The sequence below is a fragment of the Pelobates fuscus genome, chromosome 2, assembly GCF_036172605.1.
Source record: "Pelobates fuscus isolate aPelFus1 chromosome 2, aPelFus1.pri, whole genome shotgun sequence".
Classification (NCBI taxonomy): domain Eukaryota; kingdom Metazoa; phylum Chordata; class Amphibia; order Anura; family Pelobatidae; genus Pelobates; species Pelobates fuscus.
Window position 1 is genome coordinate 25,182,014 of NC_086318.1, and position 69,588 is coordinate 25,251,601.

Sequence of the window (69,588 nt, forward strand, 5' to 3'; positions counted from 1 at the left end):
TGTATCTGACCTTTTTTAAAGGCATATATTGTAAATGACAGCCACCAGTGTTGACAGTATGTTTACCCTAAGAATAACCACCTCTAATGATGTCCATCCCCTCTAGAGAGAAGAATTATCCAAGGAGAATAACTTGACGATTGACCCTAGCAATAGCATGACCTGTTTCCAAGTTTATATTTACATTTTAATGAAACTGAATGATCTGGAAATCGACTGAAACATAGGCTAAAAGTGAAAACCCCCAAATGTGCTAAAAAAAAAGTTAAGTTAAAAAAGTGTTAAAGAAACCCTTCCAACCCATAACCGCTCCAGCTAAATTAAACATTTCCTCTAAATCTAACCCTTCTTACATATATATTTATTTTAATGAATAATGCCTCATTGGCATTATTCTTTATGTCCCCCCCTCAAACACTGAAAAAAAAAAAAAAAAGCTTAGCAATAAAGTTTTACTCACCTGATTTCCAGTGCTGGGCAGAGTGGATGTTGGAGTAACCCTTCCATTCTTCCTTCCTGTCGGCCACCACTTTATAAGGAAGGTTTTCCCGGTGGCTGGTGAGGTGCTAGGAACCAACTTTGAGGTAGAACCGTTGGGAAAAAAACGGTTTAAAACCCAGAGGGAAAGATGGAGGCCAGACACTGCACTGAAGTTGTCATATGGGTGTGAGTGACCCTTTAACTTTTAGAATGTCTGTTATGTATATTCTCTCACTGACCATTTTTGGCCAAATTAGAAATGGAATCCAAACCAAATCTAATGTTTAATTTTGCATTTTTATAACACGTGATGTTTTTGAATATTGGTGGAATTTTCTATATGTGGATAAAAAAAAAAAAATCTGTCGTTTAGACATGTTTCTGTGCATGAAGCAAAAGTTATTTAATCCGTTTTTATATTTCTTGCAAGTTTTGTCCTATAAAGACGGCTGCACGGTGAAAATATAGCATTCATATTCAGACGTTCTAACTTGTGCCTATATTGAAGTGTTAACTCTTACAACTGAAAAGCGCAGTCTTAAAAATAGCAAAGCCCCATATATAAAATGTATCTGTATATTTTCTTTATTTTATTTTTAAGATCTTGCCACGAATTTGTCATACGTGTAAAACAAAGACAAAAGTTGATAGTTCAAAATAACTTAAATCGTGATGTATATGAAAACCTGGAGGAGAACGTTGTAATATGACTAGATAGGCTTGCTACATAGCACAGATTATAACACACACCACATTGTCTACAATCTATGGAACTAGCACAAATGTTCATTTTGCTCTGTGGGACAGATTTCCCAAATCATTATCTTCTGTTACTAAAATTAAAGGGGAAACCTTAACAAGTACATATGATGGAGAAATAAAGTGTTACAAGTTATATAACTGTTGCCAAGTTACATAACTTTAGTTTGATTTAAATATTGATATTTAATGGTACCGGGCAGGTTATTCACTAAACTACCATCTTATTTAACCCCTTAAGGACACATGACATGTCTGACACGTCATGATTCCCTTTTATTCCAGAAGTTTGGTCCTTAAGGGGTTAATAAACAACTAATTGTATTTAGGGTTATTCACTAAGGCGAGAATCCATTCAAAGTAAATTTACAATTTAAGGTGAAAAAAATTATCTGTCAGCTATGCTGTCATTTCAGATTCTCCGGCCTTCAATTTGAACATCACTTTGAATTCTCGTTTTTACAAACAACCGTGAGTGGGTTGAAAACAAAACACTACAATTCAATGATTTCTGAAAAACCCTTCTACCTTCTCCATTAGCTTGTGCTTTGAACAACGTTCCTCGTGCTTGACCTTGATAGGAATGTCAATTTGTTCTCTGTGATTTATGTTCAGAAAAGTTGATGTTTGAATTAAAATCCTTACTCTATATAATATTGTGTCTAGCCATTATTATTTTATTTGTATGTTATCAGTGTGAGATTTAAAGCATTGGTCTGTCATATTCTGCCCCAGTGGTGTAAATTCTAAGTAGTCCAGTCACGGCCACTTAGCTTTTAGGGGGAAAATTTAAAAATATAATTCAAGATAGATGGAGGGAGAGAGAGAGAGAGAGAGAGAGAGTGTGTGTGTGTGTGTGTGTGTGTGTGTGTGTGTGTGTGTGTACACACACACACCAACACAGTTGTGGTGGGGAGAAAAGTGTGGATAAAAACCCCTTCCACCTGAAGTAAGTGGATAGTTAATACAATGTTAAACAAATACACACACCAGTCAAGCCATAAGACTTGTTTTTCCCACAGAAGTCTCACTTTAACAGTACGCTCACTACTGCAAGGGATTCTGGGTAGGCATATGCAAATGAGCTCAACAAAGAACCACATTTTTGCCTCATAATTCCACTTTATAAATGGATTCCTTGGAGTATGTGTATGCTGCATACAACAGATTTGAAACCCAACTCAGGAAGGGGAGCAAACCCAGTGAACCACTCATGGACAGCCGTTTCGTTGTTAATGCAACTCATCAGCATGAAGTTGGTTACTGGCTCATTTTGTGTATATATATTACATATAATATATATAAATATAGTTGGGCACATTAAAGTCTATATACATTTATGCAGCCTAGCACTTTAACAATAATATTTGCACTTTAAGAATCATAGCACTTTAATTATAAACTATGCACTTTAACCCCTTAAGGACACATGACATGTGTGACATGTCATGATTCCCTTTTATTCCAGAAGTTTGGTCCTTAAGGGGTTAAAGGACCACTCTAGGCACCCAGACCACTTCAGCTTAATGAGGTGGTCTGGGTGCCAGGTCCCTCTAGGATTAACCCTTTTTTTTTTTTAATAAACTTAGCAGTTTCAGAGAAACTGCTATGTTTATACTGAGGGTTAATCCAGCCTCCAAAACCTCTAGTGGCTGTCTCATTGACAGCCGCTAGAGGCGCTGGCGTGCTTCTCACTGTGAAAATCACAGTGAGAACACGCCAGCGTCCATAGGAAAGCATTGTAAATGCTTTCCTATGCGACCGGCTGAATGCGAGCGCGGCTCCTGCCACGCATGCGCATTCAGCCGATGACGTTGCAAGGAAGAAGGAGAGGAGGAGGAAAGCTCCACGCCCGGCGCTGGAGAAAGAGGTGAGTTTAACCCCTTCCTCCCCCCAGAGCCCGGCGGGAGTGGGTCCCTGAGGGTGGGGGCACCCTCAGGGCACTATAGTGGTCCTTTAATCACAAATTATGCATTTTAATTATAAAATATGCACTTTGAGATAAATAATACATTGAACAACTTCAATGCGCGATCTACATGCTGCCAACAGAAACGGGTCTCTGTTAACGCATGCGCACTCTGCACCAGGGGAACGCTAGCGGTATTAGCCACAGCACCTTGAGGTAAGTCAATTTCCTCTGATTTCTTTCCTATATAAATGTAAATGTTTATTTTATTGTTTATGACTGATCCTGATGAAAGTCCCAGATGGGGACTGAAACGTTGATCGAATCTTAATGTATCGTCAATAACGACGGAACGTTTGAGAGAGAGAGACCATTTTATTTTTTCCAAGTTTTGATGCCATTACAATCCTATTATGAAGTTATTCTGTAATAATAATTTCAGTTGATTTTTTTTTTTTTCAGTTATTATGTTTTCTATTTTAGCCCCTCCCCCTTTTCCTGACAGTTCTGTAATTTTGAGTGATATTGGATAGCAGAGAGGCACCGCCCCCTCACTGCACTCATTGATCACATGACCCGGATCCAGCCGCTGACTGGTTCAATGTTTAGAGCAGTACACGCACTTGTCTAACCCAGCCTCATCGCAGCCAATCATTGCCCTGCGCCATGCGTCACCCCAGCAACAGCTCTCTCCTTATTGGTTGGCACAGACTGGTTCGACACTGTGCCGCCCAATCACAATCGTCAGTCCACCTCTGAGCTGGGCGCTGATTGGACGGCAGTAATCGGCAAAACGCACTCTGGGCTCGGTGATTGGCCGCAGTGTCTGGGTGGGCGTGTTTTACCGGTATAGTCGTGTCTGTCAGGATGCGGTAAAACTGCCGCTGGTGTCGGTTACTCTCCGATTGGACACGTGACTCCCGGAGCCGCCATGGATATTCTCCGCTCACTGGGACACCCTGAGGAGATATACAACCTGTTCAGGTTCAAAATGGGCGGCTGCCGGGCAGTGATGCCCAAACTGAACCGGGTGAGTCTGGGACCCCAATAATACTGGGAGGAGGGGGTCTCATACCCTATAATACAGGGGGGGATGGGGAGTCTGAGACCCTATAATACAGGGAGGAGGGGGTCTCATACCCTATAATACAGGGGGGGATGGGGAGTCTGAGACCCTATAATACTGGGAGGAGGGGGTCTCATACCCTATAATACAGGGGGGGATGGGGAGTCTGAGACCCTATAATACAGGGAGGAGGGGGTCTCATACCCTATAATACAGGGGGGGATGGGGAGTCTGAGACCCTATAATACAGGGAGGAGGGGGGAGTCTGATACCCTATAATACAGGGAGGAGGGGGTCTCATACCCTATAATACTGACCCCCTATAATACAGACGGGGGGGGGGGGGAGTCTGACCCCCTATAATACTGATACCCTATAAAACATGGAGAATGTGATGAGTGTGAGTCACCCTATAAAACATGGAGAATGTGATGAGTGTGAGTCACCCTATAAAACATGGAGAATGTGATGAGTGTGAGTCCCCCTATAAAACATGGAGAATGGGATGAGTGTGAGTCCCCCTATAAAACATGGAGAATGGGATGAGTGTGAGTCCCCCTATAAAACATGGAGAATGGGATGAGTGTGAGTCCCCCTATAAAACATGGAGAATGGGATGAGTGTGAGTCACTGTAAAACATGGAGAATGGGATGAGTGTGAGTCACTGTAAAACATGGAGAATGGGATGAGTGTGAGTCACTGTAAAACATGGAGAATGGGATGAGTGTGAGTCACTGTAAAACATGGAGAATGGGATGAGTGTGAGTCACTGTAAAACATGGAGAATGGGATGAGTGTGAGTCACTGTAAAACATGGAGAATGGGATGAGTGTGAGTCACTGTAAAACATGGAGAATGGGATGAGTGTGAGTCACTGTAAAACATGGAGAATGGGATGAGTGTGAGTCACTGTAAAACATGGAGAATGGGATGAGTGTGAGTCACTGTAAAACATGGAGAATGGGATGAGTGTGAGTCCCTGTAAAACATGGAGAATGGGATGAGTGTGAGTCCCTATAAAACAAGGTGATTTGTAAGTCAGGGTCCATCTATAAATCATGAGTCTGATACCCTATAATACAGGGGAGGGATGTGGTGAGTCTGATACCCTATAATTAATTACTTCACTACCCTCATAACCACAATCTCCCGCGAACCCAAACGACTATTTTGCACATTTAACTCTCTTCTTCGCCCTGCTGTTCCTCCTCCACCTACTAACTTGACCGCCTCAGACTTTGCAACTCACTTCACTGACAAGATCTCTATAATCAGAGAAGAGATCTCTCATCTTTCTTCTTCCCCTAACTTCACTCCCTCTGCTGTTCTATGTTCATTCGCACCTGCTACATTGGAAGAGGTTTCTGCTCTGCTCCAGTCCTCCCGCCCCACCACCTGCTCTCTAGATCCAATTCCCTTGCATCTCATCCGTACTCTGTCTTCTTCTCTTTCTTCACCTCTCATTAAAATTCGCAATCTCTCGCTCTCCTCTGATATATTTCCATCGCCTTTCAATCATGCAACTGTAACCCCAATTCTAAAGAAGCCCAATCTTGACCCTAACTCCCCATCCAACTATCGTCCTATCTCGCTACTGCCTTTTGCATCCAAGATCCTTGAAAGAATTGTGTATGCGAGATTGATAGACTTCCTCGAGTCCAACTCTCTGCTAGACCCGCTTCAGTCTGGTTCCCGCGCTAAGCACTCTGTGGAAACGGCATTGACCAAAGTATCCAATGATCTACTCGCTGCAAAATCTCGTGGTCACTACTCTATCCTAATTCTCCTTGATCTGTCTGCGGCTTTTGACACTGTTAATCATCAACAGCTTCTTCTCATCCTCCGCAATATCGGTCTACAAGATATTGCTCTCTCCTGGTGCTCCTCCTACCTCTCCCAGCGCTCTTTCAGTGTTTCTTTCTCTGACTCTGCTTCTTCTCCCAAACTCCTCTCTGTTGGTGTCCCCCAAGGTTCAGTCCTTGGTCCCCTACTGTTCTCAATCTATACTGCGTCCCTTGGTAAACTCATTAGCTCCTTTGGCTTCCAATATAATTTCTATGCTGAAGACACGCAAATCTACCTGTCCTCTCCTGATCTCTCCCCGTGTCTCTTGACTAGTGTCTCTGACTGCCTCTCTGCTGTTTCTAACTGGATGGCTGCCCACTTCCTTAACCCCTTAAGGACACATGACGTGTGTGACACGTCATGATTCCCTTTTATTCCAGAAGTTTGGTCCTTAAGGGGTTAAACTAAACTTGACCAAAACTGAAATTCTGGTCTTTCCTCCCTCAAGTGTTGTTACTCCTGTGTCTGTCTCCCTCCAAGTCAATGGTGCTATCATCAGCTCCACCACGCAGGCTCGCTGCCTAGGTGTTCTCTTTGACTCCGACCTCTCCTTCAAGCCTCATGTTCAATCTATCGCCAAATCCTGTCATTTCCATCTCAAACATTGCGCGCATCCGCCCCTACTTAACGCCAGATGCGACTAAGGTGTTGGTCCATTCAACTGTCCTTTCTCGCCTTGACTACTGTAATACGCTTCTCAGTGGTCTTACGTGCTCCCAACTTGCGCCGTTACAGTCCATAATGAATGCGGCGGCGATGCTCATCTTCCTGTCCGCCCGCACCTCCCATGCCTCACCCTTCTGTCAGTCCCTACATTGGCTTCCTATAAAATATAGAGCTAAATTTAAAATTCTGGTTCTTGCTTTCAAATCTCTACATAATGCTGCTCCCACCTATCTATCCTCCCTTATACACAAGTATGTCCCGTCTAGGCCCTTAAGATCTGCTGAAAACTTATGTCTATCTTCTGTCTGTACTCCCACCTCTGATGCTCGCCTTCAAGATTTCTCGCTTCCCTACTCCGTTAGATGCTCACCCGGTCTCCACTCCTTCAAAAAATCGTTAAAAACCCACTTCTTCATAAAAGCGTATCAATTAAACTGTTAATAGCTCCTGACTGATTCCTCTTCTGCAACTGTCACTAGTCTAATACTATCCTTACCTTTTTGTGTCATTTTACCCCATTCCCTCTAGCATGTAAGCTCATTGAGCAGGCCCCTTATACCCTCTGTTCCTGTGTGTCCAACTTGTCTGGTTATAACTACATGTCCACCCAGCGCTGCGGAATTTGATGGCGATATATAAATACCATAATAATAATTAATTATTACAGGGGGAAATGGGGGTGAGTCTGGGTACCCTATTTAATGGTGGGGGATGAGGTGAGTCTAGGTCTCCCCTACAGAGTGATAGGTACCATCGGATTATCATTATTGTCCAGGTAAATATCATTCAGATTGGCATTCTTTCCATATATAACTGTAGTCCAGCTTCCCAAATATTTGTATTTTTTTTATTAGCATCATCATTATTATTCCCCATTGCCAGCAGCTGAATGAGTTATTATTGGTAGGAAAACCTCAGGAAAATCTATGCAGTCTTTATGACTTGCATTGTGGAGAATTGACAAAGAAATTGCAGATAATACACCAAAATAGTTACATTGGAAACTTTTCCCAACACTACTATTTTCCAGCATGCCCGTTCAACGTAAAATACGCAGTTCTTTGTAACTTTTCCAGGATTGGTGGATTTGTGAATATCCCCAAGTATACAAGGGTTGAGCCGTTATCAGTGAGATGTTTCATTTGTCTCCAGGACATATTTTCAAAATAGATATAAATCCTTCATAACTCGGCTATGGTTTAACCCATTCTTTAGTTCAAAGATAATAAAGAAGCTCTGTCACTAAAAAATAAACTTCATCAAATCTGCTTCTCTATAAATTCCTGTATCCGAAACTCTTAAAGGGACACTATGCTCACCAGAACAACTACAGCTTAATGTACTTGTTCTGGTGAGTCTAATCATACCTTTTTGCTGTTAACGCTGCATTTTCAGAGACATGTAGTGTTTACATTGCTGCCTAGGGACACCTTCAGTGGCCACTCAAATTGCCACAAAAGGTGCTTCCTGGGGCAGTGCACACAGCAGTGATTCACTGATGTTCAGCTTCTCCACCCTCTGTATGGGGACGCTGAAGTTTCTCCATAGAGATACATTGATTCAATGCTTTTCTATGAGGAGATGCTGATTGGCCAGGTCAACATTTGGCCCACCTCCTTGACAATCTCAGCCAATCCAATGCTTTCCTTATAGGGAAAGCATTGGATTAGTTGATATCAGTTCTGATCATGTCAAACAAAGAGGCATATTTGCGTGGCGCTGGGAATAAGGTATGTTTTCTTACATTTTAAGTGGGAATGCTACCTTAATGGTGGTTTTAACACTATAGGGTCAGGGATATGTTTGTGCTCCTGATTCTATTGTGTTCCTTTCATTTATTTTAAAAAAAAATTGTATTTATTTTTTGTGTGCTGTAGTTTTCATAAAACACATGAAGAAAAGTACCGTATATACTCGAGTATAAGCCGAGTTTTTCAGCCCATTTTTTGGGCTGAAAAACCCCAACTCGGCTTATACTCGAGTCACTGTCTGTATTATGGCAATTTGCATTGCCATAATACAGACCGGGGGAGAGGGGGGCTGGCAGAGCTGTAACTTACCTGTTCTGCAGCTCCTGTCAGCTCTCTCCTCCTCTGCGCCGTCCGTTCAGCACCTCGGTCAGCTCCCAGTGTAAGTCTCGCGAGAGCCGCGGCTCTCGCGAGATTTACAGTGTGAGCTGATAGAAGGAGCTGCACAGACCGCGCGGAGGAGGAGAGAGCTGACAGGAGCTGCAGAACAGGTAAGTTACAGCTCTGCCAGCCCCCCTCTCCCCCCCACTGAACTGCCAATGCCACTGGACCACCAGGGAAGGAGCCCCCCTCCCTGCCATATATCAAGCAGGGAGGGGGGACGAAAAAAAAAAATATATAAAAAAAAAAAAAAATAATAATAATAAAAAAAATTAATAACAAAAAAAAGGGGGATAAGGACCACTATGGGAGGGAGGGGGGGGTATAAGGACCACTATGGGAGGGAGGGGGGGGGGATAAGGACCACTATTGGAGGGAGGGGGGGTATAAGGACCACTATGGGAGGGAGGGGGGGTATAAGGACCACTATGGGAGGGGGTGGGATAAGGACCACTATGGGAGGGGGTGGGATAAGGACCACTATGGGAGGGAGGGGGGTATAAGGACCACTATGGGAGGGAGGGGGGGGGGATAAGGACCACTATTGGAGGGAGGGGGGGGTATAAGGACCACTATGGGAGGGAGGGGGGGTATAAGGACCACTATGGGAGGGGGTGGGATAAGGACCACTATGGGAGGGGGTGGGATAAGGACCACTATGGGAGGGGGTGGGATAAGGACCACTATGGGAGGGAGGGGGGTATAAGGACCACTATGGGAGGGAGGGGGGTATAAGGACCACTATGGGAGGGAGGGGGGGTATAAGGACCACTATGGGAGGGAGGGGGGGGTATATGGACCACTATGGGAGGGAGGGGGGTATAAGGACCACTATGGGAGGGAGGGGGGTATAAGGACCACTATGGGAGGGAGGGGGGGGTATATGGACCACTATGGGAGGGATGGGGGGGGGATAAGGAACATTATGGGAGGGAGAAGGGGGATAAGGGCCACTATGAGAGGGAGGGGGTGGGATAAGGACCACTATGGGAGGGGAGGGGGAAGTAAGGACCACTAGGGGAGGGGTGAGTCAGGACCACTGGGGGGGGGGGTGAAGGAACACGGGGGTGGGGAGGTAAGGACCACTGAGGGAGGAGGAGGGGAAGTCAGGACATATGGGGGGGGAGGGGGCGGCAAAAATTTTTTTGCCTACGGCGGCAAATATCCTTGCACCGGCCCTGCACACACTGCATTCACACACTGCATTCATACACACACACACACTGCATTCATGCACACACACACTGCATTCATACACACACACTGCATTCATACACACACGCTGCACTCATATACACACACGCTGCACTCATACACACACGCTGCACTCATACACACACGCTGCACTCATACACACACGCTGCACTCATACACACACGCTGCACTCATACACACACACATACGCACACACTGCATTCATTATACACACACTGTAAATAAATATTCAATTAATATATTTTTTTTAGGATCTAATTTTATTTAGAAATTTACCAGTAGCTGCTGCATTTCCCACCCTAGTCTTATACTCGAGTCAATAAGTTTTCCCAGTTTTTTTGGATAAAATTAGGGGCCTCGGCTTATATTCGGGTCGGCTTATACTCGAGTATATACGGTAAGCAAAAAAATTACGGTTATTATCACCGGACTATAGGTTCCCTTATAGCAAAGGGATCACTGCTGCCCCTACTTTGTAAAATAAAGATTATTTATTAAAGTAAGAATTGCCAGGAATTCCATGTGAAAATCAAATTTAAGGCCAAAATAGGTGACATGAAAACAAAATTTATTTTAGACCATTTTTCTAATTCAATATTTTGCCCTAAATGTTGGAATTCACTTTAAATTCCTGGTGAATAACGATGACAATGTTGCGACACTGTTATGACACACACAGCGCTAGGATTGAAACTGGCGTTTGCTGTTACGCAAGTTCCCATATAGCCTGGTACTTAAGCAGTTTGTTTTGCAATCTCTCAGCCAGTGTGCAATTCTTGTGAGGCATACAATATTTTTATTTTTATTTTTTGAATATGGTTTTTGTTAAGTCAGATAAAAGCAAACATTTGAGTTGCCCTATTCAGTTGCCACACAGCCACTAGAGTGGCTTCTGGGAACTTTAGGTCGCCTAACCGACTCTGGACATCCTCACGCTCTGCATAAGGACATCCAGTGCCAGTTAAATCCCCATAGGGAACGCATTGATTCAGTGCTTTCCTATGGCGAGTGCCTAATGCGCTTGCCACTCCTTCGGCTGGGGAAGAAGCTGTCTTTACTTTAGATATACCCCAATGCAAAAATGCATTATTAAATGCATTCATGTTTTCATTGCAGTATATCTACTAAAAAATTTTTTTTTTATGTTTCTTAAACCAGAGGCTCCGCTTTCCTGGGAGCTATTGGCAAATCTCTTCTTCTCCCATGGTAGCGAGCAGGTCCATACTTGCAGACATACATATAGACCCACAGATCAGTTCTCTGACACACACAACTGCAACATCCTTCTGAAACTTGCCGTATTAACCCTGCACTCACCATATTGGCCCACTCAATCACAGCAGTAACTCCAACCACACTTCACTAATCCCAACCAGGTCCATTAACTCACACAGACATGCAGTCATACACACACGGATCACTCTTGGCCTGTGAAGTATCACTCGGGTAGATGTGATATGTGGATATAAGGAACATATTTTGACTACTTCCCATGCAACAGTATAAGGGGACTCTTGGCAGTGTAGTGGTTATGGTGCTTGGATGGCCTTTTTAAAGCTGGCCCATGTGACAAATCCCACCAGTCCAGCTTGTATCCCTGGGTGCTATGCACATACAATGTATGCTGTTTTTCATATGCAGGGATGGTGGTGTGGACACTTTGGTGTACACGTTACCCATGTGATTACCTCTGGCCCACGGCCTAACCAAACTGCCCAGATCTTACTCTGTGGGTGTATAAATGCATGCTGTCCCTCTCCTCACTTATTATTTATGTAGCTCCAACAGACTCCGTTTTGTTGGCTTCGGCGGATATCCTGGCTCGCAGGTCTGAAATCTTTTATTTCCCTTTAGTCCTCCATTCTATCTGTTTTTTTTTTTTTTTTTGTCCCTATGACCAACAAAGTAAACCTCTTCTAGAAATGACAAATGTTCCCCAAACATAATATGTATTGTAATATTTATTTAGCTGTTAGAATTGTCTGTATAGTGCACATCACAGGATCATGTTGTTTATCATCGTGTTTATTAAGGATTTGAAGCAACTGATGAGAAAGTCAAACAGAGAACTTGACATATTTAGTCTCTAAGCTCCAAATTTTCCTGAATGAAAAAACTGACACAAATAATAATAATAATTCTCCATCTCTGCCATAGTCACAGCTATTTTTGTCAGTTTTTCCATTTTGACTTAATTCATGAAATATCTTGGATTGTGACTGGCCAGGGAGAGAGGGTCTGAGAAAGATCCATGTTGCATGTTCTGTTCACAGAAATATCGGTTTAACTGTTACTGACCTCTCCTCCAGGTTTCAACCTATATTTAGTATATCTGCCCTTTACTGCAGTCTGTCTATTGACCAGCAATGTTTGTTTACTGCCCCTCACTGCACCCTTTATGGTGCCCCTCACTGCACCCTTTATGGTGCCCCTCACTGCACCCTTTATGGTGCCCCTCACTGCACCCTTTATGGTGCCCCTCACTGCACCCTTTATGGTGCCCCTCACTGCACCCTTTATGGTGCCCCTCACTGCACCCTTTATAATGCCAATAAATGTGTTTACTGCCCCTTAATGCACCCTACATAGTGCAATTCGCTGCACCCTTTATAATGTCCAGTGGTGTGTTTGCTGCCCCTCGCTGCACCCTCCTTAGCACCCAGTACCGGGTTTTCTGCTCTTCCCTGACCCTTTATAGTGCCCAGAAATGTGTTTACTGCATCCTTTATAGATCCCAGTAGGTTGCTTACTGCCCCTCACTGCACCCTTTATAATGTCCAGTGGTGTGTTTACTGCCCCTCACTGCACCCTTCATAGTGCCCAGTGGTGTGTTTACTGACCCTCACTGCACCCTTTATAGTGCCCAGTAGGTTGTTTACTGCACCCTTTATAGTGCCCAGTAGGTTGTTTACTGCACCCTTTATAGTGCCCAGTAGGTTGTTTACTGCACCCTTTATAGTGCCCAGTAGGTTTACTGCCCCTCACTGCACCCTTTATAGTGCCCAGTAGGTTGTTTACTGCACCCTTCATAGTGCCCAGTAGGTTTACTGCCCCTCACTGCACCCTTCATAGTGCCCAGTAGGTTGTTTACTGCCCCTCACTGCACCCTTTATAGTGCCCAGTAGGTTGTTTACTGCCCCTCACTGCACCCTTCATAGTGCTCAGCCGTGTGTTTACTGCCCCTCACTGCACCCTTTATAGTCCCCTGTACGTTGTTTAATGCCCCTCACTGCACCCTTCATAGTTCACAACAATGTGTTTACTGCCCCTCACTGCACCTTGTATAGTGCCCAGTAGGTTTACTGCCCCTCACTGCATCCTTTGTAGTGTTTAGCAGTGTGTTTACTGCCCCTCACTGCACCTTGTATAGTGCCCAGTAGGTTTACTGCCCCTCACTGCATCCTTTGTAGTGATCAGCAGTGTGTTTACTGCCCCTCACTGCACCCTTTATAGTGCCCAGTAGGTTGTTTACTGCCCCTCACTGCATCATTTATAGTGCCCAGTAGGTTGTTTACTGCCCCTCACTGCACCCTTTATAGTGCTCAGCCGTGTGTTTACTGCCCCTCACTGTACCCTTCGTAGTGCTCCGTAGGTTGTTTACTGCACCCTTCATAGTGCTCCGTAGGTTGTTTACTGCACAATCTCACATTTATAATTCACCACTTGCAGCAAGTATTTTGTTTTTATTAACTTTTATTGAATATTCTCTCTCTCCTATTTGTAAATGTGTAAGTGACACAATAATCTTTATTTAAACCGTGTCTTAAACATTTACTTTCGTAACCTGTGTGTGTGATCTCTTATGGTGTTTGTTTTGCAAATTAACCAGATTAAAGGCTTTAGCTGTAACATTATAATAACTCACAGGATTGACACGTGGGCTGAAGAAGCCATTACATTCCCCGCCCCCTCCCCATTATACCGATCTATTAATATCCCCATAATAGACCTGGGGTGTAGTAAGTGACAGCTTTCTGGAGTGTAAACAGTTAATGTTTCCAGTTTATTAAGCCCAGCCCCTTGAACAGACCATGAAAACAGTGCAGTGTGGAAGGGAGGGGCTCAGAGGGTGTGCTGTTTAAAGCTTTTTGGGGCCCTCTAATGCTTCCTGCAGCTGCACCAGTGTCCATGCTTGCACCCCTTTCTGCCACCTTGCACATGGGTAAAGTTTGTTCGTTCGGTCCCTGGATGTGATCGCTGGAGAACGTTTCTCCAGGTTTGGCTGATGGCCAGCATTAACTGCAAGATTGCAGTCTCTATGTTCAAGAGGACACTATTGCTAGGCTCTGCTCACAAACCCAATGGCCAGCGGTCACTGCTCACTGTCAGCAGGCTTCAGGAAAGGGGTCTGAAGGAAGGCCGCACAGTGCACAAGTGTTTTACTCCTCAGCCACCTGCCATGAGCAAATTTAATGCTGTCTCTTTACCTCGACAGGACACCATGAGCGAGAGCCTCCAGACCTGTTATAGGTACCTGAACGAGACCAGCCGGAGCTTTGCAGCTGTGATCCAGGCCCTGGATGGGGAATTAAGGTAAAGGGGAAACATTAACCCATGCATAGCAGTAAAGGAGTCTGTTTACCTCCTGATAGCTAAATACTGTTGGGCTGCTTTTAAAGTGTTCATGCTTGGAATCCAGTTTTCTAGTTTTTGACTGTAAGATGAATATGGTAAATGTGTACATTATTACACTGGTTTAGCTGTAGTGCCACGTGTTGAGTGAACTGCATTTCCCATGGTGCTCAGCCACCCTTGACAAAAAATATAGTTTGCAAACATCTGGTGTGACAAGGTTAGCCATTGTCATTATGGGGGAGTAAACAATGTTTTTTACCTCCTTCTGGATTTTGAGGTGTGGGGATAACCTCTCGTTCTGCCCACATGTCTGGGTGTGACTGCAACTCCTTACCTTTTGGTATTGATGTATTAACCGCGAGAGTCCCAAGGTCAGGTCACCTGGAGAGCCAAGTCTGGAATATATTGGCTTTTGTGTTCAAAAAGCATTGACGCCCAAACACAGAAAGAGGACTGGTAAAGAGCTGTGTTTCTGGTTTAGCCCATCATGAAGGCATGCTCACTATTGTTTGTAAACATTGCTTAAGACACCTGTTCACTGTGAGAGTCAACGTAGGCCTTAAAGTAGATTCTGTCTCCACCAGACGGTCCTGCTGATTAAGCAGGGTTCAATCAGAACCGTTGTTTTATATTTATTTAAATTTGTTTGTTTTTATGTATACAGACCTCTTCCAAAAAGAACTTTTGAGAATCACTAGATTACCCTTTAAATGGGTTAAGTCCTATACTGGTTGTGAATCTTTGGAAGTCTTGTTCAGCAAAGGCTGGACTGCAACTCATGGCTAATGCTGGATTATTTTGGGGGGGTTTTCTTTTTGATAGTGGGTTCAGTATCTTTCACACTAGTTGTTTATGGTGAGTAAGTGTGCAAAGCTTTTTAAGTCATTAGAACCATTATCATTTTGATTGATTGAGGACAAGTGAACGTCTCGGTTTTCCCTGAAAATAAAATATTGCGTCAGTAAAATAGTACCGACTCTGACTAAATGTACCATATTTGCTGGTATGTAAGTTGAACCTCAGAAATTAGAGCTGTAATATAAAGGATTAGCCCTAAATTTGCCAGATACATCGACCCCCAAAATAATATCTGAGTTTTTGACCTAGGCTACACCTGCAGGCTTGTATGCTTACAATCTAGGCCTAGGCAACGCAGCAGAAGTCAACAAATGAATTCTGTTTCGTATAAGATGCTAAATGTTGTTTTGCTTCCTGAATCCATTATATGATGGGTTATTTTACTATACAATTTAATTAGATGGTCAGAGTGTAAATGTAAACAAACAAAACATTACCATGTATTATCCCTTTAACCCCTTAAGGACCAAACATGTCATGTGTCCTTAACCCCTTAAGGACACGTGACATGTCATGATTCCCTTTTATTCCAGAAGTTTGGTCCTTAAGGGGTTAATATATATATATATATATATATATATATATTTTTTTTTTTTTTGTAAATGTCACGCAAGCATCTCTCCAGCAAGTCAGCTGTATTTAAATATGATACAATACCGTAAATGGTAATTTAATTTGCTAGTTCCCTGCAATTTGTGGTATGTCTTTTTGTAAAATATAATTTTTTTTTTTTTAGTTTTTTTTTAAAGGAGTAGGTGTCTGACAAATTAAATTGTTTATTTATTTTTTTGTTGGTGGAGGTGGTGTTGTATCAAAAGCTGACTTTGCTTTTTCAAAATATAGCTTATATTGCAATATTCTGCTACCCGGAATGCAATAAATATGGAAATCTCCCTTAGGAAGGCATTGGGAGGCTATTGCGCAAGCACTGCAAAATGCTGCACTACGCCAATGTGCATCTCCTCATAGAGATGCTTTGTATTAATGCATCTCTATGGGAAATGTTTAGAGCCTACATTCAGTGTGGAGATTCTGAACTAGGAAGCACCTCTAGTGGTCGTCTGAGTGACTGCACCTAGAGGTGTTCCTAAGCCTTTTCTCTGAAAAGGCAATGTTGGCATTGAAAAGCATGGACAGGCTATCGAAACCAGAACCACTACATTAAACTGGTGACTATAGTGTTCCTTTTAAGCCTGAGAAGCCGAATCTATAGTGACCTCATGCAATGCGTTCCCACCAACCAGGAGAGGAAAACAAAGGACAGAAGATGAAGTGAGGAAACTAAAGGAAGAAGTTGGTGAATAGAAGGGAAAGCCTGCAGAGGGAATGAGAAGGGGGACCACGAGGTTATCGCAAACCCCATCTATACTGATGCCCGCAGCAGGAGTATGTTAAGCTATTACGATAGTCTTAGGCTAGGTCACAGGCATAGGCAACCTTCGGCTCTCAAGATGTTTTGAACTGCACCTCCCATGATGCTTTGCTAGCATTATGGGTGTTAGAGCATTATGGGGGATGTAGTCCACAACATCTGGAGTGCCGAAGCTTGCCTATCCCTGGGCTAGGAGATAGGGAGTTTGGTGTGATTTTAATAACATGTTAGCCTGATGTCACTCCCAGCCATCTGCAACAGAGGGTCTAACCTCGTATATCCTTTCCAAAAAAAGGCTGAACTATATGACCGTACCTGCTGCCTTTAAAGGACCACTAAAGGCACCGAGGCCACTTCAGCTCAATGAAGTGGTCTGGGTGCCAGGTCCATCTAGGGTTAACCCTGCAGCTGTAAACATTGCAGTTTCAGAGATACTGCTATGTTTACTTTAGGGTTCTTCCAGCCTCTAGTGGCTGTCTCACTGACAGCCGCTTGAGGCGCTTCTCACTGATTTTTCACAGTGAGAAGACACCAGCGTCCATAGGAAAGCATTGAGAATGCTTTCCTATGGACGGACTGAATGCGCGTGCGGAAGAGGTAAGCGGTTAACCCCTTCCTCCCCCTAGAGGGTGGGGGGACCTATTAACACTATAGTGTCAGGAAAACAAGTTTGTTTTCCTGGCACTATAGTGGTCCTTTTAATGTGAAAATGTCAAACCATTCTTTCATATATGTTTTAAAGGATCACTATAGGGTCAGGAACACAAACATGTATTCCTGACCCTATAGTATTAAAACCACCATCTGGGACCCTCATGTGTCCATAAATATAGCAAAATCTTACTGTATTCAATCCAGAAGCTGTAACTCTGTATGCTGTTTGCCTAAAAAAAAAAAAACAAGCAGTCTGCTGACATCATCAGAAGTGGTAGCCTGATCCAATCACAATGCTTCCCCATAGGATTGGCTGAGACGGTCAAAGAGGCAGATCAGGAGCAGAGCCACAAGTCAAACACAGCCCTGGCCAATCAGCATCTCCTCATAGAGATGAATTGAATCTATGCATCTCTATGAGGAAAGTTCAGTGTCTGCATGCAGAGGGAGGAGACACTGAATGTTTGGATGCATTTTAGGCAGCCATGACCCAGGAAGGATCTCTAACAGCCACCTGAGGAGTGGCCAGTGAAGTTATCACTAGGCTGTAATGTAAACACCTCATTTTCTCTGAAAATAGTGTTTACAGCAAAAAGCCTGAAGGTAATGATTCTACAGATCAGAACAAATTCAACAAGCTGTACTTGTTCTGGGGACTAGTGTCCCTTTTTAAGGTAAGCTAATATTAAAAAATAAATAAAACAGTATGTGTATGTGTGTATATATATATATATATATATATATATATATTATATATATAATATATTTTCTGTATTTTGACAAGTAATAATCAGAACAATGTGAACAAGAGTTAATTTGTGAAACGTTAATTAAATCCAAATATTGTTTGGGTAAGTGCTTCATGTTAACCAACTTTATTAACCACATGATTCAATAAACTGTTCCTCTCCAGTAAAATAAATCATAATTGTTTGTTTATTTTCTGACATTACTCTGAAAATGAGAGACGCTCATACTGCTATCACGCTGTGTTTTTAAAAACCTGTATTTCTGGACTCAAAAATTCCACTACCCCTCTGAGTTAAAATGTAGTCCTGGGGGTTAAAATTCACCCCTAGTAAGTATGCTATGAATTGCATTGGCCAGTAACTTTTAAGGACTGTCTAATAGCATAGAACTTCAAATTGTAAGCCCTGATATATTTTATTTAAATTGTATTTGTTCGTTGGAAAATGACCTAATTGTATCCCTCCGCCTCCTGTGCCGTCACAGAGCAGGCATGGCCTACGCTGTGATGGGAGCATTGAGGACCTACTGTGCACGTGCTGTGACAGTCACTAGAGGCTTGTTAACCTTGCAATGTAAACATCGTCGTTCCTCCAGAATTTTTCAGTTGTGGGTCTACAACCATGGGGACATAGAAACATAGAATGTGACGGCTGATCAGACCCATTCGGCCCATCTAGTCTGCCCAATTTTCTAAATACTTTCATTAGTCCCTGGCCTTATCTTATAGTTAGGATAGCCTTATGCCTATCCCACGCATTCTTAAAACTCCTTTACTGTGTTAACCTCTACCACTTCAGCTGGAAGCCTATTCCATGCATCCACTACCCTCTCAGTAAAGTAATACTTCCTGATAATTTTTTTTTTTTTTAAAACCTTTGCTCCCCTAATTTAAGACTATGTCCTCTTGTTGTGGTAGTTTTTCTTCTTTTAAATATGGTCTCCTCCTTTACTGTGTTGATTCCCTTTATATATTTAAATGTTTCTATCATATGGCATTATAGTGTCCCTTTAATACCTTCTATTTCAAATATCTTAATTTTCTACATCATCACATGCCACCTGATGATTATATACATGTCTAATGTGTTGCTAGAGAGGAATTTGATTCAATGTGTCTCTGTGAGAAGCTGACATCCGATATCCGTTTGGATGGATTGTGCTGCAGAGAGGAGCCTGTACGAGCATTTTTACTTTAAAAAATAATTTATGTATTTAAACAAGAGGGCTCGTAATTTACACCAAAATTTATAAAATTATAACACCAGTTTATCGATGATTTTCAATGTTTTATTAAATGACGTGATCGTTCCTCTATAAATTATGTGTGTGTTTGTTTTGGATTTTTTTTTCCCCCAGACACGCAGTTTGTATTTTTTACCTTGTTCTCCGTGCTCTGGACACTGTGGAAGATGATATGACCATCAACTTGGAGACCAAGATTCCCATGTTACACAATTTCCACACCTACCTGTATGACACGGAGTGGAAATTCACTGAGAGCAAGGAGAAGGACCGGCAGGTGTTGGAGGACTTTCCAACGGTATGGACCTTTTGTGTGTTTAAATGTGGAATTATAATTTGTCTGACCTGGTCTGCACAAGGGCCTGTGATCTGAGAAATTCACTGGATTATACACAAAGTGATTTTCAAATTGAAGGTCAAATTAGCCAAACTTGAACAATTCTCTAAATCAGCTATGCTTCCAGTTTGGCTTTACTGGATTAGTAAATAAAGTGCCACTGACCAGGGGAAGAGGTTCAGGAGTTAAAATGACACTAGCCCCTCAGTCCTTCTGGTGAGTGTACTCACCCTTATTCCAGTCCAGTGTTGGCTGAGAGCATCAGTACAGATGATCTCGGCCAAAGAGGTGGCAAGGGGGGATTGTTGCAGAACCATATGACACCCTGGCCAATCAGCATCTCTTTGTAAATTAATGCATCTCTATGGGGGAAATTCTGCATCTCTATGTAGATCAGTCTGCTCCAGGAAGCACCTCTAGTGACTGAGTGACTGCCACTGGAGATGTTACTAGGTTGCAATGTATTCTCTGAAGCTGCAGTGTTTACAGCAAAAAAAAAAAAGCCTGCAGGGACTGGCTATAGCCACCAGAACATCTTAACGTAGCTATTCTGGTGAGTATAGTGTCCCTCTAAATGACTGCTAATCCGCATCCGCTTTTTATTTAGTAATGAGTCATATAAACTGGTAAGCTTTATTTATTCATTGAAAGCATAAATCCTTACACGGAGTATCTAGAAGATCCTCTTGAATTGCAGTCCTCTGTAGATAGAAAGTAGAATGATAAAAATAGTCACAGCATGCTAATTGTTCAGGTTTATTAGAAGTTACTGCCAATTTTTGTTTTATTATTATTAAAGCACAACGGTCACTAGAAATATTTTATAAGCATCCTTGAAGCATGTAATGTAATTATTTTATATATTTTTTTTTTTTTAGTATGTGTACAAATACCTGAAAATCTGGCCCCTATTTTCACAGAACACTAGATCCCTCTGCCATGTTTATACACATTCGGTTGGGCTCCTGCTTTCACTTCCTGTACAGAGCTGTGATGTCATTACCGTTAGACTCCTGCTTCACTCCCTGCACAAAGCTGTGATGTCATCAGTAAACTCATCAGTAAACTGCCTTGTTTGCTCTTTACTCTTTTCATGTGGCGACTGGCTAGCAAGCACTGACCAGCCACCACATAATTAACCCTTGCAGTACCAAGGGTGTTTCACTATTTGCCTGCTGACTACTAGTGCTATCAGCAGGCAAATAATTATTCTAATTGTCATTCACTTATAGCAAGTGAATCATCATAATTTACCAACGGGGAAACCTGTTGGATGCATTCGGTTTATCACCAGCCATCATGCGCCCGTTAATAGATCTGTGATTTTGGTGCTGTAAATTGATTTGGATGTAGACCAACTGAATCCTGACCTTGTTTGGCTTTAGTAAATCTGTGAACTGCCAAATCACTGGATTTTGTCCATTCGGGCAAAATCTGGTGTTTAGTGAATAACCCAGTTACATGCGTGTAAGAAAATCACACAGGGCGATGGCTGATGACATCACAGCTCTGTGCAGGGACTGAAGCTGGTCTCAGTCTGACCGAAGGTGTATGAATATGGCAGAGGGATCTGGTGCTCTGTGAAAGTAGGGACCAGATATTCAGGTATATCTTAATTTTTTTTATTTTTTTATTTTTTTTTTAATTACATGCTGCAAGGATTCTTCTAACTTAAAAAATAAAGAGGGAAAATTCTGGTGACTATATTGTCCTTTCAGTCCTGCACATACTTAGTAGTGCTGTAAACTTGCATATATGTATGTTTGCACACAGTCATTCTCGTGTACCTTGTTTATAGATGTGAAAGATTAAACTCAGGGCAATGATTTAAACTGGTCTAGATTATTTTTATTATTATTATTTATATAGCACCAACATATTATGCAGTGCATAATTTACATACAGAACATAATCAGAGGTGAAGAAGGCCCTGCTCAAACAAGCTCAAGACGCTCTCCATTTTATACAGTAAAAATCAGACGTGGTTTTAGAGACTTTTTAAATTTACATTACTCTTAATTTTAATGCAATGGAATTTATAGGGAGAGTTTGTACCTTTTTTAATAATATAAACCCACCCAGTATAACTGTAACCTAACCTACACAGTGCATCTAACGTGTGTGGGAGCCTGGAGTGTCCCTTTAATAATATAAACCCACCCAGTATAACTAACTGTAACCTAACCTACACAGTGCATCTAACGTGTGTGAGAGCCTGGAGTGTCCCTTTAATAATATAAACCCACCCAGTATAACTAACTGTAACCTAACCTACACAGTGCATCTAACGTGTGTGGGAGCCTGGAGTGTCCCTTTAATAATATAAACCCACCCAGTATAACTAAATGTTACCTAACCTACACAGTGCACCTAACGTGTGTGGGAGCCTGGAGTGTCCATATAATGATATAAACCCACCCAGTATAACTAACTGTAACCTAACCTACACAGTGCATCTAACGTGTGTGAGAGCCTGGAGTGTCCCTTTAATAATATAAACCCACCCAGTATAACTAACTGTAACCTAACCTACACAGTGCATCTAACGTGTGTGGGAGCCTGGAGTGTCCATTTAATAATATAAACCCACCCAGTATAACTAACTGTAACCTAACCTACACAGTGCGCCTCCTGCGTGTAGAAGCCTGGAGTGTCCATTTAATAATATAAACCCACCCAGTATAACTAACTGTAACCTAACCTACACAGTGCATCTAACGTGTGTGTGTGTGTGTGGGAGCCTGGAGTGTCCATTTAATAATATAAACCCACCCAGTATAACTAACTGTAACCTAACCTACATAGTGCATCTAACGTGTGTGTGTGTGTGTGTGGGAGCCTGGAGTGTCCATTTAATAATATAAACCCACCCAGTATAACTAACTGTAACCTAACCTACATAGTGCATCTAACGTGTGTGTGTGTGTGTGGGAGCCTGGAGTGTCCATTTAATAATATAAACCCACCCAGTATAACTAACTGTAACCTAACCTACACAGTGCATCTAACGTGTGTGTGTGTGTGTGGGAGCCTGGAGTGTCCATTTAATAATATAAACCCACCCAGTATAACTAACTGTAACCTAACCTACACAGTGCATCTAACGTGTGTGAGAGCCTGGAGTGTCCCTTTAATAATATAAACCCACCCAGTATAACTAACTGTAACCTAACCTACACAGTGCATCTAACGTGTGTGGGAGCCTGGAGTGTCCCTTTAATAATATAAACCCACCCAGTATAACTAACTGTAACCTAACCTATACAGTGCATCTAACGTGTGTGGGAGCCTGGAGTGTCCCTTTAATAATATAAACCCACCCAGTATAACTAACTGTAACCTAACCTACACAGTGCACCTAACGTGTGTGGGAGCCTGGAGTGTCCATATAATGATATAAACCCACCCAGTATAACTAACTGTAACCTAACCTACACAGTGCATCTAACGTGTGTGAGAGCCTGGAGTGTCCCTTTAATAATATAAACCCACCCAGTATAACTAACTGTAACCTAACTGTGTGTGTGTGTGTGTGTGTGTGTGTGTGAGAGAGAGCCTGGAGTGTCCCTTTAATAATATAAACCCACCCAGTGTAACTAATTGTAGAACTGCAAAATAATTCAGTTTTATTTTAAATAAACATGGTTTCCAATATAAGTAGAGGGGTAATCTGAGACATAGATTATATTGTCTACTAAAACACTGCTTTCAGTTCGAAATCCTATTCTACTTACCTAGCCTTAAAAGTTACGCCACTTAAAGCTATAGCATACTCACCAAGGGGGAAATTCTACTGGCCAGGGATACATTTTGACATGCCAATTGCTAGTAGCAAGTGGAACTTTTGAGCTGTGTACTAATACCACGCTGTGCCAAAATGTTTCCTTCTGTAGACCTGTGGCTATCAAGTCTTTAAATGATTTGCTTCATCCGCTCCCACTTTGAATAGATTCCTTTTTCTGATGGAAATAAACTGACGTGTGTGTGTGTGTTACAGCCTGTACTGGATGTCTTTTTTCCCTTTTCAGATCTCATTGGAGTTTCAGAACCTAGCCATGGTTTACCAAGAGGTTATTGCAGATATCTGCCATAAGATGGGAGTGGGTATGGCAGAGTTTTTGGAAAAGAAGGTGGAGTCTCTGAATGAGTGGGATAAAGTAAGAAAATATCTATTTATTTTGTTTAGTGGATTTATAAATATCCCTGTAACTAGCAGGACAATCTGTACCCATACACTGATTATTGCTGCTGCTTGTTGTTATTGCTGCTGCTTGTTGTTATTGAACTGATTATTGCTGCTGCTTGTTATTGAAGGATTCTTATTAAAGTGGACCTGTCATTCAGATGACTTTGTTATTTTTAAGTGTATGGATTGTGGTGGTGAAATTACCATGAAATAGATACATTATTAGATAAACTTCCTGAAGATCACTTCTGCCACCACCAAGATGGCCACAGTTTTGGATAGTGTGTTTGTTTTTTTTTTTTGTTTTTTTTAAATTAATTTATTTTTAATTTTTTTTAAGCTACCATGCCCCTAATAATAGCTTTTACATCAGACTAATATGCCAGAGAATTTTACTTACCATAAAATGTATTCTGTAAGATATTATATAAAATGCTACAATTTTTGCAAGACAGGTGCATTATGAATCTAAAATATTTGTAATAGGGGAGCGGCTTTTATTCAGCAAGATAGGTCTTTAACAGTTCCTTTAATTGTATATGAAGAGCTAAGTATTCCTAATATTTTAAATCTTTAGTACTGTCACTACGTCGCTGGCTTGGTTGGAATTGGCTTGTCTCGTCTTTTCTCGGCATCAGAACTGGAAGATCCTATTGTAGGGCAGGACACGCAGCTTGCAAATTCCATGGGTCTCTTTCTGCAGAAAACTAACATCATCCGTGACTACCTGGAAGACCAATTGGATGGACGAGAGTTTTGGCCAAAAGAGGTGAGTACCAAGATCTCTGGCCCAGTAACATTGACATTTTGAAGAAAAATAGGAGCAGACCTGTTGGTCACATGTTGGCTATAAACCTATTCCTAACATGGGTCTGTCCTGTCTCTCCTTTACATCAGGTGTGGAGTAAGTATGGGAAGAAGCTCTCTGATTTGGCAAAGCCAGAGAACATTGTGCCAGCCGTGCAGTGTCTGAATGAACTCATTACCAATGCCTTGCAGCACGTGCCGGATGTGTTCACTTATTTGTCCCGGCTTAAAAACCAGAGCGTTTTCAACTTCTGTGCCATCCCCCAGGTGAGTGAAAAAAATCATCCTTTAATAAGGGCCGGCTTTCAACCGGGACTTTCATCCAATTTCATAGAATGTGTATGGCTCAAAGTCTGAACCTCTTGGAGCTTAGTATGTCCGTGTCACCCAGCATGATAGTCTGCATCATACATTTCTGTCCCCTTTTCAGAGAATTTCTAATCTGATTTTAATAGCAGAATTTGGACCTGTCCCTTGAAACACTATATGATTTAATTTAACCTTCGTGTGTGTGTGTGTGTGTGTATCTTAAGATACAAATTAACCTCAGATGGGCGGGCGGTACGTGACGTTGGCGTGCACGTAAGCGGCAGGACCGCACGTTTCCATGGACCAGGAAGTGGGGCAATGATGCAGGTGAAGCAAACGAGGCAGCGAGGACGCCAGGTGGAACGGCGCTGAAACTTTCAATCAGCGAGGCACGAGTAGGAGAAGCGGCTGAATAGCTGCCACAAAGCTGCTACAAAGATACAAGCTGATATACGGAGGTATTCATCTGATATCTGCCCCTGACTTCCACGAGTATGATAAGCGGCTGAGCAGCTGCTACAAAGCTGCTACAAAGTTACAAGTTGATACATTGAGGCATTCATCTGCCATTGATTCCCACGAGTATGATAACCGGCTGAGCAGCTGCTGCAAAGCGGCTACAAAGTTACAAAGCAGATACATTGAGGCATTTATCTGACACTGATTCCCACTCCATATCTGACAAACAAGAGTTATTGGGGGCTGCTGATATACTGAGTAAGAGAAGACGCTGAGCATGATTTGGGCTGATAAGTGCACATAAATCTACAGTCTGAAGGTATTTACGTTTATAAATAGAAGATTGATTCTGGCAGTGATTGGGTGGGAAGGAAAGCGGTCCCAACGGGTACAAAATACATTTTGTGAGTAAAAAATATATTCTTTCGTTATCCACTGATCTCTATTTCATATCTGACAAACAAGAGTTAATTTAAAGAGACAGTTGTCTGGTGATGCAGTGAAGAGGAAAGGAGATATCTGGGTTAAATGTGACAAAGTTATTTAAACTCCACAGCCATCCTTAGTGGAGTTTAAAGTTTACTCTAGGAGCTTTAGAACTACATATGGCTCCTAAAAAAAGAGCCCAAAATATGGAGAAAAAGAAGGCAACAATTGGCACATTTTATTCACCCAAAGCTGTATGTATAGAACCAGAGAGGCAACGAAAGTCTCTGCCCCTAGAAAATGCTCAGCTTTCTGCACATCAATTATTAAATATATCAGAGGATGACTTACCACACCTGTCAAAAAACCCACAGGGATTGACGCAACAACTTTTAACCCAAATGCTGGACAATCTACATAAACAGATCCAAATGGATATTGAAAATAACTCTAAAGATATTGGATCGGAAATTGCCACTCTCTCTGAGAAATTCTCAAATCAGGCAATCATACTACAAAAAGTACGAACAAAAATACGAACAAATTAAAATATCTAATATACAGCTAGAGAAGAGACTGCAGGATACTGAGACCAAGCTGACTGACCTAGAGGATCGCTCCAGGAGAAAAAAACGTAAGAGTCAGAGGCATACCGGAATCAATTTTACAAGAAGATTTATATTTGTATTTGAACAGCTTCTCTTCAAAAATACTATCCAGACAGACGCTGGGCCCTGAGACCATCGAAAGATTCCACAGATTGGCAAGACCAAATGGAACCGACAAGTCCTATCCAAGAGATGTTAAGATTTGTTTCTCTAGTTTTTGGATGAAAAACCAAATAATGCAGAAGATAAGGAACGGGATCCTAGATACTGAAGAATGGAGACACTTAAAAGTTTATCAGGACTTATCTCAAAAGACAAGACAAGCAAGAAGAACTTTTGCCGAAGAAACAGTCATTCTCAGGAATATGGAGATTAGATACAAGTGGCTGTTCCCGACAGCAATTATGGTCTTTTTTTTTTTAAAGATAAAACATACATCTTCAGAGATAACTTGGCACTAAAGCAGATGATGACAAGTTTGAAACTTATCCCTTAGTCTCAAATTGAACTCCTCCCTTTTTTTTTTTGTTTTGACACCTATAGAAATGGTAAAATTTTTAGAGGGGTAATCACAGAGTTAAAGCTATAATTGATATAAAGACACATAATTAAACTTGGTAGTATGAATTGAACGAAAAAGAGGTTTATAACACATAGAAGTTTAGAAAACAATTTATAAGATTTCTGATATGGGTAGAAAAGGTGCAAAACTGTTTTAGGTATGCTATAGGGGTTACCTATACACGAATATAATGAAAATAATTATAGATTCACATTTAGAGCAATGCATAGGGAAGATGAGCTCAAAGCATAATTTACACTTATTGATACACTATTTAACTTATGTGAATGAAATGAATGAAGTGAGTCTCACAATCACAAGCTTAAACAAATTTTGCATGAATATCACACAATGGCGGAAGGGAGGAGAAGGGAGACTATAACCAAGGGCTAGGGAAAGGGAGCATTTGAAGACAAAAATATGAGGATAGACGAGTTGCCCTAGTTAAAATAAAATTTAGTAGTAGGGGGACCCAGCAGACAGATCTTGGGGTTGGATAATGGGAAAGAACATCGGAACGCCTCTAGAAATAGGAATTGAAAGGGAAAAGAAGGGCAGAATAACTTGAAGGATAGAGGGAGTATAATAAAGAATAAAATGCCTACTATCCTGGTCCAGGGTCCTGCGACGGCAGCAGGGTTAAATATGAAGACTGTACACAGAACTTCATATTATGGATTGAATGTGGTAATAGAAAGTTGGAGCTTCACCAGGAGGTCCAAATATATAGGGCCGACTGGCGAAGGTATGAGTGGTCTTGAGTGTTGGATGCTATCTGAGGGGAGGCTAGAGGGGATGAGGGTGTGGGGAGAGCTGCGGTAGTATGTCATTAAACATACTATCTATTAACGCAAGGGGCTTAAATTCAGGTCAGAAAAGAGGCTATTTGTATAAATTACTGATTGACAGTAAAACAGATATTGGTTTCGTTCAAGAAACACACTGGACTAACTCTACACCTAAATTATGGAACTACAAATAATTCCCAGTGGTCCATAGATCTAATTTGGCAGGAAAGAATAAGAAAAGAGGGGTGGCAATTTTTTTTTTCAGGTAGCTTGAAATATGAGCTGATCTATGAGGAGGCCGACCCGGGTGGTAGGTTTCTTATAGTGATAGTTCGAATTAATGATTTTTTGTACACTTTAGTAAATGTTTATGCTCCAAACCAATCTCCATACAGATTTTTGGGAAATCTGATGCAAAAGATTGACTGCGTATCGTCTGGCAGCCTAATCATCGGTGGGGATTTTAACTGCATCATAGATAATAAAATAGATGGGAATAGAACTAAGCCCGTTCACATAGACGGCAAGCAAAGAACAGGTCTATCAACGATGCAGACTCTTTTGGCAAAAAAATGTTTGTATGATGCCTGGAGAACGTGTAATCCAGAAGCGAGAGATTATAAGTTTTTTTTTTTTTTCAAATGTTCACCAGACATATACCAGAATCGATTACTTTTTGGTTAAATCTGAAACTTTGGAGCGAGTTAAGAAGGTGACAATTGGACCTATAACATGGTCCGACCATGCACCTGTAAATTTAGTTATAAAAAATAATGCTGAATATAAATGTAGAGATAAATGGAGACTAAATGAAAATTTACTAAAATCAGAAACTAATGTAGAAGAACTGCGCACTCAGACTAGAGAATTTTTTGAAATCAACGATACAGGGGATGTCTCCAATGCCATGCTATGGTGTACTTTTAAATCATATATGAGAGGATGCCTCATAAAATTGGGTGCCATTATAAAAAAAAAAATAAAAAGAAAGGAAAAGACCTTAACGAGCTTTATATTGATCTGGCAAAACAAGAACCCTTACATAAACTCACCATAGATTATACAATTTTGGAGGATATTAAAGAGATCAGGGAAAAAATATTAGTAAGAACTCAAGAAAAGATTAACAAAGCCATGTTAATTTTAAAACAGAGATGGTATTATGAAAACAATAAAACAGGGAAAAGTCTTTCAAATAAATTAAAAAATAAAAATAAACTTCAATCTATAAACTATATAACAGTTGGAATTAAAAAAATGCTCTCTCCAACTCAAATAGCTAAAGCATTTGAAGACTATTATAAAAGCCTATACAATATAAAATTTAATGAGCCATCTGAGGGCGAAACAAAACAGTTTCTGGATAAATTGAGCTTACCAAAAATATCTATGGAGAAATTAAGTCAATTAAATGCCCCATTTTTCATTCAGGAGATTAGTAATACCATTAAAGCATTAACAGCAGGCAAAGCACTAGGCCCAGATGGCTTCTCTTCAATTTTGCTAATCATAAAGCCATTCCAACGGAATTACTTCAGGCCTCTATAATACCAATTCCTAAGATAGATAAGGACCCAACATACACTTCGAACTATAGACCAATTTCTCTTATTAATTTGGATATCAAAGTTTACTCTAGAATTCTGGCCGATAGACTTAAACAAAACATACCCAATATTGTACATTTAGATCAGAGCGGGTTTGTAGAGGGTAGGGGCACATCTGATAACATTAGGAAATTATTGAATGTCTTATATCATGCGGACCAAAGTTTGTCTCCCTTTGCTATGGTTACCCTCGATGCCGAGAAGGCTTTCGACCGGGTTAACTGGAAGTATTTGGAAGAAGTACTGAGGGCCTTCGGCATCGAGGGTTTCTTTAAGGAGTGCACAATGGCGTTATATAAAGATCCTCAAGCCAAAGTATCAGGATATATGTTTCAATCAAATTGGTTCCCAATTAGAAATGGGACGCGACAGGGATGCCCTTTGGCACCCCTGTTATATATCCTTTCTATAGAACCGTTGGCAGCCGCGATTAGACAGAACGATGACATCAGCGGGCTAAAAGTGAATAAGATGGAGAACAAAATTGCACTATATGCAGACGATGTTCTATTGACCCTTGCAGATCCTATTAGATCTATCCCAGCCGTATTTCGGCTTATTAACGTGTTTGGTAAACACTCAGGTTATAAAATAAATATAAAGAAAACACAAATCCTGATAAAAGGCCTAAGTGGACCTGGGGTAGACAAACTCAAAGATTTTAAATGTGACTGGGAAGTAAGGAATATAAAATATTTAGGGGTAAAACTATCTCTAGACTATAGAGAAACTGGAGAACTTAATTATACAGACATTGCCATCCAATTTAGGAACATCTTAAAAAACTGGAAGGGATTGGAACTTTCTTGGTTGGGAAGGATTGAAGCAGTAAACTTCTATCTCCTTCCCAAGTTGACATTTTTATTTAGTAATCTCCCGTTGAGGGTGTCATGCCAGACGATACGCGGTCTTCAAAGGCAATTATCAAACTATATTTGGCAAGATAGGAGACCTAGAGTCTCATTGGAAATACTACAGAGAGACTGGAAAGAAGGGGGGATTTGTTTCCCAGACATACAGAAACTATATATGAACAATATGGTAGCACATCTAATTAAGTGCGATAACTTTACAATGTCTAGACCAAATTGGTTAGACATTGAAAAATCAGATCTCTGTGATATTGAACCTCTATTTCTCTGGTGGTGCAACAGTGCATTTTTAAAAAATATAAGATCTAGCAATCCGATGAACAATACAATGATTTACATTGTTAAGCACTTGAAAAAAAAATACGGAACAAAACACATATCATTAAATGCCCCATTAATAAGCTTAAAACTTTTACATAAAGGATATAAATATCCAAGAATGGGAAAATTGTGGAATAGTAAGAATAGCGGAACTTTTAAACAATAATAAAATACTGCCATTTCCAATATTAGTCTAAATACAACCTCCCTTCGAAGGAAATATTTAACTATTTAAGAATAAAATCCTTTACTATGGGAAAAGTCCTTTCGGAAACTTCTCCAATTGACCAGTTCGTAGAATCCCATTATAAAAAAAAAATAGCATCCAGATTTAATACATTTTTAAGAAGTCAAAGGCAAATAAAGCGCCAGCAATGAATAAATGGGAGCAAGAACTTCATTTTTCATCCTCGGTTGAGGACTGGTTGTTGGGTCTACAAGCAGTAAAAAGATATATACATGGGGTGAATATACAGGAAGTGTACTTCAAACTAGTATACCGCTGGTACTTGGTGCCTACTCGCCTTCATAGATTTCAACCCACACTCCTACCAGATTGTTGGAGATGTTGTAGGGAGTTAGGTTCATTCTCCCACATCTGGTGGGACTGTGAGGAGTTGAAACCTATGAAATTAATCTTGGCGGAATTGGTAGATTTTATGTTTGAGATTCAGACTGTGATTACGCCTCAAATGTTTGTTTCATCTAGATCTGCCAAAAAGCAATATAAAACTAAAAATTCTTATGATTCACATCTGTATGGCAATAAAAATAGTTATGGCTAGAAATTGGAGAAATATGGGTGCGTTAAACTGGCATGATATATGTACACAGATTACCAACGCAGCATGGAAGCTGGGATAGCTCTGAACAAGATATCTAGAGAAAAATATAATGAAGTTTGGGTCCCTTGGGTTAGATATATTAATCATAAAACTCAAACCCCCCGCCCCCCCTTATAGATAGCTACCCATAGGTAGTAGTGAAAATGTGAGATATACGGATAAGATGAACTGTATGTATGGTATGTTTGTACGACTGTAGATACAGCAGAAACTGGTATATGTTTATTCGAAGCACGGTCCTACTGTTATCTACATTTACTATTTTATTGCAATGTAACTTTTTGTACTGTTTAAAATTTATAGTTGAAAGCTGTATCTGTACTTGATTGAATTCTTAAAAATGAAAATAAAGATTTATATATATATATATATATATATATAGATACAAAGTATGTTGTTGAGATTGATAGGAGAGGCACCTTTTCAGAAGTTATTTTTGTACAGAATTAACATTAGGCAGCCTGGACTGCAGTGGTGTATTCTGGTTTTGTGCTGCCCTAGGCATGACAAAACTCGGGAACCCCCCACCTTCCAAATTTCACTAGAGTTCTGGTGTGTGCATCCTACATGCTATCCTCCTCTAACAAACTATTCTTACTAACCTCAGGTAATGGCCATAGCCACCCTAGCTGCATGCTACAACAACCAGCAAGTGTTTAAAGGAGTTGTGAAAATCCGCAAGGGCCAGGCAGTGACTATGATGATGGACTCCACAAACATAGAAGCTGTGAAGGCCATCATGTTCCAGTATACTGAAGAGGTATGACCTGTGTGACTCTGAGAAATTCCTGCTTGTACACTTTGTATGTTTCTGAATAGCACAGACCGGTGTTTAAATTAAACACTGTGTCCAGATAATAGGTCTGATTTCCAAAGTTTTTGGCCTGCCAAGATGCTGCAAGTCTTTCTGACGTGAGGTCATATTAAGGAGACACGCTGATGGTGCCACAATCTGTAAAACATTTTATTTTTTTGTGTGTGCAAAAACTAGAGATTTGAGCATGCAAAAAAATACAGCATATTAAAAGGGCCTGAATCTATTGCATGTATTAAAGTTGTATTGGTGGCTGGAGTGTCCCGTTAATTCACCTATGATTCGGCAAAGTTTGGGAATGATTTCCTCTTGTGATATTTTTTTTTATTTTTATTTTTTCACTCTCGTGAAACTTGATAAATTAAAATATACAAAAATTGCAATTTAGGTTAATAAATGAACCCCCCTTTCTTTCTGATCTTTTTGCAGATCTATCAGAAAATTCCCCTCACAGACCCCTCGTCAGGCAGGACGCAGCACATAATTTTTTCAATCCGGAACTTGAGCATATCCAGTGGCTCCGCCGTGTCTCGTAACTATCTGTCCCGCATTTACCTGTCCTGCGCTATGCTTTTGGCAGCACTCAGCTACCAGTACCTGAGCAATGTGTCCCCAGTGTCTGAAGAGATCCAAAGAGGCCAGTGAGATCTACGGACAGACCAGGCTGGTGGATATGACTTGTGTCCCTTTGACCCCCATACAGATCTTGTCATTTCAAATCCGTCTCATTTCTCGTGAGTCTCCGCATCACAGTGCATCAGCGAGAACGTTCTGGATGGATTTTGGAAATGTGGGAAATAAGGAGTACACTACGGAGAATGTAAAGCCTATTATGCGCACTTTAAGCACTTATACCTGGAACAAGAGGAAAACTGGTTATTTCACAAGTCTGCAAAAAATTACAGAAGGGATTTATTTTATTTTAAAGTTTTAAACTGTCCAGAAGCATTGTTGTGGTTTTTTTTTTTTTGTTTGTTTGTTTTTTAAAATTTTTACAAAATGTGTCTCTAAAATATTATTTAAAATCTTCCCATATATTTTGTCCTCTTGGTTTTGATCTGCAATGTCTGAGATTGCATTGTTTTTTTATCGGAGAAACGCCCATTACAGCAAGTTATGGAAACCCAAGGTTTAATGTGAATATTCTACATTATTTAAAATGCATTTATAATATTAAGGCCAAAGTAGCCGCAATGGAAGCAAAGCTAACCGAGAATTCCACTGCAACTATTTTTATTTTTGAAATCCACTTTGAATTACTGCCAAGTCTCCGTTTATTAAATAACCCTGTCACAATAAAGCCGGTTAAAAAGAAAATACTTGCCATATCCAATACACCCAGCTGTCCTGATGTTGGGGACCTTTCCCTTCATCCCATATTTAAAGACACCAGAGAAAAATCTCCAAAAGGCACTTATCACTTCATGTGGATGTGTGGCACAAAACAAACTCTGGGCTTTATTTTGCCCTTTACAGATGGTGCACAGGGGAATCGCCAAGAGATGATGGCCATCACCACTGTCCGTCCGCCTGGCTTGTGTATGTAAAGCTGACCAGCTTCCTTTAAAAAAATAAAATAAAAAAAAGGCACATACCATTGCATTACTATCCCCAATCTGTTCTGCTTTCATAAGTCCCAAGTTTTATTATATTTGCTTCCAATTGGAAGGGAAGGGTAGTATGTTGTTCTTATGAAAAGTTGCATAAAAGGTCGACTGTGGTTTACACCTAAAAGAGGGGGGGGGGGGGGGCGGGAGATATTGTGTTGCGCACACCTAGACCAGTTGTGTATGTGTGTTTTTATTTCATAATTGTGTGACAGGACAAAAATTTATATTTTGCTACGGCAGCACTCTCATTTTGAGTTTTTGAAGATCTAATCTTCAGTGAAATTCCAACAAATTTTTATAAACGTAAAATTTTTAAATCTAAAGTTGCTTTCTCAGCCAAAAGTCTTGTAACACAACATAGGAACTGTAGTTCTGTAATAACCAGATGGTTATAGTTCTCCAATTTATCACAAAAATGTCCTCCATAAGTAATTTGTTTCACAATGAAATTAGTCCGGTTATATTTTGTTTTGAAGTATTTTACTACAATTTTTTATTTTTTTTGCATTTTTAATTAAGGTTTTTTGCTAGGCCTTGTGGGTTTGTTGTTTATTTGTATTATAATTGTATTGCTTATTATGGGATCTTTGAAAGTGGTCCTCGGGCTTTTTGTGTCAGGATAGCTCTTTAGACATAAAGACCCTATGGAATAATTTACCCTACACCTGACACTAAACAATATAATTCCAGCTTTAAATGTAATAAGGAGCAGAATATTTTAATTCATAGATTCTTCCTTCCTGCTGCCACCTTTTTGTCTTGTGCGCACTAACGTGTTATGTGACTCTACAATGCTGTTCAATTGTAAAGGCCAGGCTGGAGGTGCTTTCAACCAGTGGTTCTCGAACCAACATTGCAGATTGTAGGACATGGTGCTCCAAGAGGAGGGTTTGAGATCCACTGCTTTAGAGGACCCGATTTGAAGACCAGCCCACTAACCCCACTGGGAACCTTTAGTTCATGTTAATGCATCGCTTTATAAGCAGTGTTCCTTACTTTAACAATTTATGGAAAATATTTTGTGAGGTCTAAAGCTTGGTTGAGAATATAAGCTGACGAAAGCAGTAATGTTAAATCATTCTGGATAATGGTATAAATTGTTCTAGAATCCCCATTCTTGATACTCCATACATATCAACATACACCAGTGTTTAGACGTGTGGTCTTTTAGCAGAAATCAATGTGTGAACATTAATACTTTCAGTGGAAGAGAGAGGTAATTTGTGTTCCATACCCTCTAGTAATTGTAGAGGTATAAATCATGTTTTCATATGGGAATGCTTTAATTGAATGCGTTTTATACTTCAGAAGGTGCCTCGTACATAAACTCTGTGTCTGGGAGTGTTCAGAATGACCTGTATTGTGGCATTGTTATACAATGTGGTTTTTAATTATTATTTTTTTAAATTAAAGTTAAAAGTTTAAACAACTGACTTCTGTGTTACATGCATTTTCAGAAGAAAAGGGGGGGGGGGGGTTATTTTTTTTTTTTCCACTCTAGTGAAACTTGATAAATTCAAATATACAAAAATTGGTGGATTTTGGAAATGTGGGAAATAAGGAGTACACTACGGAGAATGTAAAGCCTATTATGCGCACTTTAAGCACTTATACCTGGGGCAAGAGGAAAACTGGTTATTTCACAAGTCTGCAAAAAATTACAGAAGGGATTTATTTTATTTTAAAGTTTTAAACTGTCCAGAAGCATTGTTGTGTTTTTTTTGTTTTTTTTTCAAATTTTTTTAAGTGTTCAGCTAAATTATATGGCTATCGTGGCCTCTGAAATGGATGGAATGGACCTACTGTTGATTGTTGCATACAGCGTAAACTGTGCTTATCTACTAGCATAGATCTAAAAGGCAAGATAAGGCATTATGTGCAAACACAAACCACCAGGAAACAATACATTGAAATGTATGCATTATCAGACCCAATGATAGATGGAATACTCTATGGATAATCATATTAGGACACACCTCCATTGGATTCTGGTGTTTCCACAGACTAATTTCCACAGTCTCAGTTTACAAAACTTTGTGAAACGTGTTGCTCTGAAGAGCTCAGTGAATTTGTCAGGTGTGGTACTGTGATAGGATGTCAACTGTAAGTGGTATTATTTGAAAGTGGACCATGTAAAGTCATGGAGCTGGCTCACAGAGTGCTGAGGTGCATGGTGCAGAAAAGTCGCCAATGTTTTGCTGATTTAATAGAGTTCCAAACTTCCACTGACATCAATATCTATCAATACAAAACTGGGAGCTCCGTTGAATGGCTTTCAATGGCCGAGCAGCTGCATGCAACCCTTACATGCCGAAGATCAATGCCAAATGTCGGATCGATCGTTGTAAAGCACGCTGCCACTGAACTCTGGAGCAGTGGAAATGTGTTGTGTGGAGTGACGAATCACACTTCTCTGTTTGGCATTCTGTTAGCGGAGTCTGGATTTGGTGGATGGCTGCTAAATGTTGACTGCATTCTGCTAACTGTAAAGTTTGGTGGAGGAGGGATCATGCTATGGGGCTTTATTTTATGGGTTGGTCTAGGCCCATTACTTCCAGTGAAGTCTTAATGCTTCATCATACCAATACAGTTGGGGTAATGCTATGCTTTCAACTTTGTGGGAACAGTTTGAGGATGGCCCTTCTCTGTTGCAGTATGACTGTGCCCCAGTGCACACAGCAAGGTCTAGAAGGACATGATTGGATGAGTTTGGTGTTGAATAACTTAAATGGTCCACACAAAGCCCTGACCTCAACCCTATCGAACACCTTTTGGATGAAATGGAACAGAGGTTGCGAGCCAGGCCTTCTTGTCCAACATCAGTGCCTCACCTCACAAATGATCTACTGGATAATTGGACAAAGATTCCCACAGAAACACTTCAAAATCTTGAGGAAAGTCTTCCCAGAAGAGGGGAAGCTGTTATAGCTGCAATGGGGGGGGGGGGGGGACCAACTACATATTTATTTAGATTGCAAGGTTATAAAATTCCCTGTTGGTGTAATGGTCTGGTATTCCTGTGTGTGTGTTTGTTTTCAGGGCATAAACATAGTCGGTTGTGGTGTGCCCAAACTGTCATACCAGTAGGTCTGAAAAATAAAGAGGTAAAAAAGTTTACATGCAAACACACAATTTATTACGAACAATAAATGGACAACTTAGAATGCTAAATCTTGAAATGCCTGTCTTGCGTTTCATCTCAGGTTGTGGAATGTGTTGGGAATATGCTGCACATTACCAGCTCCCTCCATTTTTTTTTTTTTTTTTTTTTTTTTTTTTTTTTAAATTCTATGGACTGGAACAGTTCTACTTGAAGCATTTGAAACCGTACTGGAGTCTGGCCTAGTCTGAGTAGGATTCTTACATATATCATAAACAATGCAGTAATGTGCACGGAACCATGAAGAGACCGTAACAGCTGAATGATTTGTTCATAAATAGTAGTCTAATATTTTCACAGGGCACCATTTATTTAACCCCTTAAGGACACGTGACATGTCATGATTCCCTTTTATTCCAGAAGTTTTGTCCTTAAGGGGTTAAAGGACCACCATAGTGCCAGGAAAACATACTCTTTTTCCTGGCATTATAGTGCCCTGAGGGTGCCCCCACCCTCAGGGTCCCACTCCCATGGCGCTGAAGAGGGAGGAAGGGGTTAATCCCTTACCTTTTTTCCAGCGCTGGGCTCCCTCGGCGCTGGGGACTCTCCTCCCTCTTGTGACGTCCCTAGTTGAATGCGCATGCGCGGCAAGAGCTGCGCACGCATTCAGCCAGTCCATAGATAAGCATTCTCAATGCTTTCCTATGGACGCTGGCATCTTCTCACTGTGAAAATCACATTGAGAAGCGCCTCTAGCGGCTGTCAATGAGACCGCCACTAGAGGCTGCATTAACCCTAAAGTAAACATAGCAGTTTCTATGAAACTGCTATGTTTACAGCAAAAAGGGTTAAACCTAGCTGGACCTGGCACCCAGACCACTTCATTAAGCTGAAGTGGTCTGGGTGCCTATAGTGGTCCTTTAATGTAGGGTATAAAGGTATGTCAATTTTTTTTTTATGATCAGGCTGGTTTTTATAACCGTATACCATAAACTACAACTAGAATAGTTAAGATCCAGGTCATGGTCCAGATTCACATGGACATCTGGAGGGTGGTGGTGGAGGAATATCTGCATACTTTGTATGACCAGTCTTCTCAACCATTGGAGGAGTTATTCATAAACTTTCAGGTATTTGCTTTGTGGCTTCTGTCACCACTTATATAACACACCGTCTGAGGCACTTGTCAAGTTGGGTATTGCTTATTTAGGTACATACTGGTAGGAAAAATATCCACTTCATTACCACAAGCTGCTTAAGCTGAGGTTTGAAGTATTATGTGCGTCTTTAGTAGCAAGTTCCATCAAAGTAGCTATATCTATAGAGTCCAGTCAGAAAAATATCACGCATGGCAGTGTTTAAATAATCTCCAAATCTGCAAATACTTGCTAGTATCTTTAACCCCTTAATGACCAAACGTCTGGAATAAAAGGGAATCATGACATGTCAAACATGTCATGTGTCCTTAAGGGGTTAAACTTGTTACAGGAATTTTGAAGTTCTCGTTGTGCACTTGCGTGCGTGTGTAAAAATGTAAACCATCTTGTTATCGCCAGATAAGAGCGAGATCAGGTCAACCAGGGGTTTAGTATTACGTTTCTTTGGTCCCTTAATGTGCTGTAAACCGCTGGGCCTATAGTTATCAGCAGAACCGCCATCAGTTCCTATGCTGTATGCTGTACAATAGAACTCCAATAGTTCTACATATGCGTCTACTGTGTCTGGTGCAAACCAAGGCAAAGTGCCAATCAGAGCCTTTGTAGGGTCCGATCACGGAGCCTCGTTCCCAGCTGTTCTGTTTCTTGTGCGCTCACAATTCTAACATTCAGTGCTGTGTTATTACGTTATGTTAGTAATTGTCACCAAATATCACTGAGACTCTAGTCTAAAACATGGGTTTCAGTCAGCTTTGTATTCAGCCTTAACACATATCTGTTTCAATAGCGGATTCCTATCACACAGAGACCTAGACATTCCATGTTTGTCCTACTGTTAGTAAAGTTGCCGTCATCTCAAACACTCCTAGTTCCTGATCCAATCAGGAGAAAAAAACCTGATAAACTGCTGAATTGTGTACATTTTAAAACCAAGCTGAATTTTACATAATGTACTTATTAGTAAACTAATTAGTGGAACACGGTATTAACAGGTATTACATCAGACTGTATGACGGACATATTAATCATACACAAAATAAGAGCTTTGTCGTAGTTTGCTACACCTGTTACCTCATTGACTACCAAGTGGTTTGCAAAAAAAACAACAACAAAAAAAACACCACAATCAGAGTATTTAAGGTGTCCTGGAAAGTCATGTTTAAAAGCACATTATTTAATGGAAACGAAAATTTTGGTTGGACTAAAAAACAAAACAAAAATAAATAAATATATAATGTACCAATTAATGAAGTTACATTAATTGGTAAATGTGAAGTAGATCTAGCACTGTTATGGCAATTTATACATTATATAAAGTAGAGAGGTAGCTGCACTCACGGTCTTCTGTAAAATCTAGTCTTTATTTAGGTTACATTAAAAATAGGATCAACGGTTCAGTCCTATTGCAGGACTTTCATCAGGATCAATACAACACAGCTGGTACAAATAACACCATATATAGTGCTAGTGTGAGGGTGAATGTGGTAAGGTAAGTGACTGTGTAACAGGACGAGGGAGGGTTAATGTGACAAGTTAAGTATGTCAGAGCAAGGGTTGTGAAAATGTGGAAGGGTGACTGAAACAGGGTGAGTGGGGGAGTGTACGAAGGGATGACTGTGACAAACAGTAGCAGTGTGAGTGGGTGATGAGGCAGGAAGAGTGTGGGGTTAAGTGTGTGTAATTGTTAATTTACACATGGCCGTCTTTAACAAAGGGCAAACGGGGCAGCTGCCCCCGGTCCAGTTACTCCAGTGGGGCCAAAGCAACTGCCCCGTGGACCTCGCTGCCCGCAATTTATTTTAACAGCCTCATGGACTTGCTGCAAACTAAGTAGGCCCAAATCATATGGTCATATGTCAGCAGGGGCCTGGCCCCTTTCTTTTCAGGACCAAGCCGCAAGTCACTTTATCCCTGATAGACTGGAGTCGTGAGGGAAGGGGAGGAGACGGAGAGGAGGGGGCCAGGCTGGTGGTGCCAGAGCCTACCTCCCAACTTCCCCAGTCAACACATCGGACCACATAGACACAACCATCCTGCAAAAGGTAGGAAACTGGAGGGCGGCTAAGTAAATTTTACATGTGTGTGTCTGTGTCTTTCAGTGTGTGTCAGTATTGAAAAGAATGGTCTGGGCACACCTTGTGGTTTCCTCAGTAAGCAGTCTTTATTTGGAATGCAGAATAAAATAAATGTTGGCTCCCCTTAGCCTTTGTCAAGTCTATGTGTGTCTGTGTGTGCTAGTATGGCTCTCAGTATATGCGTCTGTGTGTGTGTGTGTGTCAGTATGTCTGTCATTGTATGTGTCCATGTGTGTTAGTATGTCAGTATATGTGTTTGTCTGTGTGTCTATGTGCATGTCAGTTTGTCTGGTTATGTGTGTGTCAGTATGTGTATCTGTGTCAGTGTGTTTATATGTGTCTGTATATTTGCATGTGTTTCAGAGTGTGCGTGTGTAACGACACCCCAGGTATAGAAGGGGTTAAAGCCGTGTAAGATGTTCCCTTTCCGAATGCAAAGGCAGCTACCAATCACTCCAAACAGCCGAACAGAAATCATATGAATCATCCACACCATACGAATAAATCCCCCCAAGTACGAACCAAAGCTCCGTATTGAGAGTCAGCAGTAATCTGGTTTAAGGTGGGCTACCTGCCTGGTATTTATGCAGGTCTTCCATGAGGTGGACACTCCCCAAGGGGACCTGGTGGAAAACTCGTACAAAATATTACAGTAACCAATCAGAGCATTGCAGAGATAAACCCTCCCACCGGCATATTGTAAACCCTCCTCTCTATCCTGGAGATAATTGGGAAGTAACTCAAATGAAAACACACAAAAATATATAATATAAAATCTACCGAACAGAATATGGGTATTCAACATATCCCCAGATAGCTTAGATCTGAGCGCACATTATTACCGAATAGTGCTCAGATCCCATACACACAGTTCAATCACCATAGAGCCAAAAGTCACATAGTCTTTCGTTATACAAATGGGCTCCATGGCATAGCTATATGGGGTAAGTCCATTCGTGCAGAAAAGTACAGAACGGCCCGGCGTTCGTATGCTGGATGAACAGAAGAAGGGAGGTCGGCGGCTTCAGCGGTGTTCGTGTGAAATATTGTCAGTTTTTAGTTCCATGAAATTGTCGACGAACACCGCTGGGCATTTCGTACGTCCAAGATGGCCGCCGCCTCATGGTCGGCATACGAACGACGACCACCCAGTCGGCATTCGACAATTAGGAAGCGTCTGCGGTTAACCACAACGTTCTGATGAGGCCACGAGGTTAACAAGCAGCAATGGTGGGTGGCCCGCCATTCGGCAGTTGTTCGGTAAAATTAAGAAATAAACGCGGGGGCTGTACGGACAGGGAAATAGCCGAACAAACAGACGAATGAGGGGAAAATAAAAGTAATTCACAGACAGATGGTTCTGTCACAGCGTGTATCTATGTGTGTATGTGTATCACAGTGTTTGTGTGGCAGTGTATGTGTATATGTGCATAAATGTCAGCATTCAAACGCTAACACTACACACAAATACACACCTGTATTCAAACTTCAATACTACATACAAACACACCAAAATTATATATAAAAAATGAACACTACACATAAATGCATGCTTGCATTCAAACGCCAACACCACATACAAACACACCCCTACATTCACACACACATACTCCATACAAAGACATGCTTACATTCTAACACACTAACACTGCTCAGTTCTAAATACAACCCTGCAAGCATGGGGAAATGATAGAGCCCAAGAAAAGCATGCTGATCTCCATTTTAGCCACCCTTGTGTTAAGGTGGCCCCCAATAATTATTGCATCAGGACCCTCTCTACTGTGTTGGGGTGGAGGGCATGATTGCATGCCCGGTAGTGGGGCAGGGTCCATGGGGGCCCAAGCAAATGCTTCGCCCAGCGTCCAATCAATATTAAAGACGGCCCTGCATTTGCGTGGCAGTTCAGTTGATTTCCCAGTGGTCCTGTGGCTGTAGAAGCAAGTCTGTGCCTCCAGCTGGATGAAGACAACCCTGGAAGCATCGGCAGTGATCTTCACCCAGTCGTAGGTATGGACCTGCACTGAGTGTGAGTGCAGGTCCTGGCAGGGAGATCTGCGCAGATGCTGGGGGTCACAGAAGAGCATGTGCTATAATGCTGGTGCAAAAATGGATAAATTACTAACAACATGTAACAAAACAAATTTACTTTGCACTATTAAAAATAGGTAAAGGTGAATACCCTGGTAATTGTGTATACATAAGTCTCATAGGGAAGAGATTAAGAATCTGCAGAAAGCCGTACATTATTATTTGAAAGCTTGATAATTACTACATCCAAAGATTACCTGAGATGGTGCTGAAAAATATAGGTGTGTTATACTGACTGTAAGCAAACACATTCATTTCATTCACAAAGTACATAATGTTAAATGAGGTGATTAACCAGGCAGCTGCCTAGGGTGCCATATAGGAGGGGGCGCCCTGCACCTCCATCGCCGGCCCTTAAAATGCTACAGCCGCCAGAACACTCTATAGAGAGCCTCAGGCGGCTGCAGTACTGCCTCTCTCCTCACCTTCCCTTTGTAGCGTGGCCGAGCTCCTCTCCGGTTCGCGGTACAGGAACATCCATTTTCTGTACCCGGCAGGACTGACATGAAGAAATAATAAAATTATCAGTATGCACTTCCTATCAGTTCGGCCTATCAGTTCGGCTGGGTACAGGAAACAGAAGCTCCTGTAATGCGGAACGGAGAGGAGCTCGGACACACTACAAAGGGAAGGGGAGGTGAGGAGAACACGGGGGGGGGGGCAAGAAGAGAAGAAGACGGGGGTGGAAGAAGAGGAGGAGAATACGGGGGGGGGGGGGGAGAAGGAGAACACAGGGAGGGAGGGGGAAGAAGAGGAGAACGGGGGGGGGAAGAAGAGGAGAACACGAGGCGAACGCCAACACCACATACAAACACACCCCTACATTCACGGGTGGGGGGGAGAAGAGGAGAAAAACACAGGGGGGGGGGGGGGAAAGAAGAGGAGAACACAGTAAATGCGCTCTATTTATATTGCTCGAGTACACGAGAAGTTCCAAAGATATTTTTTCATACAAATGAAAAAAAAAGAAATTATAATGCAAGTCTGCTGTAAAATGTTTTCACCGTATCATGACTTCACCGTTTCATCGTTTTTTTATGTGATACTGTGTAACGGACCGTTTTGCACACAAGAGGTTAAGAAACGTTTAGGCGATATTCCCCTTTCAGGTGCACAGACAGCTACTATAAGCACCAATCTCCCGAACTGCAAACTGCATGAATCCTCCAACTCCCGAACAGGAAACACACGAACACTGGAAACAGCCAAACAGGAAAAGCATACAATCAGCTTACACTCCTGGCAATCAGCATACAATCCAATTCCCCCAATAACGAGACGGCACTTCGTTTTGAGGTCAAGCAGAACTGACTGTATTGGCACATACAGCCTCTTTTATTCCCAATCCACAAACATAGTACTGCCCACAGGGTTTTCAAATACCACCAATCAATCCATACAATACACACAGACACTCCCACACATAATCCTCCCCTCTGCCTGTGATATGATTACTGAACACAATGGGTAATACAATTATCACAGGCAGAGAAATACAGTTTTATAAAACATATCACAGGGACCCCAAAACATGCAATAACCGCATATCCTCGGAACCGGGGGATCTGGGTGAACCACATATCCAAAATTCACCCAGATTCGTTCAGTAGTTTGGAAGATACGGTTTAATGCAGATTCCGCAGAACATATACAGGCTATATGAAAAATAATTACTGTTAAATGTGTCCCCTGTTCTGTAGTTTAAAACTACTGCACGATGTCTTTGTGCACCAAATACCGTCGAGATGGCACCGTGTAGAAAAGTCAAAACAGTGTCTGTGAGTTAAAATGGCCGCCATCCATTGTTCTCACCATGTGCTTCATCCATTGTTCTCACCATGTGCCTCTGATACATGAAATGGTGGCCGCCCAGTAACTCCACAGTATGTCCCCAGATGGTTCTTAAAGGGCCAGTAGCAGCATAATAAAATACAACATGCCCAAATCAGTTCCTAGAAGGACAATACATCCAAGGGCCATAGTCGCAGGGCAAGCAGTCCTCTCCAGGCACAAGTGGCGGGGCTGGTTCCGCCACATACTGCTTATGCTAATTGTATTGCCATTTACATGTATATTATCCTCATCCACATACTAAAGGTGGATAGTTTATATAGTCAAAGCATATATTTGACATCAAGTTAAGGCAAAAACTCAGTAGGAGTATATGTCCTTAAGAAATTACTTATGCCGCTTGATAGACTGAGTATATAATTGCAAGGCAGCGGCCGCGGCACCTATCTTGAGAAAGCCCTCATTTAGAAGGGCGAAACGCGTTGAAGGTGCCGGAGGTTAACCTCAGCATTTAGTAACTACACACGAGGCTCCAGCATTCAGCGGGACTTACCTCCAGCATTCCTCCAAGTTCAGATCGTGGACTGTCTGCTTCAGAGCACGTGGCAGACGCTGTCTCCTCTGGAGGATCTGGTATTCCTTCTGTATACCTGGTTGAAGTTACTGTATACCAAGCTGAGAGAGTGGTTCTTAGAGATAAATACCACATTTTTTTTCTGTTTCGGATTTGTTTTTTTTTGTTTTGTTTTTTGTACTAGGGTATTAAATTTACAGTGTTACATTATTTTCTGTTTCCTTAATTTTTAAGGTATACCCAGTATACTACGTGGCTCAACACTGAAACGGACAAAGATTCTGACCATTCCCCCTTGTGACTATTATCTTTTTTCACTATTTTTATCACTACTATATATTTTATGCTTCATTTTTAAGGGACCTATAGACTCTATATTATATAGAACTGTTCTTCTATATCCCTGAGAATATCTTAGAGGGACACATCTACTAAGCGCTGACACTGTTATTTGCATCACTTTATAATAAACTACTAGATGGGAACAGTGCAATAGTTTGTCTACAAACTCCTGTGCCCTTTTACATTTAGAGTGATTTTAACTCTATCTACATAAATTATACTCAAGAGAATTATGTTTTTATTCACTTTTATTTTTATTTTTATTAGTTTAATTTTGTTTCATCCTTTTATTTTTCATATTTCGTTTTTTTATATTTAATTCTATTTTATTATATTGCTTCATATTCTTTCTTTTATCTTTCTTTTCATTTATATATTTTTCTTATTGATTGTATTATTTTGTTTAATATAATTTTTATTATTATTATAGTTAGTTTCTTTTTTTTTCATACAAAAAAAGACATTAATTGTGCTTAGTTACATAAAACATAGTCTTCAAGATTTAGTCGAAAAAAGTACAATAAATACATATACATACATTACATCAACTTACATGCCGAATGGAGAGCAGAGGGAGATCTGCTAATTCATCACAGAGTCTCAAAGTCACACCGGGATCCTATACCAGTTATCCACATTTTAATCAGCAAGTGTGACCTAGATGTTCTGTCACTCAGGGACAAACCTAATTACCGCTATCATTTCATAGCTTTTCTCTCCAAAAGGTGCTATAGTCTTTGGCTTTCGAGTCTTTGCCATGGAACTTATCTAGTTGGGATTCCATCCCCAGTTGGTACTTAACTTGAGATAGGAGTTTATCTACAGAAAAGGGTAGTGAGTTTTTCCAATTCCTAGCTATTATAATTTTTACAGCTATCATAAAATGGATATAGACAGTCAAATCTTTCTGAGATAAAGTATCAATATTTAAATGTAGAATAGCATTTTCTGGACATTTGGGTATAGGCTTAGAGATCAATTTTTCAATAATAACAAAAGTTTCCTGCCAGAAGTTTCTTACATTCTCACAATCCCACCATATGTGTAAGTAAGAGCCCACTTGTTGCTTACATCTCCAACATAAGGGTGAAGTCGAGCTATACATATTAGCTAATCTGGTGGGGACAAAATACCATCTGTTTATTACTTTATATAATGTTTCCAGTAAATTCAAGCAATGAATATTTTTGGCTGTTTTAGATATAATTGTACACCAATCTTCCCTATTAATTCTTATTTTTTAATTCTTTCTCCCATTTTTGCACAGAGGTAATAACAGGAGGTGCATCAAGTTTTAGAATGGCTTTCATTGCTAAAGCAGAGACTCTATTTACTCTTTTGTTGTTTAATAATAGACATATCATCTTAGCCCCAGCTTGTAAATTATGGTCAATCTTTTGATTTAAGAAGTTTTTTAATCTCAAGTATGTAAATAGTTCTTTATTAGATAGCATAAATTCCTGCTTCAGTTGTGGAAAAGGTTTAATTTTATCATTTACAAACAACTGATCTGTCTGGACAATACCACTCGTAACCCAGCACTTTAAATTCAGGTCTGTTACATAATATGGAATTAATTCAATTTTAAGAGTTATGGGAATTTTAATTTCCAAATTGCACTTCCTTTTTATAATATGCCAAATTTCTAATATTGAGTCTATACATGTATTTGTTGTTCTTATAGATCGTACTTTGGGATCAACAGAGCTATACCATAGCAAGGAACTTAGATCACGAACCTGGCAAGTCTCTCTTTCTAGAATATACCACCCCTCATTCTTAACACTTTCCAACTGGGTTCGATAAACATGGAAAAACCCGTTTGCCAGATATATATCGTTAATGGTCGGGAAGCCCAGGCCTCCTTCTTTAATTTTTTGTGCCAGGAGTAACTTGTTTAGTCTGGGTCTCTTATTTTTCCATATGAAATTGGTGACCGAATTTTGAACCAGTTCAAGCCATGGTCTAGGTATCTTTATGGGAAGCATTCGGAACATATATGCCATTTAGGGAAGAGATATGCCTTTATAAAGTTCATTCTACCCCACCAAGAGATTTCTATTTTTTTCCATCTATTTAGGGCTTTAGTCATGTCTCTAAAATTACTCAAGAAATTGGTCTGCATTAAATCTGTAAGATCTCTTGTCAAAATTATCCCTAAGTATGGGATATTATTTTTAGCCCATTTGAAATTGTAAGAGTCTTGTAGATGGGTCCTGGTGGCTATATTTAAATTAATATCTAGTATAATAGTTTTGTCTTCGTTTAGTTTATAATTTGAAATTTCGCTATATTCCTTTACTATCTCCATAAAGGTCCTGATAGAATTAATAGGATCGGTCAAGGTCAAAATTAGGTCATCTGCATAGAGTTTCAGTTTCCATTCTCTTTGTTTAATAGTTATCCCACTTATATGTTTATTAGATCTTATTTTATTGGCCAAAATTTCCATGGTAATTATATAAAGAATAGGGGATAGTGGGCAGCCTTATCAAGTTCCATTATACAAATTGAACCAGTCAGCGCAGATATTAGAGCCCACTGTCCTCGCAGAAGGACCACTATATAGAGACATTATAGCTTGGTGTATCCAACCTTGGATTCCAAATTTTTTCAAGGCTTTGCTCATAAAAACCCAATCCACTCTATCAAACGCTTTCTCAGCGTCCACCGTTATTATAGCAAGATTTTTTTCTGTTCTATTAGCCAGGTCTATAATATCAATGATACATCTAGTGTTATCAGAAGAGACTCTATCTGGTACAAAGCCTATTTGATCTGGGTCTATTATATCAGGTAGTATGGTTTTCATCCTATTTGCTAGTATTGTGGCAAAGATCTTAACGTCAGTATTTATGAGGGAAATGGGTCCATAGTTGTCCACCAGAGTTGGATCTTTATTCTGCTTCAGTATTGGTGTTATATTAGCTATTAGCATTTCTTTGGGGAATAGCCCTGTTTCTACTATATTGTTAAATAAAAGTGCTAATGGTTGTTTGAGAAGATCGCAAAAGGTCTTATAAAATATATTTGAAAATCCGTCAGGACCTGGGGTTTTATTATTCATCAATTTTCTAATGGCCTCCTCAACCTCTTGGATCGTAATCTGAGCGTTAAGAGATGTTCTTTGAGGATCTGATATTATTGGAAGATCCATGTCCTCTAGGTATTTGTCTATGTCTTTTTCTTTTGTTAAGAGGGAGTATAAGTTACTATAATATGCATTAAAGCATTGCCCTATGGACGTTGGGGTAATATTGATCTTATCGTTCATATTTATCTTTGTTATTTTACTTGATACCCTTTTCTAAGTTTCTTAGTTAATAGTTTATCAGCTCTGTTCCCTGTACTGTATTCTTTAAGCTTTAGCTTTGACAGGATTTTTGCATTCTTTTCTATATTAATTTGATTGATTTGGTCTTTAATCACCTTGATCCCCTCTGAATTAACTCTAGAGGGATTCGTCTTATTTCTTTTCACTTGTTCAGCCAAATTATTGTAGAGAGGGATTAGGTCCATACTTTTATTTATATTTAAGTGTGCTTCTAAACTTATTAAATTACCTCTCATTGTGGCTTTAAAAGAGCACCAGTTGTTAGCATATGAGGTTTCATTGGGCCAATTGGTTTCAAAGTAGCATTCCATCTGTGATCTAAGCAAGTCTAGGTTTAATTTGTTATGAAGTAAATAATCTTTTAGTCTCCATGTAGCTTTATTGATTTTATTCCACTGATCTCTCATTGTCCAGATATTAATGCTGTGATCTGACCAGGTATTATCCCTGATTTCGATCTTCTCTAGATTTTCTAAGGCTATTGCGTTACCCCATACCATATCGAGCCGCGAATATGAATAGTGTACTCTAGAAAAAAAAGTATAATCTTGTCTCTCTGGAAAAGTAGATCTCCATAGATCAAAATAAGCAAATTCATTCATTAATTTATTTAGAGATTTGGCCGTTTTTATTACGGAAGCATTCACTTTTAAATCCTTAGCAAGCTTCTTATCCAAGCTTGGGTCCAAAACGCAGTTAAAATCTCCTGCAATAATACACACTCCAGTTTTTATGGATTCAACTTGTTCTAATATATCTCTTAGTGTGGTAACTGGAAGGGCATTAGGCAGGTATATATTGACTAATGTATATTTAATTTCGTTTAGCTTACAGACAAGGATCAAAAATCTAGCTTCGATGTCAGCATATTGATAAATTAATTCAAATTTCACAGAGCTTGCCACAATAATGGCCACCTCTCTTTTCTTCCTGTCGTTAAGGGAAGCTTGGAATACATATGGAAATTTAGCCCCTCCCCATTTTACATTGTCTATCAGCCTCCAGCGTGTCTCTTGTAAGAACCCAACCTCTACATTTTGATTCTTACAAAAATCATATACCAAAGTTTTTTCGCTCGTAAGTTTAAGCTTAGTTTACTGAAATCATTTTAACCATATTCTTTACCAGAGTCTCCCAGTGCTCCCATCGGCATGCATACACACTTCACATAATTTACAATAACAATAACTATACAATCATACTCTTCTGTTCTGGTAATATACCAGAAAGTACAGATTGGCCTCTCAAAGAGCCTTGGTGGGTGGAGCCATTCTCTCGAAAGTGGGTTAGAAACAAAAAAAACCTCCTAACGGTATTAGTGTCTCAACACGGACACATGGCCGGGGTGGGGAACCCTGACCCGAGGGGAAAAACTACTTCATCATTTCTCCCTCTACCTTATGTTCTCTGAAAAACCATATATTTTGACGTTAGAGAGAAGAGAGAGGGAGAGGAGAGGGAGAAAAGAGAGAAAAAAAAAACAGAGTATACCTTTAATGGTCCCTATTTTCTACTTACTTAATTGGTAATTTGTTCTTATGGTTTAGTTTGCTAAGATTACTATAAAAATTCTTCATTATCACAAACTTCCTATCGTGAATTATGATTCAGAGTGCCCCCATCTTTCCTATATTGTTATTATCTTAAGTTTACTTAGAGTTTGACTATTTCTTCCTTTCTTTTCTTCCCTCCCTTCTTTTCTTTTCCTCTCCACCCTGTCCTCCACTTTACCTTTCTGTTACCAATAAAGTTATACTATGGTGTTAAAGTGAAACTATGTATTTCCTTGCTTATATGTTTCTACTTTTTCTAGTTTTTATGTTGTTGGGTAGAGATTGTGCGTGCTAGAAAAAAATTTGTGAAAAAAAAATAAAATGAATCCCTATTCTTTCTTTTTCCAATTGTAAGTTGTGCTTGTATTTACTATTACACATAATGATTTAAGAATCCTTCCCTATCCTATGCCATCAAGAAATATTAATCCCTTTTCTTTCTTTTTCAAATTGTGAGTTGTGCTTGTGTCTGTTGTTACACATAATATTTTAAGAATCCTTCCTTATCCTATGTTTCTTAATACCATCTAAAAAAGTATTAATCCCTTTTCTTTCTTTTCCAAATTGTGAGTTATACTCGTGTCTACTATTACACATATTGTTTCAAAAATCCTTCCTTATCCTGTGTTTCTTAATACCATCATAAATTTACATACATGTTTCCCCATTCCCCCCCCCCCCCCCCCCCCTACCCTCCTCTTAGCCTTTCTATTACCAGTCAAATAGTGCTATAGGCATTGGGTGGTATAGACAGGTGTCTATGAAGAAAAAAAAAAAAAAGGGAAAAAGTCCTTGCTTTATTATGGGCTCCTTTCCGAACCTCTTCATGGATTGGTTATAGATGTTTCGAGTGTATTTGGTTTTTCCATCCAAACCTTCAGTGCTTCTTTTGAGGCAAAATTAACCATTTTCCCATTCCAAGACACTCTTAATAGAGAGGGAAATCCCCATCTGTAGCCTATGTTCTTCTGTCTTAAAATAGGCAGCAAATCTTGGAAGCTTTTCCTCCACATTCTTGTTGAATATGATAAGTCTTGGAATATAGATAAATTCTTGAATTTGTCTTCTAATATAGGATTGTTCCTCATCGCCATCATAACTTTTTCTTTTGTTTGATATGAGTGAAATTTAACCATTACGTCTCTTATAAATGTCTCCGGAACATTATGGGGTCTAGGTAGTCGATGTCGACGATCTATTAAATAATCGTGTGGAATTCCGTCCGGAATTAAATTTTGAAAAAATTCCATCAGGAAGCTGTCCAAATTCTCATTGGAGATTTCTTCTGGGATGTGTCGGATTCTAATATTTGCTCTTCTGGATCTGTCTTCCATATCGCTAACTTTAGCTTCCAGTGTTCCTATTTTATTTTTCATTATAATAATCTCTTCTTGACAGAGTTTATATTTGTTATCTAACTTAGTAAAATTATCCTCCATAGTTGCTAATTTGGCTTGTATTGTTTTAAATTCTTGTTTTAGCTCTTTCGTGTTTGCGGCCATATCTTCAGCTAATGTTCTGGAGAATTTTTCCAAGTTTTTAGTGAGAATATCTTCCGTCATAGGGATGGACGTTTGTGTCTCTTTAATTAAGCTAAAGTTCATTTCTGCATTTTCATCTGTATTTTCTTGTATAGTTTGTGTCTTATGTTGAGATGGAAAGAAGTATCCTGATAGTCTTTTATCAGGTGGTAAGTCTCTTTTATCTTTTTTTTCTCCGCTCTTCCTGAGCTTTTTTAGATGCCATGCTGAAAAAAAAAGGCTTTGCTTTTCTTCTTAATTTTCTCCTTCTGTTTCCTTGATTTTTGTTTTTATGACTATAAATCTTCCTCGGGAACAGGATCAGTCCTTATTATATAAAATGAACCATTCATATATTGCTCTCTGGGATTCCTCAGGGCTTTTCTCTGGGTTATGGTCTTATCTGTCTCTTAGGACATCTGTTCCTATATTACTTTATGGATCTCTCTGGGGTTTCTCTGCACTGTATCCTTATCTGCCCCTTTAGAATTCTCTGGATTATGTTGCTTTCTGCCCCTTTAACGAATCCGTCCACACAACCCAATCTGGGCTTTCTCCGGGCGTTGTCTGACTTGTACCTTATCTGCCCATTTAGCGTTTTCAGCCATTTATTGTTTACTGGGGAGTCTAGGGAGTCTCTGAGTGCCCACACGTCCCTCCATTAACCTCTTCTGCACCCTCACGATCTCTCAACTCCTAGTATCTCCCTTTCTTCTCCTTTTCCCTTCTTTCCACCTTCCTCCACCTTCCTCCTCTCTCTCTCCTCTCCCCCTCTGGTCTCCCTCCTTTTTCTTCTGTTCTCCAGCCCAACCTTCAATTTTTCTTTATTATATACTGTTTTTCTTTATTGTTGTTCCTACCTTTGCCACCGGAGTCAAGCTCCGAGCCCAAACCGAGTCCACCCCTGCGTCTCTCCACTGCCTCGCCTTCGCGCCAAAAGTCTCCTGCTTATCGATATCCGGCCGACGGGCCTTCCAGGCGGTCCGAGGCACCCGGAGGGGGAAAAAGGTAGGGAATCCGTTTGTGTTGCGATTTACCTCCTCGCAATATTAGGATGAGCGTGGAATAGATGGTGGGTATGCTGGAGGGCATCAGTAGGGAGTAGGGAGTAGGGAGAAGGCTGCTTCCACCGCGGCTGCTACTGCTTCGAACGCTCCCCTCGGTCAGGCATTCCGACCCCGCCTACCGACGTCAACGTGTTACGTCATACATGGTACCGTATTATTATTTATTTTTATTATTATTATTTTCTTTTATTATCATTATTATTATCGTATTTTTTTTTTATTATTTGTATTATTAGTCTTTTGTTTTACCTTCTATTAGTGCCAATCAGAGATACCTAATCCCCCATCCTCCTTTGTTTCTTATCCCCCCTTTTTTTCATATCACCCACATTGACTGTGAGCATGTCATATAAAGAAAACTGAAATGAACAGCAAGCTCCAGCTACTTCCAGGTCCCGGCCGTGGAACGCATATTGGAACACATGATGTCATCGGAGGGCATGCGCGATGACATCACAGCACTTGGACAAAACTGGGATCTGGGAAACTGGGATCATTATTATTCATTCAGGATTGTTATTGAACACTGCTAAAGTCTCTGAGGAAGTCCTACACACGGACAAAACGCGTAGGACCCCTGGCGGTGATTCTGAGCAACTACACCAACTGTTTTTAACTTCTATGTAAGTGAATAAATAGATTTTTTATTACATACTTGATTGTGCACTACAATTTTATTCTTTCTTTTGAGTATATGTTCCCCAGCCAACCCATGGTGATCTGAATACAATGTGAAGACTGAACCCTTGGAGGGGATTTATGTTAAAGGCATTAAAGGGACACTGTAGGCACCCAGACCACTTCTGCCCATTGGAGTGGTCTGGGTGCCAACTCCCACTACCCTTAACCCTGCAAGTGTAATTATTGCAGTTTTTTTTTAAACTGCAATACTTACCTTGCAGGGTTAAGTCATCCCCTAGTGGCTGTCTATTAGACAGCCACTAGAGGGAACTTCCTGCTCTGTAGCACAGGTTTTCTGTGCTAGAGCGTCGCTGGACATCCTCACGCTGTGTGAGGACCTCCAGCGTTGCTCAATTCCCCATAGGAAAGCATTGAAAATCGCTTTCAAAGCTTTCCTATGGGGTGCACTAATGTGCATGCGCGGCATTGCCGCGCATGCGCATTAGGTCTCCTCGGCCGGTGGGCAGGATCAGTCTCGCCCACCGGCCGACGTAGGCAGAAGGTGGAGCGGCGGGGGAGGAGCAGACAACGACGTGGGACATGTCGCTGCCTCAGGTAAGTCACTGAAGGTGTTTTCACCCCTTCAGCAACTGGGGATTGGGGGGTGGGAGGGAGAGGAGAGTGTTTTCCTGGCACTGGAGATTCCCTTTAATACTACTTTGTGGTTCATTATTTACACAGTTATATGCTATGTTTTTTGTTTTTTATTGGTTTAGCTGATTATTCCTTATTTTCTGTATGTACCTTTAAATAATAGTATGGATTAAAAGCCCTCCATTTATATTTATATTTTGAGTTCCATCCCCGGTCCCTGCTGAGCTCTGGTGAGCTGCCAGAGCCCAGCTCCATGTGTGCTAACCCAAGAATGTTAAGAGTGTATTTAACTCCCCCTAGGCGGTATTCCAGTGGACAAGGTGTTAGTGTGAAGAGCTGACCAATTAGTGCCCAGACATTCTCCAAACTGAGGGGAGAGACTGGGCATTACCAGACAGTGGGGTCTATGTATAGATAAATAGAGGGTCTGTATCGGTCATTCTCCCATTAGACATGTGATTCACACCACCCAGAGCTGCCATTGATATCCTTCGCTCACTGGGACACCCCGAGGAGATATACAACCTGTTCAGGTTTAAGATGGGCGGCTACTGGGCAGTGATGCCCAAACTAGACAGGGAGAGTCTGGGGGGATGGGGTAGGTCTGGGGCCACTATAAAATGAGGTGAATCTAAGAACCCCTATAAAACGGGGGGAGAGTGGGGTCCCACCTATAAAGCAAGTGAGGGGATGGGGTGAGTCAGGGACCCCCTATATAAAAAGGGTGGGAGTGAGTAATGGCCAACCCTATATAACAAGTGGGAGAATGGGATGAATCAGGGTCCTCCTATAAAACAAGTTAGGGGGGGTCATGGGGTAAATCCGGATTCCCCCTATAAAACAGGTGGGGATTGGGGCGAGTCTGGGTCTCTCTCTCTCTGTAACTCCATATACACTTGAAAATATTCTACATCTCTACTTCTCCAGCTTGGCTGTGGCAAAAAAACAGCAACTCAATTTGTTAATTCTCCACAAATCTCAGTTTATTCAGCAAATCCCTTCGCATGAATCACTTTCCATTTTTTTGCCTTCAACCTTGCAGTCTAACTTAGCTCTCTGGATTCCCTCAGTAATTCTATTAGATGGTTTATTTTATCTGTCACTAACAAGAGACATCTCCTTAAGGCAAAAACTAAAATGTGCGTTGTTTACCTCGCAAGTCTAGACAGAGAACACACATTTTGCTAGCACATATTCCCAAATTCGAGCTACAATATTTGTTTATGTCACATGTATAACATAGATCACATGGTTAAAGGAAAAATTACCACCTACTGAGAAAATATTTTAAAGAAATATTAAAGGGAAACTTAGAGCTAAAACCACTTAAGCATATTCACGGGTACCTGCTCAGCTAAAATTAAATTTGAACAGCTTCAGCCTTACCGGCGAAACGCGCGTCGGGTCTCTGCTCTGCACTATACTCAAAGACATTTGTTTTTTTTATTAGATCTTAGACATTATGTCCTCTGCAAGAGAGATAGGCAGGGCATTTGTATGACTCTTCCACCCCCCAAATTACCGCTTACCTTAGACTAGCAGACCGTTTCTTATACAGAATAGGTGCTCTTGAAGGCACAGCTTAGCAATTCACAGGACGATCGGTTAACAGCACTATTTGGGAAAACAGTCATGCATTGAACAATTCGAGTCTTGTATCTGATAAGAGATTTTTAGGCCGAGTTCCTCGTTTTTATAGAGTTTAGAACCTAAGCACAGTTACACTGATACTAGTATACTAAACTATCGTACTTAGTGGTTATAGTTACTCTATTGATACTTTGTGTCTCTTAGTATTGCCAGTTTTATTTTCACTGGAATTTCTAAATCTACACTACAAATTGCTTACACTTGGACTCATGCTGCAATCTCAGAAACAATTAGCATTATTCTATATATTAGTCATTTTTCCATTTACTTTATACATTTGTTTTTTTGTCTTTTGCTCTATACTATTAATAGTTTTAGAATTTAATAATAATTTTTGGTTTATTTGTTGATTTTCAACGGCAAGCTTTTAAACAAATTTATTAAATGTTATGTTTTAATTAATTGACACCTGTAGGCAAGCACCTGTCACGTATTCATCCGCTTATAAAAATGCGGTTAATGACATTTACTGTCCACACAGGACAAGTTGTGCTGAGCAGCAACCAAATCCACAGAAGGGTTAATGCCGAGGAGCAATTATGCAAATGGGAACCTGGTAACTGTCTTTGGGGTCAAAGGCCGGTTACAGCCTATCAGATCTAGAGGAGGGGTATTTAGGCCCAGTTCTCATCCTGCTCAGTGCCCTGTCATGGTTTCCCTTGTGGTTGTCTGAGAGCGCATTATTGATTCTGGTAATTCTGGTTATTTGACTTTGGCATTGTTTTTGACTTCCATGTTTTCTGGCATCCCTGACTCCTGGCTTTTCCTTATCGTTGTGTCTCTTTCTGTTTCCCTTAACCTCGGCTATTCCTGACTATTCTTTGGTACGTTAGTCCGGCCATTCTAAGGTCCGGTATACGTTACCTATCAGTCATCTGTGTTATACAATTCTACGTGCTGGATCATACTGTAATCCTGACAGCACCTTCCTGTGGCTTACTGTGGCTGTCCAATCACAATGAGAAGTCTTGGCAGGTGCTCTGGGCAATGCTGCCTCTTGAGTTTTGCACCACTAAGCTAACCAAACAAGGAAGTAACAAGACCTGTTATCGGGCAGCCAGGGGGTGTAACAAGATACATTTATAAAAGTGCCAATTTCTTTTCAAATCTGCAATTTTTGTAAAGTGAAAAATTAGGACTTCATACGTAAATCCCTCAGCAAGCTAAAGTGCTTTAGGGGTCTGGAGTGCTTCCTTAAAGACACTGTCCAAACACCATAACCACTACAGCCTGCTGCACAGTCTGCATAATTTGTAGATAAATTCTCTAAAATGCTTGGAGGAAATTTGTTTTTTTACTATAAACCTATGGCACATCATGGAAAAACAAAGTCAGTTTACCACTTTGCGTATGTGTCTCATTTGTGTGTGTGTCTGTATGTATGTGTCTCTGTGTGTGTGTGTGTGTCTGTGTTTTTATGTGTCTGTATGTGTGTGTGTCTGTATTTGTATGTATGTGTGTGTGTCTGTATGTATGTATGTATGTCTGTGATATATGGGGTGGCGGGCAGATATATGGGAAGACCCCAGGGCAGTTTTCGCACCGCGGTGCCGTGGTTTCTAGTTACGCCTCTGGCTAAAATGTTTACTTTTAGAGGTAAATGTAAATGTCACATTACCCTATGCAAGGCTTTATCAGTTTTCTTTAGGAACCATGTAGACAAATTGGGCCACTGATTTTCTTTTCTGCTGCCTTAAACAGTAGGAGCTTTGTGAATAACTGCCAGAGAGCAAATGAATTTCAAAAGGAACATTCGCATAATAAGAATCTTATGGTCTATAATGCCTCCCCCATTGTCACTAAGGCAGCTCTGTCATGTTTTATGTTTTAGTATTCCTTTCCTTATGTTCCTGTATTTTAATGATTATACTCACTCTCTTGCTTTTTGCTTTTATTTATATTTATTATCTTTTCTTTCACGTGCCAGATCTCAATTCCTGGGTGCCTCCATTTCCCCCCGCTGTGGATGCTGTCTGCAGATTGCCTGCTGCGGATTCCTTTGACTGATGAATTGTGGGTAAATTAGCTTAGCAACTAAAATGGAACTTTGCTTAACCCCTTGAGGACAGCACGTGTGCTATGCTATCCTACTGGAGACTTGCTGTAAGGGATTCTCCAGTGCCAGGAAAACAAACCTGTTTTCCTGGCACTGTAGAATCCTGGAGTGCCCCCTCCCTCCTGCCCCTCCAACCCATTCCGGCGACGCTGGAGGTCCTCATGCATAGCGTCAAAAGTCGTCTAAGAAGCTGGAAGTCCCTCTAGTGGCTGTCTGGTAGACAGCCACTAGAGGAGGACTTAACCCTGCAGAGTAATTATTGCATTTTATAAAAACTACTATAATTACACTTGTAGGATTAAGGGTGATGGGAGTTGACACCCAGACCACTTCAATGAGCTGAAGTGGTCTGGGTGCCTACAGTGACCCTTTAAACATCGGAGGGTGACATAGAATGCCCTGCCGTTGTCTCTGCCCCTTTCTTCTCCTTATTTGATTTGACCCTAAGCGAGTCCCTAAGCGAGTCCTCCAATGATAGTGCCCCACCACAATCTACAAGAAGGTTCTTAGGATGTCCTGCAGTGCCAAAGGAAAGCTGGTTACCCCCAAACCTGACTGCCCCAGAAATACCACCATATACACCAACACCTGGCATCACAGTAACAGCAGTTTGTGAGCCAATGGTCTACTTTAGCATTTTTTATGTCTGGCAACATATTTGAGCTGATGGTTGAGCAAAGCAATTTGTTTATCAGCCAGTATCTTTCTGCAAATCTGGAGTCACATTAAAGGAAGGAAGGAATAGTGTACAACTGGACAGTATAAAGACATGCTTTATTTGATTGCACTCACAAGATGTAAGTAGTTAAAAGAGCCCATCAAAGTCGCAATATATCTTCAATCCCTCTGGAAAGACTAGTAACCACCATGGATGAGAAGTTTTGAGCGAAAAGATAGGAAATAATAATAAAAAAAACCCAGCAATTTAAAAGCACTCTTGCCACCCTATATTTTCCTCATTGACCTTCTGAGGATCAAATTGGGTTCTAGTAGTATCTTTCTTTTGATAAGATTTATTGCCTTGGGGTTTGGTTACCCTCCATGGACTATTTCTAGATACATTCCCCCTTTTTCTTGATGGGAATTTTTCTCCTCGTGGGGTTATGTAATTTTGATTTTTCCTTTTATTTATCGGGACTGGTAATTCTCACACTCTTATTATTATTATTATTATTATTATTATTATTATTATTATTATTATCTTTAAAACTATTGTTATAACTTTTCCTCTAGTAAATGTGAGTTTGATTTCACTCACTGCACACTGTATTTTAATTAGTTATATGCAATATACCACTATTTTTGCTCCTTTTTTGCTTTTTATTTTACATATATCATCCCCAATCTTTATTGAGGGGTAAGTGTTATATCACTTTAGCGCTTCACTCACACTTTATGTTGGAAGGTGGGGCACATGGCCTAAACCTTGAGTTTTAGTTTTCAGTTATAGGATTAAAAAAAACAAAACCTTATAACTTGTAATTCCAAAAATGTCATGTACTTATTGGATGCGGCCTACACATGGCTACACTACAAAAAGTTTGAAAACCAGAATAGTTGAACATTACAGAAATATTCTCAAAGACTTACCATTCTCTCCCTTTAACAATGGTGGCAAGCAGTGGGATGTACCTTCTCCTAAGGGTATCCAAGCCACCACCATGACTTAGTTTCCTGCGAATGGCGAAAGATCCCGCCAGCAGTTCCAGACAGTTGATGTGTAGCCTCGACTCATCTTCAGACCATCTGCCACCTGTGGAAGTATTTCTACAGTGAGCGCCCCAACCATGAAGACTGGCATCCAATTCAATCACTATGTCTTGAGCGGATCCAAAGATTGCCCTGCCGTTCCACGCCTCCATATGGACCAACCACCAAATTAGTTCCCCCTTGGAATTCCTGTCCAGGCTCAGTTCTCTTTCGTACAAACTGCCCGACCGAAGATGGGATCCCTTCTGTCGTTGTAGGGCCCGATAGTGCAGGGGTCCTGGAAAAATGTCCTGAATTGATGAGGCTAAGAGACCAATCACTCGCGCCAGTTGCCGTATGGTGACAGAGGTAGCCCTCAGTGTACGTCTTGGAGTACTGTACACAGTACTGGAGACCCTATCTTCAGAAGGATATTGATACCTTAGAGAGAGTTCAAAGAAGGGCTACTAAACTGGTTCATGGATTGCAGGATAAAACTTACCAGGAAAGGTTAAAGGATCTTAACATGTATAGCTTGGAGGAAAGACGAGACAGGGGGGATATGATAGAAACATTTAAATACATAAAGGGAATCAACACAGTAAAGGAGGAGACTATATTTAAAAGAAGAAAAACTACCACAACAAGAGGACATAGTCTTAAATTAGAGGGACAAAGGTTTAAAAATAATATCAGGAAGTATTACTTTACTGAGAGGGTAGTGGATGCATGGAATAGCCTTCCAGCTGAAGTGGTAGAGGTTAACACAGTAAATGAGTTTAAGCATGCGTGGGATAGGCATAAGGCTATCCTAACTATAAGATAATGCCAGGGACTAATGAAAGTATTTAGAAAACTGGGCAGACTAGATGGGCTGAATGGTTCTTATCTGCCATCACATTCTATGTTTCTATGTTTCTATGTCTTATTTCCTTCTTTATAGCTTTTAACTTGGTCTCTGGAAGGAACAAAAATTGGTTGATCGAGTCGACCTCGAATCCCAGAAATTCCATGTTCTGCACTGGGGTTACCATGGATTTGTCCCAATTTATGAGGAACCCTAGATCCTCCAAGAGACGTACCATCCACTCCAGATGAAGAAGGAGCTGATCGGGGGACAAAGACATAATCAGGTGGTCGTCCAGATATATAATCATGCGGACACCTCGAGCCCTGAGAAACGCCACTACTGGCTTTATCACTTTCGTGAAACACCAGGGCGCCGAAGATAGACCGAAGGGCAGACAGGTAAACCTCCAGTGACGTCCTTGCCACGTAAAGTGCAACAAGTCCCAATGCTCCTCTGCCATTGGTATGGTCAAATAAGCATCTTTGAGGTTTAGTTTGACCATCCAGTCCCCTTGCCGAAGCAGTTCCCTGAGGCAGTGAATGCCCTCCATCTTGAAGTGATGGTAGCGTAGAAATTCGTCGAGATGTCTGAGATTTATGACTGGTCGAACTCCTCCGCCTTTCTTGGCCATGAGGAACAGGTTGCTTAAGAACCCTGGGTTTCGTACGGGATCTCTTGTATAGCCTGCTTGGCCTGAAGTTGCGCGATTTCCACGGTGATTAACCCTGCCTGGTTGTCAGGATCGGGTCAGGGATCCAACACGCAGAGTACAAAGAGTAGCTGATACGTATACCGGTCCTTAGAATGGCCGGACTAACGTAGAACTACAATAGAATGGTCAGAGACAAGCCGAGGTCGAGGATAACAGAAGACAGGTAAGCGAGAGACAAGCCGGGTCAAGGAATACAGAAAGGCAGGAGAGTAAATAACAAAGCCGGGTCAGAACCAAAAGACAAGAGAATCACAAAGCACTGTGTGACTAGAAGGACTAGAACCACGACAGGGCAATGAGTGAATGAGAGAACCCCCGTTAAGTATCCTGGCTAGGGAGAGGAGACACGCCTCCGGCGAGTCCTGATTCGTCTCCCGAGATTTGAGTGGCAGGATGTTTCGGGTTAGCGTCATGACGTCTACCTCCGGTCCTTCTGTTATAAAAGGAAGTGACTCCCTCGCGGCCGGCGTTAGCAAGGCCGAGTGAACCGCGGGAGACCGAGGAGACATGGCGTCCGGACGGATAACCTTCTAAGTCTCTACCTCTCTCAACGGTAGAGACTCCAGGTACCCTGACAGTACCCCCCCCCTCAGATACGCCCACCGGGCGGAAGGAGCCGGGGCGAGATGGAAAGCGGGAGTGAAATGCCCTGCGAAGACGAGGAGCATGAACATCCTCTTGTGGTACCCAACTCCTCTCCTCAGGACCATATCCCCTCCAGTCAACTAAATATTGTACTCGTCCCCGGGAGACACGAGAATCAATAATGGAGTTAACCTCATACTCCTCCTGACCCTCCACCTGAACAGGGCGCGGAGGGGCGATTGTGGAGGAGAATCTGTTACAGATTAGAGGTTTCAACAATGACACGTGAAAGGAGTTCGGGATGCGTAAAGTAGCTGGAAGAGCTAGACGATATGCCACTGGGTTAATTCGAGTCAAGATCCTGTAAGGACCAATATAACGAGGAGCGAACTTCATGGAAGGAACTTTAAGACGAATATTCCTAGTGCTCAACCACACTCTATCGCCTGGAACAAAATTCGGAGCCGCCCTTCTACGTTTGTCAGCATGTTTCTTTACCAGTACAGAATTGTGTAGAAGAATCTGTCGAGTCTGATCCCACAACTTCCTCAAGTTGGCCACATGGACATCAACCGACGGTACTCCTTGGGAAGGAGAAACCGGGGGAAGAATAGATGGATGAAAGCCATAGTTCATGAAGAAGGGACTTGAATGCGTGGAGTCACAAACAAGATTGTTGTGCGCAAACTCTGCCCAAGGAATCAAACCGACCCAATCGTCCTGGTGTTCGGAAACAAAACAACGTAAGTATTGCTCAATCTTCTGGTTAGTTCGTTCAGCAGCTCCGTTAGACTGAGGGTGATAGGCGGACGAAAAATTCAATTTGATGCCTAATTGAGAACAGAACGACCTCCAAAAACGTGAAACAAATTGGGAGCCTCTATCAGAAGTGATCTCAGAAGGAATCCCATGTAAACGAAAAATCTCTTTAGCAAAGACCTCTGCCAATTCAGGAGAAGTCGGGAGTTTAGGCAAAGGTACGAAATGTGCCATCTTGGTAAACCTATCGACTACGGTGAGGATAACAGTGTGTTTTTTAGAAACCGGCAGATCCACAATAAAGTCCATAGCCACACAGGACCAAGGTTTGTCAGGAATCTCCAGCGGTTGTAGAAGGCCACAAGGAAGCGAATGCGGTAGTTTGGTTTTAGTACAGACCACACAAACCCCGATAAAATCCTTAATATCCTTCCGTAACGACGGCCACCAGAAATCCTTGGAGATCAAAGAATACGTCTTGCGGACACCCGGATGACCAGCCACCTTACTCTCGTGAAGACACTGTAAGAGCTCCAATTGAAGTTCAGGGGGAACGAAAAGTCTGGAAACCGGAGTCAGTCTAGGTGCCAGATGCTGCAAGTTCCTTATCTGATCAAGTAGCGGGGAATGAACTTTGAGAGTAGTGTTAGCGATAATGTTACACTTGGGTACTATAGAGGACAAAACCGGCTCAGATACGGCAGCAGGTTCATATTGGCGAGATAAGGCGTCGGCTTTAGAATTCTTAGAACCTGGCCTATATGTGAGTACGTAGTTGAAGTGAGTGAGAAATATGGACCAACGAACCTGTCTAGATGATAGTCGTTTAGCCTCCCCAATATAGGATAAGTTCTTATGATCCGTCAAAATAGTAACAGGATGCAAGGTACCCTCCAATAAATGTCTCCACTCCTTCAAGGCCATTATAACCGCTAGTAGTTCCCTGTCACCAATGTCATATCTGCTTTCAGTACCGGACAATTTTTTGGAAAAGTATCCACAAGGATGTAGTGGTTTATCTACACCCAACCTTTGGGACAGAACAGCACCTATACCTGTCTCAGAAGCGTCTACTTCGAGTAGGAAAGGTAGAGTAGTATCAGGGTGAACTAAAATTGGTGCGGAAGCAAACAGCTCTTTGAGTGTCTCAAAAGCCCGAAGAGCTTCAGTAGACCAATTCTTAGTCTCAGCCCCTTGTTTGGTCATGTTAGTGATGGGAGCAATGATAGAGGAGTATCCCTTAATGAAACGTCTGTAGTAATTAGAGAAACCAATGAATCTCTGGATAGCCTTGAGACCCTGAGGTAAAGGCCAGTCTAGTATGGATTGGAGCTTCTCCGGATCCATTTCAAACCCTTCCCCAGAAATCACATAACCAAGAAATGTAGTTTGGGATTGGTCAAAGCTGCATTTCTCTAGTTTGCAGTATAAGCCATGCTGAAGAAGTTTGTGTAAAACCCTCCTGACTTGCCTGTGGTGAGTCTCAATATCCCTGGAATGTATAAGAATATCATCAAGGTATACAATTACACAGTCATCTTGAAACTCCCTAAGAACCTCATTAATAAGGTCCTGAAATACTGCCGGAGCATTGCAGAGACCAAAAGGCATTACCGTATACTCATAGTGCCCATATCGAGTATTGAATGCAGTTTTCCACTCGTCACCGTCGTGGATTCTCACTAAATTATAAGCACCTCTAAGGTCTAACTTAGTGAAAATTTTAGAACTTTTTAATCGGTCAAAAAGCTCGGTGATCAAGGGAATCGGATAAACATTTCTGATGGTTATCTTGTTAAGGCCTCGGTAGTCAATGCAAGGTCTTAAAGAGCCATCCTTCTTTTTAACAAAAAAAAATCCAGCCCCAGCAGGGGAGGAGGATCTTCTAATGAACCCCTTGTCTAGGTTTTCACGAATATACTCCTCTAGAACTAAGTTCTCATTCGTGGACAAAGGATATACATGACCCCTGGGGGGCATGGTACCAGAAAGTAAATTAATTTTGCAATCAAAAGGCCTATGTGGTGGTAAGGTATCAGCCTTTCTTTTGTCAAATACTGCCTTTAAATCTTGATACAAGGACGGTATCTGTACTTTGGTAGAGTCAGTAGCGTTATTAATTGGGTTGACACTACAAAGAGGTGACACTTTCTTTAAACAACTCTCTTGACAATTCTGGCCCCAAGAAACTATTTCCCCTGATCTCCAATCTATAACGGGGTTATGTTTCTTAAGCCAGGAATATCCCAGGACTATGGGAACAGAAGGGGATGAAATGAGTAGTAGGGATATTTCCTCCTTGTGTAGAATACCAATAGTTAAGTAAAGAGGTGTGGTCTCCCGGGAAATCACAGGCTCAACTAAAGGTCTACCATCAATGGCTTCAACAGCCAAGGGTGTCTTCCTTAACTGGGATGGGATAGTGTGTTTAGTGAGAAACTTTTGGTCGATAAAACTCTCAGCAGCGCCGGAGTCTATCAATGCCATAGTTTCTAAAGTTCCCTTCTCCCAAGTTAACGAGACCGGTAAAAGGAGTCTATGTTCTTTGTAGTTATGAGTAGAGGACAAAATCGAAACACCCAAGGTCTGTCCTCTAGAGAAACTTAGGTGCGAGCGTTTCCCGGACGGCTGGGACAGCTCAAACGTACATGACCTCTGAACCCACAATACATACACAGTCCCTCTCTTCTCCTGTACTGTCTCTCCTCCTCTGAGAGACGAGTAAGGCCTAACTGCATAGGTTCTGAAACCTGTGGATCTTTGGTTTCAGCAACTTGAAATGATGGTACTAGTCTAGAGAAAGATTTAGCGGTTCTATCTCGAGTATTCTGTCTCTCCCTTAGGCGTTCGTCAATACGGGAGACAAAGGAAATTAAGTCCTCCAGATTCTCGGGAAGTTCTCTAGTAGCTACCTCATCAAGTATTACATCAGATAATCCATTTAAGAATACGTCTATATAGGCCTGTTCATTCCATTTTACCTCTGCCGCCAAAGACCTGAACTCTAGTGCATAATCCACAAGGGTTTGGTTGTCTTGTCTAAGGCGCAACAGTAATCTGGCTGCATTGGCCTTCCTGCCAGGAGGGTCAAAAGTTCTTTTAAAAGCAGCTACAAAGGAATTATAGTTATAGACTAATGGATTATCATTCTCCCACAACGGATTCGCCCATCTCAGAGCTCTCTCAATGAGTAAGGTAATAATAAATCCCACCTTTGCCCTATCAGTAGGGTATGAACGGGGCTGTAGCTCGAAGTGAATACTGATCTGGTTCAAAAAGCCACGACACCTCTCAGGGGAACCAGCATAACGTACAGGTGGGGTAACTCGGGAAGAAGCACCTACAGTAGCTACCTCTAACCCTGAACCCACAGAAGAAGCAGAAGTGTTACGCCTCTCCTCAGGTGGATTAATAGGGCGAGACAGCAGCGCCTGTAGTGCCAGAGCCATCTGATCCATCCTATGATCCATGGCGTCAAACCTAGGATCAGGAGAACCAAGCTGACAATTTGTACCTGCAGGATCCATGGCCCTGTCGTAATGTCAGGATCGGGTCAGGGATCCAACACGCAGAGTACAAAGAGTAGCTGATACGTATACCGGTCCTTAGAATGGCCGGACTAACGTAGAACTACAATAGAATGGTCAGAGACAAGCCGAGGTCGAGGATAACAGAAGACAGGTAAGCGAGAGACAAGCCGGGTCAAGGAATACAGAAAGGCAGGAGAGTAAATAACAAAGCCGGGTCAGAACCAAAAGACAAGAGAATCACAAAGCACTGTGTGACTAGAAGGACTAGAACCACGACAGGGCAATGAGTGAATGAGAGAACCCCCGTTAAGTATCCTGGCTAGGGAGAGGAGACACGCCTCCGGCGAGTCCTGATTCGTCTCCCGAGATTTGAGTGGCAGGATGTTTCGGGTTAGCGTCATGACGTCTACCTCCGGTCCTTCTGTTATAAAAGGAAGTGACTCCCTCGCGGCCGGCGTTAGCAAGGCCGAGTGAACCGCGGGAGACCGAGGAGACATGGCGTCCGGACGGATAACCTTCTAAGTCTCTACCTCTCTCAACGGTAGAGACTCCAGGTACCCTGACACTGGTCTTCCGGCAACCTTATTTCCGGGGGTACTTGAGTCTAGAAAGGGGGGGACAAAAGATCTAGGCGGAAACCCCTGACCATATTCAGGATCCAAGTATCCATGGTAATCATACCCCACATATCGATAAACAAAGCTAGTCTGCCCCCACGTTTGCACGGGAAAAAAACATGTTTGGTGGTACTTACCATAAGGACGTCTGTGGGAGGGCTGACCACGCCCTCCTCGATTCTGCCACGGTCTCACTCTGGAGGGGAAGAAGGGAGCAGGCTTGTAGTCCTGGTATGCCCAAGGGGCAGCAAAGGAACCTCTGTGAGTCCGTGAGGGACCTCGAGTTTCACGGCCGGGCGGATAGTTCCTATACCTCCCGGACCCTTGGAAAACCTTTGGGCCAAAAACCCTTTTCAAATTGGACTGGGCTTTATCCAGGGCGGTGAATGTGCGTACGAAGGAGCCTAGGTCCCTAACAAAGGATTCCCCGAAGAGCATGCCTTTAGCGGCAGCCCCTGGCTCCTTCACCGCTAGGTTGACCAGTTTGGGCTCGATCTTGAGCAAAATCGCCTTGCGGCGTTCAGCCGACATGGCTGTATTAGCATTGCCCAGAAGGCAGATCAGTCTTTGGACCCATCCAATCATCTCATCAAAATTAAGAGGGGATCTCTCCTCCCTTAGCTGCCTCTAAAAGCTCATAGAGCTTGGCAGCGGGTCCCAAGGTGTCCAGGATTTTGTCCTGGCAGCGGGTCCCAAGGTGTCCAGGATTTTGTCCTGGCAGCTGCGGAGTGTTTCCATACCGTTTTCACAAGGAACTGTGTAAATTGAGGGTTGACCTCAGGCATTTTACTGCACCCCTCTTTGGACAGAGGAGTGCGCATGCGTAAAGCTAGGTAACTAGCTATGTGCTCGGGTGGGTCCCATTCCACCGAGCGAGGATGACGGAGGTCTTCTGGGTCAAACAGGGGGTAACCCTGTGTATCACAGATGCCTGGCTCCCCACTCGGTGGTAACGCTGAGGCGTCGGGTCCCACCTCCGCGTTGGAATTCTTTTCCTCATAAGAGGCATAATCAGGTACATCCGAACCGGTCTCTCCACTCAGATCAGAATCTGATTGGTCATTATCATGGGCATGTGCCCTTTTCCAGGTTCTGGATGATTTTGCCCAGCCAGCGACTTTCTTGCGCAGTAGAGCGCCATCTTGGATGGCCAAAGGCACGTCAGTCATGGCAGGTTGTACCTGCGTCACACCTGGAGAGACGTGCTTAGTCTTGGCTCGCGCCTTGTGGCTCATCTGAGACTGAAGCGTAGGGTGGGGGGGTGGGCATTAAAGAAGGGGCCAGAGGCTGTACTAATGCCTGTTGGATAGTATGGGAAAGGGATGAAGACACTGTTCTCATGGCCGAGGCCAGGGCTCTACGCATGGTAGAATCAATAAGGGCCTGGAACTGCTGGGAGGGAGTAAGGCCAGTCTCCCCGGTGGCCGGGGTATGCATAGAGTCCATAATGGAGAAGTTGGGGCTGTCAAACCCCAACACCTCTAGTCTGCATCACTGAGGCAGTGGGGAATATACCACAATATATATCTATGTATCCCAAAGTAGATGAAGTGCAGAGAAACTGTGTCTATATGTGCCCAGAACACAACGTGTAAGGAGTAGCCTAACCTACTATGAACCGAAACTGACACAAAACAACAACAAAGGGGTTGAGTGACCCACTGACAATACCTTAGGAGAAAAAACGGAAAATGGGAGAGGTATAAGGAGCCATGCCGTCGAGGGGTCCCAGCCACGTGTGTGCAGGCAATGAAAATGGACACGGCGTGCAGAGGGCGCGCCACGGTCCAACAGGGCATATCCCCCACCAATGGTCGGAGAGCGCGGCCGGGAACTCCCTCGCACCAGGGTAAAAACAGGGAGACGCTCCAGCAGACTCTGTGCACTGGTAGTCGCGGGTCCCGGCCTGTCTCCGCAAAATTTTCAGCAACAGGCAGGGAACCCGGTCACCAGAAAAGGGAGAGAGACATAGACAGAAAAAACAATAAATATAGAAAATAAATAAATAGATAAATAAATGAATAAATAAACCAACAGTAAGCAATGAAACCAAACCCAAATAGCCTAATCAGGCACAATATCAGTAATATCAATAATAACAGAACAAATATTAGGAGATAAAATATACTTAGCTGGTCTGAGGAAAGCAGCAAATAAAGAGGAAGTGGAAGTACACAGCAAGGCATTTTTGGACTGCTCCTATAAGCTGATTGGCTGCCCTGTTACTTGGCAGAGTTGGTTGTATCTGTTATATGTTGTTCATATATATATTTTTCTCTTTCAGTTATTTTCTCTTTGCTGCTGAGGAACAAAGTAAGAAAGAGATACCATAATAGGAGCCTCCGTGTCATTAAAAAAAACATGATTCTAATTGAAATATTTTTTGTTCTTTTTTTCTGCAGTTTTTGTAGCTGTACTGCGTTTCATTCACTTGCAATAATGAATTTGTGTATAAATGGGATGCTATGTTTATACCATGATTTTATCTACAAATGAATTAGAGTTTTGCCATATTCCACAAGATTTCCCTTAGTATTCGCAAAAAGATGAAAACCCACCTTTTTTTTTATAATGAAGCAGTAAGTTTTAGGAATTTGTGAGTGCTCTATCTTTGAGTTAGTAATTGAAGCGGCCATTCATCTAGCGCCTACAAATCTATACATTTCCAATCCTCCAATATAAACAATATATTGATAATAAAATCCAATATTACTTTCCTAGCTTGTTATAACCATTTGAATGCAAGTAACTAGGGGGGGAAACAGTGAGATCCAAAATGGACAATTGGTGAAGGGTTTAGGGTCCTGTCATCTAATACATAATATGTACCTGTACAGCGGGGTATCATTTTTTGTATCAGACAAATATCTACAGATAAATGTATAAACTCGCCAGCTTCTAAAAGATTTACATATCTTTGAATTATCATATGTAAAATTAACTTTTATTTCACTAATGAGTCAAAGTCTGTTAGTGTGTCAGCTCTCGAGACTTGGGATAGTAATGGAAGTGGTCGCTGAATGTATAACCCCTGTTGCCCAGTTCCTAAATGGTATAATATCTAAACATACCTAGAGATTACATCACATAGTAAAGGAGAAATGTATGCATATACTCGGGTTGGTTTTATCCCTTTAATTATTCACACATTTCTAATAGCATTTTCAATAATGAATATGTGTTTTTAGAAAA

General features: G+C 41.4%; 1 protein-coding gene across 2 annotated transcripts; it reads left to right on the top strand.

The window, feature by feature from the left end:
• Nucleotides 1-3,983: 3,983 nt before the first annotated feature.
• LOC134586488 (squalene synthase-like) lies at nt 3,984-33,353 on the top strand. 2 transcript variants are annotated; one of them, XM_063442029.1, is made up of 8 exons: nt 3,984-4,178; nt 14,506-14,603; nt 19,636-19,819; nt 23,887-24,015; nt 24,622-24,813; nt 24,942-25,118; nt 32,256-32,408; nt 32,892-33,353. In XM_063442029.1, the coding sequence occupies exons 1-8, from the start codon at nt 4,080-4,082 to the stop codon at nt 33,105-33,107; spliced, it is 1,248 nt and encodes a 415-aa protein (XP_063298099.1). In that variant the 5' UTR covers nt 3,984-4,079; the 3' UTR covers nt 33,108-33,353. The 2 variants fall into 2 exon arrangements, with proteins under 2 accessions (XP_063298099.1, XP_063298098.1); XM_063442028.1 differs by lacking the exon at nt 3,984-4,178 and having other exon boundaries at nt 13,838-14,603.
• Nucleotides 33,354-69,588: the final 36,235 nt, after the last annotated feature.

Excerpts from the sequence above, each read along its gene's own strand:
- LOC134586488 (XM_063442028.1), top strand. The coding sequence starts at position 14,296 with ATGGCCAGCATTAACTGCAAGATTGCAGTCTCTATGTTCAAGAGGACA. Across the intron at positions 14,604-19,635 it reads GCCCTGGATGGGGAATTAAG|ACACGCAGTTTGTATTTTTT; the intron begins GTAAAGGGGAAA and ends TTTTTCCCCCAG. Across the intron at positions 24,016-24,621 it reads CTCTGAATGAGTGGGATAAA|TACTGTCACTACGTCGCTGG; the intron begins GTAAGAAAATAT and ends TTAAATCTTTAG.